Source organism: Manis pentadactyla, chromosome 13 (assembly GCF_030020395.1).
Source record: "Manis pentadactyla isolate mManPen7 chromosome 13, mManPen7.hap1, whole genome shotgun sequence".
In the NCBI taxonomy this organism is placed as follows: Eukaryota; Metazoa; Chordata; class Mammalia; order Pholidota; family Manidae; genus Manis; species Manis pentadactyla.
The window spans coordinates 74,414,303-74,486,391 of NC_080031.1; the positions used below are offsets into that span (position 1 = coordinate 74,414,303).

The 72,089-nt window shown below is 38.3% G+C and overlaps 1 pseudogene; it reads right to left on the reverse strand.

Annotated features, from left to right (window-relative positions):
- Nucleotides 1-15,183: 15,183 nt before the first annotated feature.
- Nucleotides 15,184-39,542, reverse strand: LOC118909014 (olfactory receptor 14A16-like; annotated as a pseudogene).
- Between the last annotated feature and the right edge of the window lie 32,547 nt (nucleotides 39,543-72,089).

The window sequence follows — 72,089 nt, forward strand, 5'->3', positions numbered from 1 at the left end:
CTCAATATTCTTTCATTTTTAGTGATCCTTTTTTCTCTCTGTGCCTCGGCTTCTTTGTATTTCTCTTCTCTAGTTTCTATTTCATTTATTGTCTCCTCCACCGTATCCAACCTGCTTTTAATTCCCTCCATCATGCTCTTTAACAATTGGATCTCTGATCTGAATTCATTCCTGAGTTCTTGGAGGTCTTTCCGTATCTCCATTAGAATGTTGATGATTTTTATTTTGAAATCCCTTTCAGGAAGAGTCACAAGGTCCATATCATTTAAATCTTTCTCAGGAGTTGTATTAATAATTTTACTCTGGACAAGGTTCCTTTGGTGTTTCATGTTTGTATATGGCGTCCTCTAGTGTCCAGAAGCTCTATTCTGGCACTGCTCAACCCCTGAAGCAATGTCAGTGGTTGCAGGTAAGTGCTACTGGTACCTGGAGGGCAGAAAGACCTTTTCCCCGCCTCCCATCTGCTGTGCCTGTCTCCACTGCCTGAGCCAGTGCACTGGTCACACAGGTATGTTTTTGTCCCAGAGCAGCCAAATATGGATCCCTGCTCTCGACAATCAGCCAGAATCCCAGTCTCCCCAGGAACTCTGCCTGTATTAACTTTCCAATAGTCATGCGAGTCTCATGAAAGCACCACGGCACGTAGGTGTGTGCTCCCAGTGCAGATCTCCGGAGCTAGGTATTCAGTAGTCCCAAGCCTTCCACTCCCTCCCTGATCCATTTCTCTTCTTCCTGCTGGTGATCTGGGGTGGGGGAAGGGCTCAGGTCCCATGGAGCCACAGCTCTGGTATGTTTCTCCATTCAGGGAGATCTGCTCATTTCTCCAGGTTTGTGCAGTCTGATGCCGTCCTCTTTCCTGTTGCTCTCTCAGGATTAGTTGTGCCAATTAAATTTTCTAATTGTATCCCATTTTAGTAAGAAGCCTCTGTCTCTCCTCTCACGATGCCATCTTTTCGCAATGCATTCATTTTTATGAGACTTCAACACATCACTCACTCCAAAGGACAGATCAAACAGACAAAATAAGTAAGGTCACGCACTATCCAACACATTTGAACAGATGGACCTAACAGATGTCTATAGAACACTCCACCCAAAATGAGCAGGATACACATTCTTCTTAAGTGCACATGGAACATTTTCCAGAATAGACCACATACAAGGCCACAAAGAGATCCTCAGAAAATTCAAAAAGAGTGAAATTGTACCAAACAACTTCTCAGATCACAAAGGTATGAAACTAGAAATAAACTGTATAAAGAAAACAAAAAGGCTCACAAACACATGGAAGCTTAACAACATGCTCCTAAATAATCATTGGATCAATTACCAAATAAAAACAGTGATCAAGCAATATATGCAGACAATTGAAAGCAGTAGCACAATGCCCAAACTTCTGTGGGATGTGGTGAAGGCAGTTCTAAGAGGAAATTTTTTTGCAATCCAGGATGAACTAAAGAAAGAATAACAATCCCAAATAAACAGTATAAATTCTGTCATTGAAAGTGGAAAAAGAAGAACCAACGAGGCTCAAACTTAGTAGAAGGAGGACCATAATAAAGATCAGAGAAGAAATAAATAAAATAGAGAAGAATAAAACAAAAGAAATAATTTTGAAAACAAGAGCTGGTTATTTGAGAAAATAAACATAGTAGATAAACCCTTAGGCAGACTTATCAGGTAAAAAAAATGCCACCAAAATACAAAGAATTATTAGAGAATACTATGAAAAAGTATAGCTAACAAACTGTATAGCATAGAAGAAATGGAAAACTTTCTAAAAATATACAACCCTCCAACACTGACCCAGGAAAAGAAAAGAAAATCAGAACAGATCAATTACTAGCAATGAAATTGAATTGGAAATCTAAAAACTACCCAAGAACAAAACCCCCATAACAAATAGCTTCACCGCTAAATTTTATCAGACACTTAGAGAAGACATAATACCCATTCTCCTTAATGTTTTCCAAAAAAAGTAGAAGAGGAGGGAATACTTTCAAACTCATTCTCTGAAGGCAGCAACACTCTAATACCAAAACCAGGTAATGACACCAAAAAAAAAAATAAAACTGCAGACCAATATCCATGATGAACATAGATGCAAAAATACTCAACAATATATAAACAAACTGAATGACATGATATTGTACATAAAATAGCCTAAAGAATCCACTCTAAAACTAGTAGAACTAATATCTGAATTAAGCAAAGTTGCAGAAATACAAAATTAATACACAGAAAAGTGTGCATTTCTTTACACTAACAATGAACTAGCACAAAGAGATATCATGGAAACAATTCTACTCACAATTTCATTAAAAAGAATAAAATACCTGGAAATAAGCCTAATGAAGGAAGCGAAAGACCTGTACTCTAAAAACTACAAGACACTCATGAGAGAAATTAAGGAGGACACTAATAAATGGAAATGCATCCCATGCTCTTGGGTAGGAATAAATAATATTTTCAAAATGGAAATGCTGCCTAAAGCAATATACAGATTAAATGCAATCCCTATCAAAATACAGACAGAATTCAACAAACTGGACAAATAGTTCTAAAATTCATATGGAATCACAAAAGACCCCGAATAGCCAAGGCAATCCTGAGAAGGAAGAATAAAGTATGGGGATTACATTTCCCAAATTCAAGCTCTACTACAAAGGCACAATAATCAAGACAATTTAGAATTGGCAAAAGAACAGACCCATAGACCAATTGAACAGACTGGAGTCCAGATAGTAATTGAAGCATATATGGTCAATTAATATACAATAAAAGAGCCATGGACATACAATGGGGATATGACAGCCTCTTCAACAACTGGTGTTTGCAAAACAGGACAGTTACATGTAAGAGAATGAAACTGGATTACTATCTAATTCTGTAAATGAAAGTAAACTCAAAAAGGATCAAAGACCTGAATGAAAGTCCTGAGACCATAAAACTCTTAGAAGAAAACAGACAAAACTCACTTGAATATAAACATAAACAGCTTTTTCATGATTATATCTCTTTGGGCAAAGCAAAAGTTGAAAAAGTGGGACTATATCAAACTGAAAAGCTTCTGTACAGCATAGGACACCATCAGTAGTACAAAAAGGCATCCTACAGTATGGGAGAATATATTCAGAAAGACATATCTGATGAGGGATTGACATCCAAAATATATAAAGTGTTCCTATGCCTCAACAAACAAAAAGCAAATAAACCAATTAAAAAATGGGCAGAGTATCTGAAGAGACACTTCTCTAAAGAAAAAATTCAGATGGCCAACAGACACATGAAAAGATGTTCCACATCACTAATGATCAGAGAAATATCAATTAAATCCACAATGAGATATCACCTCACACCAGTTAGGATGGCAAACAACAACAAATCCTGGTAAGAAATTGGAGAAATGGAAACTCTCCTACACTGCTGGTGGGAAAGTAAATTAGTTCAAGCATTATGGAAAGCAGTATGAAGGTTCCTCAAAAAACTAAAAATAGAAATACCATTTGACCCAGGAATTCCACTTCTAGGAATTTACCCTAATAATGTTTGAATTTGAAATGCCCAGTTTGAAAAAAACACATGCACCCCTATGTTTATTGTAGTACTATTTACAATAGCCAAGAAATGGAAGCAACCTAAGTGTCCATCAGTAGATGAGTGAATAAAGAAGATGTGGGACATACACACAATGGAATATTATTCAGCCATAGGAAGAAAACAAATCCTACCATTTGCAACAACATGGATGGAGCTAGACTGTATTATGCTCGGTGAAATAAGCCAGCACAGACAGACAAGTACTAAGTGATTTCACTCATCTGTGGAGTGTAACTACAAAGCAAATACTGAAGGAACAAAACAGCAGGACAGTGATTTGAGAGGCGGAGCCAACATGGCGGCGTGAGTAGGACAGTGGGAATCTCCTCCCAAAAACATATATACTTTTGAAAATACAACAAACACAACTAGCCCTAAAAGAGAGACCAGAAGACGCAGGACAGTGGCCAGACTGCAGCTACACCAGCGAGAACCCAGCGACTGGTGAAAGGGGTAAGATACAAGCCCCGGCCCTGCGGGACCCGAGCGCCCCTCCCCCCAGCTCCCGGCGGGAGAAGAGCAGGCAGAGCGGGAGGGAGACGGAGCCCAGGACTGCCGAGCACCCAGCCCCAGCCATCCGGGCCAGAGCGCAGACACAGTATACGCCCAGGGGGCCCTGGATACTGGGAGAACAGGGGGTAGACCTCAGAGCGGGTGCTGAAGCTGATGCCCCTGTGACAAAGAAAAGCGGGGGCTTTTTTGAAAGTCTTAAAGGGACAGGGACTTAACAGCTTGACGGAAACAACCCAGGTCACAGTACAGCAGCTGGAAATTACAGGGAAAACCGGGTGCACTAACCCCCTGGGCAACAGCTCCGAGACCCCTCACGGAGGCAAACAATCAAGCAGCCCCCCCATCCATCACCCCACCGGGCGCTGCGAAAGCAGAGAAGCAGCCTGAGACAAATTCCGCCCACAGAAAGGGAAATTTCTCCCTTCCGGCCAGGCAAGACACAAAGACCCACTCTACACGCAATTACCCAACACAAGCCACTAGGGGTCGCAGTTGCCCCAGTAAAGAAAGGGCAGTAGTAAGTGAAAATTTTGGCCCTCCCAGCTGACAGTCAATAGCACCTGTCAACATGAAAAGGCAAAAAAATATGATTCAGACAAGACTAACCCAGACAGCTTCGGCATCTGCTACATCTTCCCCTGAGAAGGAATCTGGGGAGATAGATTTAGCCAGTCTACCTGAAAAAGAATTCAAAACAAAAGTCATAACCATGCTGATGGACTTGCAGAGAAATATGCAAGAACTAAGGAAGGAGAATTCAGAAATAAAACAAGCTCTGGAAGGACTTCAAAACAGAATGGACGAGATGCAAGAGACCATTAATGGACTAGAAAACAGAGAACAGGAACGCAGAGAAGCTGATGCAGAGAGAGATAAAAGGATCTCCAGGAATGAAAGAATTTTAAGAGAGCTGAGTGATCAATATAAAAGAAATAATTTAAGAATCATAGGCATTCCAGAAGAAGTAGAGAGAGAAAAGGGGATAGAAAATGTCTTTGAAGAAATAATTGCTGAAAATTTCCCCAAACTAGGGGAAGAAATGGCCTCTCAGACCACAGAGGTACACAGAACTCCCATGACAAGGGATCCAAGGAGGGCAACACCAAGACACATAATAATTAAAATGGCAAAGATCAAAGACAAGGACAAAGTATTACAAGCAGCCAGAGAGAAAAAAAAGGTTACCTACAAAGGAAAACCCATCAGGCTATCATCAGACTTCTCAACAGAAACCCTACAGGCCAGAAGAGAATGGCATGATATACTTAATGCAATGAAACAGAAGGGCCTCGAACCAAGACTACTGTATCCAGCACGAATATCATTTAAATATGAAGGAGGGATTAAACAATTCCCAGACAAGCAAAAGTTGAGGGAATTTGCCTCCCACAAACCACCTCTACAGGGCATCCTACAGGGACTGCTCTAGATGGGAGCACTCCTAAAAAGAGCACACAACAAAACACCCAACATATGAAGAAGGGAGGAGGAGGAATAAGAAGGGAGAGAAATAAAGAATCATCAGATTGTGTTTATAATAGCTCAACAAGCGAGTTAAGTTAGACAGTAAGACAGTAAAGAAGCTAACCCTAAACCTTTGGTAACCACAAACTTAAAGCCTGCAATGGCAATAAATTCATACCTTTCAATAATCACCCTAAATGTAAATGGACTGAATGCACCAATCAAAAGACACAGAGTAATAGAATGGATAAAAAAGCAAGATCCATCCATATGCTGCTTACAAGAGACTCACCTCAAACCCAAAGACGCGCACAGACTTAAAGTCAAGGGATGGAAAAAGATATTTCAAGCAAACAACAGAGAGAAGAAAGCAGGTGTTGCAATTCTGGTATCAGACAAAACAGACTTCAAAATAAAGAAAGTAAAAAAAGACAAAGAAGGACATTACATAATGATAAAGGGCTCAGTCCATCAAGAGGATATAACCATTATAAATATATATGCACCCAATACAGGAGCACCAACATACCTGAAACAAATATTAACAGAACTAAAGGAGGAAATAGAATGCAATGCATTCATTCTAGGAGACTTCAACACACCACTCACTCCAAAGGACAGATCCACCAGACAGAAAATAAGTAAGGACACAGAGGCACTGAACAACACACTAGAACAGATGGACCTAATAGACATCTACAGAACTCTACATCCAAAAGCAACAGGATACACGTTCTTCTCAAGTGCACATGGAACATTCTCCAGAATAGACCACATACTAGGACACAAAAAGAGCCTCAGTAAATTCCAAAAGATTGAAATCCTACCAACCAACTTTTCAGACCACAAAGGCATTAAACTAGAAATAAACTGTTCAAAGAAAGCAAAAAGGCTCACAAACACATGGAGGCTAAACAACACGCTCCTAAATAATCAATGGATCAATGACCAAATCAAAATGGAGATCCAGCAATATATGGAAACAAATGACAACAACAACACTAAGCCCCAACTTCTGTGGGACGCAGCAAAAGCAGTCTTAAGAGGAAAGTATATAGCACTCCAAGCATATTTAAAAAAGGAAGAGCAATCCCAAATGAACGGTCTAATGTCACAACTATCAAAATTGGAAAAAGAAGAACAAATGAGGCCTAAGGTCAGCAGAAGGAGGGACATAATAAAGATCAGAGAAGAAATAAATAAAATTGAGAAGAATAAAACAATAGCAAAAATCAATGAAACCAAGAGCTGGTTCTTCGAGAAAATAAACAAAATAGATAAGCCTCTAGCCAGACTTATTAAGAGGAAAAGAGAGTCAACACAAATCAACAGTATCAGAAATGAGAAAGAAAAAATCACAACAGATCCCGCAGAAATACAAAGAATTATTAGAGACTACTATGAAAACCTATATGCTAACAAGCTGGGAAACCTAGGAGAAATGGACAACTTCCTAGAAAAATACAACCTTCCAAGACTGACCCAAAAAGAAACAGAAAATCTAAACAGACCAATTACCAGCAACGAAATTGAAGCGGTAATCAAAAAACTACCAAAGAACAAAACCCCCGGGCCAGATGGATTTACCTCGGAATTTTATCAGACATACAGGGAAGACATAATACCCATTCTCCTTAAAGTTTTCCAAGAAATAGAAGAGGAGGGGATACTCCCAAACTCATTCTATGAAGCTAACATCACCCTAATACCAAAACCAGGCAAAGACACCACCAAAAAAGAAAACTATAGACCAATATCCCTGATGAACGTAGACGCAAAAATACTCAACAAAATTTTAGCAAACCGAATTCAAAAATACATCAAAACCATCGTACACCATGACCAAGTGGGATTCATCCCAGGGATGCAAGGATGGCACAACATTCGAAAGTCCAACAATATCATCCACCACATCAACAAAAAGAAAGACAAAAACCACATGATCATCTCCATAGATGCTGAAAAAGCATTTGACAAAGTTCAACATCCATTCATGATAAAAACTCTCAGCAAAATGGGAATAGAGGGCAAGTACCTCAACATAATAAAGGCCATCTATGAAAAACCCACAGCCAACATTATATTGAATAGCGAGAAGCTGAAAGCATTTCCGCTGAGATCGGGAACTAGACAGGGATGCCCACTCTCCCCACTGTTATTTAACATTGTACTAGAGGTCCTAGCCACGGCAATCAGACAAAACAAAAAAATACAAGGAATCCAGATTGGAAAAGAAGAAGTCAAACTGTCACTATTTGCAGATGACATGATACTGTACATAAAAAACCCTAAAGACTCCACCCCAGAACTACTAGAACTGATATCGGAATACAGCAAAGTTGCAGGATACAAAATCAACACACAGAAATCTGTGGCTTTCCTATATACCAACAATGAACCAACAGAAAGAGAAATCAGGAAAACAACTCCATTCACAATTGCATCAAAAAAAATAAAATACCTAGGAATAAACCTAACCAAAGAAGTGAAAGACTTATATTCTGAAAACTACAAGTCACTCTTAAAAGAAATTAAAGGGGACACTAACAGATGGAAACGCATCCCATGCTCATGGCTAGGAAGAATTAATATCGTCAAAATGGCCATCCTGCCCAAAGCAATATACAGATTTGATGCAATCCCTATGAAACTACCAGCAACATTCTTCAATGAACTGGATCAAATAATTCAAAAATTCATATGGAACCACCAAAGACCCCGAATAGCCAAAGCAATCCTGAGAAAGAAGAATAAAGTAGGGGGGATCTCACTCCCCAACTTCAAGCTCTATTATAAAGCCATAGTAATCAAGACAATTTGGTACTGGCACAAGAACAGAGCCACAGACCAATGGAACAGACTAGAGAATCCAGACATTAACTCAGACATATATGGTCAATTAATATTTGATAAAGGAGCCATGGACATACAATGGCGAAATGACAGTCTCTTCAACAGATGGTGCTGGGAAAACTGGACAGCTACATGTAGGAGAATGAAACTGGACCATCGTCTAACCCCATATACAAAAGTAAACTCAAAATGGATCAAAGACCTGAATGTAAGTCATGAAACCATTAAACTCTTGGAAGAAAACATAGGCACAAACCTCTTAGACATAAACATGAGTGACCTCTTCTTGAACATATCTCCCCAGGCAAGGAAAACAACAGCAAAAATGAACAAGTGGGACTATATTAAGCTGAAAAGCTTCTGTACAGCAAAAGACACCATCAATAGAACAAAAAGAAACCCTACAGTATGGGAGAATATCTTTGAAAATGACACATCCGATAAAGGCTTGACGTCCAGAATATATAAAGAGCTCACACGCCTCAACAAACAAAAAACAAATAACCCAATTAAAAAATGGGCAAAGGAACTGAACAGACGGTTCTCCAAAAAAGAAATACAGATGGCCAACAGACACATGAAAAGATGCTCCACATCGCTAATTATCAGAGAAATGCAAATTAAAACTACAATGAGGTATCACCTCACACCAGTAAGGATGGCTGCCATCCAAAAGACAAACAACAACAAATGTTGGCGAGGCTGTGGAGAAAGGGGAACCCTCCTACACTGCTGGTGGGAATGTAAACTTGTTCAACCATTGTGGAAAGCAGTATGGAGGTACATCAAAATGCTCAAAACAGACTTACCATTTGACCCAGGAATTGCACTCCTAGGAATTTACCCTAAGAATGCAGCAATCAAGTATGAGAAAGATCAGTGCACCCCTATGTTTATCGCAGCACTATTTACAATAGCCAAGAATTGGAAGCAACCTAAATGTCCATCGATAGATGAATGGATAAAGAAGATGTGGTACATATACACAATGGAATACTACTCAGCCATAAGAAAAGGGCAAATCCAACCATTTGCAGCAACATGGATGGAGCTGGAGGGTATTTTGCTCAGTGAAACAAGCCAAGCAGAGAAAGAGAAATACCAAATGATTTCACTCATCTGTGGAATATAAGAACAAAGGAAAAACTGAAGGAACAAAACAGCAGCAGAATCACAGAACTCAAGAATGGACTAACAGGTACCAAAGGGAAAGGGACTGGGGAGGATGGGTGGGTAGGGAGGGATAAGGGGGGGAGAAGTAGGGGGGTATTAAGATTAGCATCCATAGCGGGGTGGGAGAAAGGGGAGGGCCGTACAACACAGAGAAGACAAGTAGTGATTCTACAACAGGTTGCTACGCTGATGGACAGTGACTGTAAAGGAGTATATAGGGGGGACCTGGTATAGGGGAGAGCCTAGTAAACAAAGTATTCGTAAGTATTCGTCATGTAAGTGTAGATTAATGATTAAAAAAAAAAATGCAGTTCCTATGTGGTGACCTCTAATGAGTTCTACACAATAATATAAAGGACATATAAAAGTGTAGGCAAAGGGTCTGTTTGTGTTTATACAGAGGATCAAAGCCTAATTTGGCTACCCCGAAAATGAACTAAGAAACGATATGAAAGAGAACTTCCAACATCAGCACTCTCTGGAAGACTCATGCCAGAAGATGATCATCAAAAAACCCCAGCAAAGATCCACGCACTGCTACAGGTGTAGATGCACTCATCCCACCAGCTCCTGGACTTGCCATGGGAATGAAGGAGATATCTAAGCTGGCCTGTGCATACAGTAAAACAACAAATTTGACTGGATCTATACTGTTGGAACTCAACCAAGAATTAGGAGAAGTGCAAATTGTAGCGCTCCAAAATCTTACAACTACAGACTATTTACTGTTAAAAGAACATATGGGATGTGAACAGTGCCCAGGAATGGGTTGTTTTAATTTGTCTGATTTTTCTCAAACTATTCAAATTCAGTTAGATAATAACCATCATATCATTGATAAGTTTTTCACAAATGCCTAGGGTGCCTAACTGGTTTTCTTGGTTTCACTGGAGATGGCTGGTAATTACAGGTATGCTTTGGTTATGTAACTATACTCCTATTATGTTAATGTGTGTGCGCAATTTAAGTAGTAGCTTAAAATATATACATGCTGAAGTTACTCTACAAGAAGATATGTCAAAGAAATAATCAATCTTCCCATGTTTTCTCCCGCCTGCTACTTCTATAGCTTTTCTTCTTCCTTCCTAATTACAACGAATTCTTAAATAGAATTCGTGCCTCATATCAAATTTACCGAGTATCATAACTCCTCCAAGTGGTAAAGATACCTCAAGACAAATGCTGGGCATAGAAGCCACAGGGCATAAATATGCAAAGAAATAAAAAGCTAACCATTTCAAACAATAAGGCTTCTCTCTCACTTACCAACTTCACATTTCCCTGTGTGGCCCCGGAAGATGACTGGTTAGCCAGAGACGGGTAAGATTCCTCAAGGGAGGAACAACCTAAGACAGGCACAGTCGCTGGGGGGTCATCAGGTGAGAAATTGGGGATCAACAGAGGTGAGGCTTAGAACCTCACCCCCCCTGTTCTGAGAGAAATCTTCTGCATATGTGGATGTTTAATTGCCCTTGTCTAGCTTGGATTAACACATAGTCTACAGGCACACACCTGATCATATACATTTGCTCTCTTACAACACTAAACTATGTTTTCTACCTTTATGTTGTATCTACCTACCACTTCAGCATCTTATTAAAAATAATAAAGAGAAAAATGTGGTATCCACATATAAATCAAGTATAAAAATCAAATGTGTATTCATATTTGAACTGACTGTTTATAGTTCATAATGCATGAGCAAAACCAAAAGTTTCTGTGATGACTGCCCTTGTACTGTTCACCATGTAACTTATTCACTATGTAAGAATTTGTTCTCCATGTAAGAACTTGTTCGTTATGCTTCAGAAGATTGGAGACTGACGAAAATTAGGCTTGGGGTGGATTAATGATTGTGCATTGAGCATTGACTCCCCTATACAGAATTTTATTGTTGTTAACAACCATTTGATCAATAAAAATGAGAGATGCCCTAACAACAACAACCAAGAAAAAGTACACACTTCCAATTGTAAAATAAATAAGCAACCGGGATGTAATGTATAGCATAAGGAATATAGTCAAAATATTGTAACAACTTGGTATGGTGATAGCTGGTACTTAGAATTATCATGTATATAAATGTTGAATCACTGTGTTGTACACCTGAAACTAATGTAATGTAATATTGTGTGTCAACTACCCTTCAATAAAAAAAAAAAAAAAAAAAAAAAAAAACAGCAGGACACTCACAGAACTCAAGAATGGACTAACAGTTACCAAAGGGAAAGGGCTTGGGGAAGGTAGGTGGCAATGGGAGAATAAAGGGATTAAGAGGCATTATGACTAGCACACATTAAGTACGTGGGGCATGGGGAAGTAAGTATAGTACAGAGAAGACAAGTACTCTCTAGCATCATACTACGCTGATGGACAGTGACTGCAGTGGGGTATGTGGTGGAGACATGACTATGGGGGAAATGTAGTAACCACAATGTCATTCATGTGATTGCATATCAATTATCACTTTATAAAAAAAGACTATAATATGAAAAACATCCAGGGAACCCAGGCTCTGTCTTTCCTTGAAATTTGGTACATCTACTCTTGCATCCATCAGTCATTGTAGAAAATGTTCAATAACCATGGAAATATTATTGCTCATAATATTCATTCCTGGAGGCAATCCAAGATTCAGGATATAAAGGACAAGAACACATCCTCCTGCTACACAAATATACAACAAATCTACACACAGAGAAAATCATCCATAGGAAGAAATGAGGCCTGAGCAGACTCCTGAGCAGACGGTGTGGGATAAATAAAGAAATCATATAAGGGCTTAATATCCAAAAATGTATTAAAAGAACATACACAACTCAGTATCACAAGAGTAAATAATCTAATTAGAAAATGAAGAAGGACATGAGTATAATTTTTCCAAGGTGGATATGCAAATGGCCTACAGGAATTGAAAAGGTGCCTTAACATCAGTAATGGACAGAAAACTAGAAATCAAAACCATAACCAGATATCACCTCACATATGTCACCATGGCTGTTGTCAGACAGATAACAAATATTAACAAGATAAGGGAGAAAGTATCTCTCAGACACTGTTGATGTAAATGTAAAATGGAGCAGTCTACGGAATACAGTATGGTGGTGGCTCAGAAAATTAAAATATAAACCCCACTTGATCCAGCGATACCACTGCTGGGATGTACCTGAAAGAACGGAAATCAGTATATCAAAGAGGATCTGCACAACCATGCTCAAACTGCATTATTCACAAAAGCTGTGCTATAGAAACAACCTAAAAGGTCTTTGATGGAGAAGTACACAAATAAAATTATATACACACAACATCCATGGTATATAATTGAACAATAAAAAAAGAAGTCTTGCCATTGGTGACCAAATAGGGGAATGCGGAAGGCGTCATGCAAAGTGAGGTCAGCCAGACAGAAAGACAAATACTGTATGGCCTCACTTACATGTGGAATCTAAAAAAAAAGCAAACAAACAACTTCATATTTACAGAGAATACAATGGTAGCTGCCTCGGGCTTCAGTGAGGGAATGAATGTCTAAAGATAAAAATTTTTAATTATAAGAAAAAGTTCAGAGGATCTTATGTAGAGCTTTGTGACTATAGTTAATAATATGGTATTCTATAGTTAACAGTTGCTTAAAATAAATCTTATAAATTATCAGTAACACACAATGAGTTAATTCTGTGAGCTATGTGAGTTGATGATGCATTAACTATGCTCATCTTGGTAATGATTCAACTATATATACTTATATATAAATATATATATATAATTTTCAAATTGTATACTTTATTTTTATTTATTTATATGATATACAGTATCATATTTGTTTCAGAGGTACAATATAATGACTCAATAAATATATATATAAATACAATTGTATTTTTCAATCATCCCACAATAAAAATTGTTTAAAAAGCAAAACCAGTCACATCATAAAATAAAGAACAAAAACAGAATTAGAGGACTGATACTGCCCAACGTCAGGACTTAGTGGGAAGCTACAATAATCAAGATAGTGTGGTAATGACCACCAAACATAAAATAGGTCAATGCAATACAATAGAAAGCTCAGAAATAGACCTCTGTAAATATAATCAACTCATCTTTGACAAAGGAGCAGATTGTTTATTCAACTAATAATGTTGCTGGAAAAACTAGGCATGAAAAATCAGTCAAGTTATATACTGTGCACACTTTACAGAATTTAATTCAAAATGGATCCTAGACCTGAATGCAAAGCATTGTAGTATAAAACCCTGCTAGATAGCCTAAGAGAAATCCTAGATAACCTTAGTTGCATGATCCCTTTTTAGATACAAAATCAAAGGATTCATGAAAGCAAATGTTGGTAACCTGGACTACAGTAAAATTAAAAAATTTAAAACTCCTGAGAAAGAAAATATTAAGAGGAGAAGATAAGCGACAGGCTGGGAGAAATAATTTGTGGAAGGCATATAGGATAAAAGACCCTTATTCAAAATATGCAAAGAACAAATAAAATTCAACAATAAGAAAACAAACACTCCCACTGAAAATTGGGCACTTCACTGACGAAGACAGGTGTGAAATAAACGTTTGAAAAGATGCACCATATCATATGTCATCAAGAAAATAAAAATAAAATCAATGAGATACCACTGCACACAATTTGAATGGTCAGTTCCAGACATTAATAGAAATGCTGCCGAGAAGGTATAGCACCAGGTGTTCGTACATATTAGAAATAGGAATTCAAAATGGTACAGCCATTTGGAAGCCAGTTTTGGTCGTTTTTTTACAAACCATATATACATTTATCATGTGGTCCAGCAAACATGTTCCTTGGTATTTACCCAAAAGAGTTGAAAACTTATGTACACAAATGAAAATGCAAAAGAATATCAATAGCAGCTTTGTTCTTAATTGCTAAACCTTGGAACAAGCCAAGGTGGCATTCAGCAGGTGGAAAGGTTAATGAATGCGGTGCATGCAGACAATGGGATATTATTCATAAATAAAAGGAAATGAGCTGTCTAGCTATAAAAAGACATGGAGAAACTTAAATGCCCATTACTAAGTAAAATAAGCTAATTTCAAAATGTTCTTCATTGCATGATTCCAACTGAATCACATTCTACAAAACTAAAAATTATGGAGAATGGAAGAATTCAGTGGGTGCCAGAAGCTGACAGAAGTAAGGGAGAAAAGTAGGCAAAGCAAGAAGATTCTGGGGGTAGTAAAATGCTCTGTGTGATGTTATACTCATGAGTAAATGTCATTCTACACTTATACAACTCAAAGAATATAAAACACTAAGTTAGAAACCCTAATGTAAACTATGGATGTTGAGTAATTATGAGATGTTAACAGTACATTGTTAGTTTAAATGAAGTGTGACTCTTGTTAGTTATATTGCTCTTGTGGGAGGCTATGCATTTGTGGGTATAAGGGCTTTGTGGAAAATCTCTATACCTCACAATCAATTTTGTTACAAACCTAAAAATCTTCTGAAAAATGTCTTTAAAGGATTTTAAGAAAAATATTACCAAATAATGGACATTTAATTATTGATGATAATTGTTATTGGAATAAAAGATGGAATATCTAATGATTTTGGGTGAATAGTCCCTTCAGCAACATTTCCAGACACTTTTTAAGGCATTATTTTTTAGACTGTATATCATGGGATTAAAGGTTGGGGGAGCCATGGTGTAGAACACAGAAATGACAAGGTCAAAAATGGAAGGGGCCTGTGAAAATGGTCTTAGATAAGCAGAGAAACCAGTGGAGAGAAATAACACAATCACAATCAGATGTGGAAGGCAAGTGGAGAGGGCTTTTGACTGACCTTCTGTTGATGGCATTTTCTTGACAGTGGAGAAGATGTAGACATAGGAAATAATGATGAAAATAAAACAGCAGATATCCAATACCACACTAATGAGGATAGGTACAATCTCTCTTATTAAGTTTTCTGAGCAAGAAATAGCCAATAACTGTGGGATATCACAAAAAAATGGTGGACCACTTTAGAACCACAGCAGGATAAGGAGAAGGTACTGGCTTTGTGCATTATGGCGATCAGACCCCCACCCAGCCAGGACACAGCTGTCAACTGAACACGCATATGCACATTCATGATGACCTCGTAGTGCAGGGGGTGGCATATAGCAGCATGGCGGTCAAAGCACATCACGGTGAGGAGATTCATCTCTGCAGTCGTTAAAAACACAAGCTGAAAGACCTGGGCTACACAGCCAAGAAATAAGATGGAGTTTCTGTGAGTCAAGGAGTTGGCAATGGATTTGGGGATTGTGAATGTAACTAGGCAGAGATCCAAGAAGGACAAATTCTTTAGGAAGAAGTACATGGGGATGCAGAGATGCTTGTCCAAAGTTATGATCATGATAATGAGGACGTTATCAAGATGAAGAGCACTGAGTGCAAAATATACATATTTTCATTGGTAGAAAATTCAGTGACGGTAAATTCTGTCACAGCTGTGAGATTTGTTGTGCTTGGAGACATAAATCTGTATTTAAAAAAAAAGAGAAATGAAACTTCATTTACAAGTCCTTCCATATTCAACTTCTAAGACAGTTCTATATTCATATAGTCATCACACAATCTATTTAATAAAAATGTTACTCCTACCATGTGGATTGATCACCAACAGTACCTGAATAAAATTGCTTTGCTGAACCACTTTATACTCAGTGCACATGCACGTGCCATTTTTATTACCCAAATATGTTCTATGTAAGATGCTGAAGGACTGAAAATTTAAACCGACCTTAACGTAAGTGTCCTAATGAAAAACACCCTCCCCATATCTATAAATGAATCCTGAGAAACAAACTGATAACTGCTAAATTGTGTCCTAATCTTAATGTCCTTACATCCTATCCCATGACTAACAACATTTGTTTCAGCACATCTTCCAATAAATTGAACAGTAAACAATTCTTTAAAAAAATGAATTACAAACTTTCCTCAATCCTATAAACTATTTAACCTACATTCTCTCTACAAAATACTTAATCTGGAGATGTTCTTGCATTTAACATTTTAATATAGAGATAGATCTAACTACGTTTCTCACATTCATAATACTGAAATTATTTATCATAAAAGTAGGTGATTTTATTCATATATGCATTATGGTTCTATATGACACATATCCTGATTACCTTAGGTATCAAATCCTACAGGGTATGACCTAAGATTGTTGGCCTCATATTCATCAATTTATCACTTCCTTTTAATATTTCCCACTTTATCTGACTTTTTCCCCATACCTAATAAGTTAAAAAGTGTTTCTCCATAATCTTTTTTCTTTTCCATGTCTGAACTTCCAGTCCCACAATGCATGAACTTGCAAGCATGATATTTTCCACGTTCACCTATTCCCCATCTATTTTCCTGTCTCCTTCTATCCCTAACATAAGATGAATGCAAATACGTGGTGGGGGAGAAGGGAACATTTATAGCTGGAGCTAAATTCATTCTTGGTCTGCCGAGTGTAATTTTCCTATTTTTTCAGTAACACATTGATACCTTCTGTTTGTACAGATTTTGTTCATCAACCTTCATGCAAATGTGGTAAAATATTAAGCCTTTACTATACAATATTGTATCACACCCAGTCTTCTTATTCTAATTCTCTAAAATATTATGTTCCTCTTTTCTCCATGGTGCTGGACTATGTGAACATCTTCAGTACATATTGGTTGTTAGGTTTGGGAAAGTAATAATATAAAGCAATTTTAATATATTAGTGGAAATAATTTCACATATTTTAATGAAAACAAAATAATGTTTAAAACGTATTCCAGTCAAAGATTTAAAAATTTGGGAGTGACTTAAAACACATGCTCGTAATGATAAAATTAGATTTGATATACATGTGCTGATATCTCTGTTAAACTATTGTGAATTCTTCATTTTACAAGATCAGTAGCAGTCTCTCAGTGACAGACTAAGAAAAACCCAGGTGTTCATCATGATAAATAGATTTCCATATCTGTCCATCAATTGGAATGTGATATATTAAATGATTAAGAAATAATGTTTCATCGCATCCCTGAAGATACAATCTGACTCATATATGTCATTAATATTTTAGGGGTTGAAAAATATAACACGCCTTTTTTGAAGATTCAACATTATTTTAATTTTAGTTTCATCTTGAGGCTCTTCATTATTTACTGTCTACTTCTCATTAATTGTTATTTCATTTAACATTTATACACTTTCACCTTAGTATTCTAAATGCTAATTTCAGCACTAACAGATAGGAATGTAATACTGTAATAAAACCACTAAAAATCATAATCAGTGGAGCACCTTAAATTTAATAAAAATAATGTTTTCTCCCACTGAAACTCACCTCAAAAAAGCTGATATTGTTAACTGAACAATTTGTGTACCACACAATAAATTGATCCCTCTAGATATTTTTTAGTGTTTATTACAGTAAAATTAGTAATTTAACTACTGTTACTTTTTTTCAAATATAAAATGAAATTTTAAATCTAGAATACTTTAATTTAAAACAATTTTTCCCAAAAAATTATTTAGTAGTATACCTCCAAATCCTGCTACATAAAAGTTCCCGTTGTCTACTTAAGCTTTTTTCTAGTGAAATTTACTGCCATCACAAGGACAGAAGGATACACATCTCAACTGAGTAGAGATGACTAGCTTTGTTGATTCCTCTGAAAAGTTGTATGATTCTCAACTCTGGTTTCATCAATTACTCAGTCAAAAGAAACAGGAGACCTGAAGAGCTTGACCATTTTACCTCTCCTGCTGTCTCTTGTGTGTTTAACCATAGTCCAAGAGTTGTAATTTATCAAGCTGTTTTATTCCAAAGGGAATATAGTGTTATTGTTTTCTCCATTAACCTGCTCAGTCAGTATCAGTCTATACTAAATCTCACTCAATTATTAGTGCGATCAGTGTGCCATATTTTAACTTTGTTAGTGGTTTACATATCTGTGACAGGACTCCAGTTAATCTAGCATCCAATGTTTCAGTTATTTATTGAGTGCCTACTATGGGTCAGACTCAGTAAACTGCAATATGTCATTAAAAGCAGTGCAGTGAGTCAAATTCCAAAGGTGAGCGTGTATGCACTGTCTCTTACCTGGAGATGGAGGCCTTGAAGAGAGACTGGAGGAATAGAATACAGTGCAGTCCCAAAGGGAGGGCTACTAACACCAGGTCAGTTAAGAGCACAAGCGGGGGTTTGACATGTGAGTTTGATTATCTCCAGGGGAGCAGGGAAACAAGAGGCTAGAATATGAGTGAACAAAAAGATTTCATGATCAGGAATACTGCACTTCATGTGAAGCTGTTAATTTTTACTGTGAGAGGAAAGACAGGTGGTTTTGAGTAGGAGAGAAGCATGTCATGTTATACTTAACCTTGATCACTGTCTGGTAGTGTAGACTGTAGAGAAAGTAGACTTGTAGGAAGACTGGATGCAAATACATGGAAAGGAGATATGTCCACAGATTATAATAATTACTATTGTTAATACACTATACTACACCAAACCATCTACAGATTCCATTTAATCCTTATCAAAATTATAATGTATTTCTCACAGAAATTGAAAGCTACCATAAATTAGTATGAAATAAAATGTACTCTGACTAGAAAAAGCAGCCTTGAAAAGGACAAAGTTGGAAGCATCTCACTCTCTCATTTGAAGCATTCTTATCACAGTAATCAAAATAGTATAGTACTGGCATAACACTAAATAAATGAATCAGTGGAACATATTGGCTACCCAGAAATCAGTGCACTTATATATATTCTAGTAATATTCATCGAGGGAGCCAAGAAGATGAAATGAGAAATGATATCTTCTTCAATTAACAGTAGTGGGGAAAGTGAATAACTACATGATTAAAATAAAATGGTCCCCTGTTTTACAACACTCACAAAAACTAACTCAAGATGGATTAAAGACTTTCATGTAAGATCTGATACCATAACTCTCCTAGAAACCAGAACCAAGAGCCGCCTTGACATGGTTGTGGCAAAGTTTTTTGGATATGACACCAAAAGCATAAGCATCAAGGGAAAAATAAACAAGTAGAACTACCCTGAACTACAGCGCTTCTGCAGAGCAGAGAAACAGGAAAACAAAAAGCAATGCATGAAAAGTTGAAAAATATTTGCAGACCATCTACCTGACAAGGAATTAATACCCAAAATACATACATGCAAAGTAATAGCAAAAACTAAGCAAAAAAAAAAAACAAAATGTGGTTTAAAAATAGATATCTACAACAAAATGCAAATAAAATGAGGTATCACTTTATGATCTGTTAGAGGGCTATTCCCAATAAAATGAGACACTAAGTGTTGGCAAGGATGTGTGGAGAAAAGGGAGTCCTTGATGGGAATGTAAATTGGCACAGCCAGTGTGTAAGACACTGTGAACATCACTCAAAAAATAAAACTACCATACAAATCACCAATCCCACTTCTGCATACATACCTGAAAGAAATGCAAATATTGTATTCATTTCAGTACTACATCCATAACCAAGAAAGATGTGGAAACATCTAGATGCGGAAATCCTAAGTGTCCTTCAAGGAATGATGGAAAAAGTGTGACTTCATTTACATAATGTATATATATAAATATATATATATGTACTGAAATATTATGCAGTTCTATAAAAGGAAATTTTGCCTTTCTCAATAATTTGGATAGACCTTGGAGGCATTATACTGAGTGAAATAAGTGAGACATACAAAGAATAACACTCTATGTTTTTATTTATATGAGGGGTCTAAAGAAGCTGAACTCATAGAAATAGAGCATCAAATGTTGATTGTTGGGTCTTGGATGGGGGAGAAATTTGGAGTAGTTGGTCAAATGGAACAAATTCCCAGGTGTAAGAAAAATAAAAGCCATTTATCTAATGTACAGCATGATGACTATAATTAACAATACTGTGTATATACTTGGGGGTTATTAAAAAAGTAGGTCATCACTCATCACTACACACACAAATCATAATTATGTGAGGGGTTAAAGGTGTTAACTAACCTTACATTAGAAACAATTTTTCAATACATTTGTGTCTAATTATAACATTGTAACCTTAAATCTACTTCTGTTTTGTTTCAATAATAAATAAATAAATCTAGGGAAAAAAAGCACGAACAAAAGGAGATACACTATGACAATTTCACTGCTTTGATACTAACTTTGATCACTCGCTTGAAATGCTGGCTGCTAACTTCTCTAGGAGTAATGATCAGTACTAGGTGGGCAGATACTTTGATACTAGACCTCTTGTTAGACTGAAAGTTATCATTCCATTTTCTAATCCCTTAAGTTCTTTATATACTATATGCTCTCCTGAAATTCTGTGCAATGTGCTTAGTGGGGTTTTTTTTAGTGTGTAACACATTTTTTTATTAAGTTATCATTGATATACACTCTTATGAAGGTTTCACATGAAAAACATTCTGGTTACTACATTCACCCATATTATCAAGTCCCCCCTTACCCCACTGCAGTCACTGCCCGTCAGTGTAGTAAGATGCCACAGAGTCACTAGTTGTCTTCTCTGTGCTACACTGTCTTCCCTGTGACCTCCCCACACACCATGTGTACTAATCGTAATATCGCTCAATCCCCTTCTCTCTCCATCTCCACCCACCCTCCCTCTCCCCTCCCCTCCCTTTTGGTAACCACTAGTCCCTACTTGGAGTCTGTGAGTCTGCTGCTGTTTTGTTCCTTCCATTTCGCTTTGTTGTTATACTCCAGAAATGAGGGAAATCATTTGGTACTTGTCTTTCTCCACCTGGCTTATTTCACTGAGCATAACACCCTCTAACTCCGTCTATGTTGCTGCAAATGGTAGAATTTATTTTCTTCTCATGGCTGAATAGTATCCCTTTGTGTATATGTTCCACAACTTCCTTATTCATTCATCTACTGATGTACACTTAGGTTGCTTCCATATCTTGGCTATTGTAAATAGTGCTGCGATAAATATAGGGGTACATGTGTCTTTTTGAATCTGAGATCTTGCTTTCTTTGTGTAAATTCCTGAGAAGTGGAGTTACTTGGTCATATGGTATTTCTGTCTTTAGTTTTTCGAAGAAGCTCCATAGTGATTGCACCAATTCATATTCCCACCAACAGTGTAGAAATTTTCCTTTTCTCATATCCTCACCTTCAGTTTTAAATGTTTGTAGCAGTGGAAAGTGTTCATATGATGTCAGATTCTATATACTTTTGAAATTAGAGCCAAGACAATTTGCTAATGTGGAATGTGCAGTTAAGAAGGGATCCAAAAGAAACAACAAGTGTCCTTTGCTCTTCAGGAGGCAGAGATCTAGGGATCCCTGCACTATGGACATATTCACACCTCTGGGGAGTCATACAGGAAGGGGTCCCGTGAGACCTGACTGTCGTTGGAGGAGTACTCTCTCTCTCCTGCCTGTATGCACAGCTTCTCCTGGTTAATCTTCCTTTAGATGTATTTCACAACATGGAGCCTTGTAAATCCCTAAATGTATAAACACATGGCTCTGCAAACTCATTTTTCTACCCCATATCTACTCCTTCAGAAGTGTTAAAAATCTTCCATGCCATCTGGAAATTATTAATCAGCAAAATCCTTTAGATTTTAAAACTTCTTCCTGAATGTCCATTCAAACATCATCTCCTTAAAGCACGGGGCTTCTCTGAGAATACATCCCACCCTGAAGTCCTCTCCAATGGTGTTGATATGTCTCTGGAATAAGGACTTGCTGCCTAACTGAGGTCAGCAGACATGCTCAGGTATCACCATTTCAGGACGTACCTGGGGAAAAGCAGTAAATGCCCTGCCATGACCGCCCACTATGACTGAGCAATGTTGGGATGAAGGGACACCATGTAGAAAGTGCTGGCTCTGAGCCCTAACCTGATGTTGGTTCATGACATTGGGAGTTCTCCAGATGAGACTCAAACTGACCACCACTCACAGGCGGGCAAGGAAAAACTAAAGAAAGAGGCAGGCCATTCCATGTAGGTGGGTGGCAGGTTTGATAAGCAAAGGAATTTACATACATTGTTTTTCTTGGGTGGCTGCAAGGTGAATACATGTCTGGCCTGCCCACCAGTATCTTAAAAGTGTACACAGAGGCCTTAATGGTTTCAGGAATTTATAGGATCCAGATGGTCTCCGTAACACTAATCAGTCATAGCTGTATTCTTGAATCAGCTCCTACAGTGGGAAGGTGGCACAATCTAAGGAGAAGGGAGAGAGAGGAGCCTTCCACTTCCCAGTTCCACCTTGTTCATCAGTAGTGCTTATGCCTCTCCATGACCGCCTCCAACATTAGGCAGGGAAAAGCTTTGCTGACTCACCTCCTGCCCAATCCTGCTTCTTTCTAATTCTTTTCACTGGTAGTGTTGATTTCTGAACCATACCCAACTCAATTTAATATCTGTGTCCAGGCAACCCTACCTGCAACACAGAGGGTGTTGCCTTCTCTTTCACCCCCTTATATCACTCAGTCTAAGGAATAGCATGTCTGCCTTGCTGTCCATCACCAGTTCTAGATTCTTCTCCCTGCTTCTTCCAGGGGTGATGAGTTGCTTGAATTTTATGTCATAAGCCAATACTTCCTTCTCACCACTTTTGTTGAGTCATTTACCCTCCAAGATTCCCCACCTGGTTGGTCATGCCCAGTTTGACTTCTCATTGTCATTATCCTAGACAAAATGAAAGATGAGTAATGTGATATATGATTAATGTAATCATTTTCAGAATGATATTTTTCAATAACTGAATTTTTATAAGACCACTATAACTTAATATACATTTAGAATGAAATTCTTCAGTTCCAAAAAAATTAACTGCAGTGATGGTGTGATTTCATTTAATTTATTAGTGCTTCTAGTAGGAGCTTTCAATTATATGTTTTAGTCTTACGTCTGAGCAAAGAATTTTCTCAGTGTTATGTACATATTTTTCAAAACTTGAAACTTTTTGCAGAATAGATTTTATAATTACCCTTAAATGTTATACAAAATTGATATATCTTGATTTTAACAGTATTGTGATATCTGTAATATTTTTGGTGTGCTTTTTATAAATAATGGATAAATTATATTATATTTTTTTATTTTCTTTTTTTACTGAAACCATTCTAGTTTCATCATATATTAGATCAAAAATATTTTTACATATTTAATTTTTAAACTTCAACTTAAAGTTTATTCTTCTGAAGATATTTATTGTGTTCATGTAAGTTTAATTATTAATGTATTTTAAGATAGATATTCAACTTAAAGAGAAAAGGGAGTTCAAATAAGAATTGAATCATGTATGTAGTCTGAAATATTTTAAAGACATAGTAATTTGGCTAGGATATACACAGTACCTTTGCTATATTATTCTGAGATATGAGAGTTTGTAAGGTTTGAACAAGAAGTGATCTGGATTATTTAAAAAAATTGTTAGTCTTATCAATAAAACCAAAAAAATGTGATTTTCTTTGGCAGGTTCAATGTATTCAGATTTCCCTCTTTTAAAACAAAAATACTTGGAGTATATTGGAGGAGCAAGTAAGTATATTGGAGGGGAAAATGGTGGCAGTGTGAGAAAAAAAGCAGAAACTTCACAAAACCACATACAACACAAAAATAGAGCAAATACAACTAATCCTGAAGAAGCAACCCAAAGATGGCAGAACAGACTTTCTACATCTGTGGAAAATAGAAGACCTCAGAGAAAAGGATAAAGTAGTAAAGCTGCCCTCCGGCAGGACCCAAATAATCTAGAATAAAAACATGAGCCTCTTTTTCCTGCAGACATCTCCTTGGGCAAAAGAAACAAAAGCAAAAATGAACAAGTGGAACGATAACAAACAAATGTTTCTGTGCAGCAAAGTACACCATGAGCAGAAAAAAAAGGCATCCTATAGTATTGGAGAATATATTCATAAATAACTTATCCAATAAGAGTTTAACACCCGAAATATATAATGAGCTCCCTCACACATCTTAACACCCAGAAAACAAATAACCCAAATACAAAGTGGGTGGAGAATCTGAACAGACCCTTCTCCAAAGTAGAAAATCAAATGGTCAAAAGGCACATGAAAAGATGTTCCACATCACTAATTATTAAGGAAATGTAAATTAAAACCAGAATGAGCTTTCACCTCACACCTGTAAGGATGACCAACATCCAAAAGACAAGAAACAACAAATGATGGAGAGGATGCAGAGAAAGGGGAACCCTCCTACGCTGCTGATGGGAATATAAACTAGTTCAACCATTGTGGAAAGCAATATGGAGGTTCCTCAAAAAACTAAAAATAGAAATACCATTTGACCTGGGAATTCCACTCCTAGGAATTTACCCAAAGAAAAGAACTTCTCAGATTCAAAAAGACATATGTACCCCTATGTTTACTGCAGCACTATTTACAATAGCCAAGATATGGAAGTAACCTAAGTGTCCATAAGTAGATGAATGGATAAAGAAGATGTGGCACATATACACAATGGAATACTCTTCAGCCATGAGAAAGAAACAAATCCCACCTTTTGCAAGAACATGAATGGAGCTAGAGGGTATTGTGCTCTCAGTGAAATAAGCCAGAGGGATAAAGACAAGTACAAAATGATTTCCCTCCTTTGTGGAGTATAACAACTAAGCAAACCTAAAGGAACAAAACAGCAGCAGACTCACAGACACCAAGAAATGACTAGCAGTTACCAAAGGGAAAGGGTTGGGGAGGGTGGGTGGGGAAAGATGGAGAAGGGGATTAAGGGGTATTATAGTTAGCACACAATATAGATAAGTCATGGAGAAAGCAGTATAGGACCGAGAAGATAAGTAGTGACTCTACAGCATCTTGCTCTGCTGATGGACATTAATTATAATGGGGTGGGGAGGACTTGATAATATGAGTGATTGTTGAAATCGCAATGTTGCTCATGTGAAACTTTCATCAGACTATATATCAATGATACCTCAATTTAAAAACCAAAAAGAATTCAGGAAAAAAAGTTCATTTCCTTTTAAATTCTTAAACTGATTTAAAATGTAGGATCTATTCTGAACTCTGAATTCTAGTGAATTTGTCTATATGTCTGTCACATATAGTTGACTACTGTACCTTTCCAGGAAGTTTTAAATAAGGAAGTATATTCTCTAATCTTGAATTTTCTCCTAATTTTTCCCTGACTATTCTGGGTCCTTTGAATTTTTACATTAAATTAATTTTTTTAATTAAATTTTAAATTAAATTACATTTTACATTAAAACAAATGGAACCCATGCATATCCACGAATTAATAATATTATTGGTTTATCAATTTTTACAAGAAATCCAAGTGGAATTTAACTGAATATGTAAATCAATTTGGGGAATGTTGCCATCTTAAAAGCATTATAATATCTGAATTCAAGAATTTGTGATTTTTCCCTTTTTCCCATTTTTTAAATTTCTGTCAACAATTTCTTATATTTTTATGAGGATAAGATTTATACTTGTTTGGTTAAATTTTTCAATAAAAAATTTATAATTTTTCTGTTCTAAATTGAATGGTGTTTTTAATTTCATTTTGTAATTTTCATTGGTGGTGAGTATAAATCCCTTTATTTTTTTTTATGTTTATTATGTACTGTGAATCCTTTATGGATCCCATTTCAAAGATCATATAATTTAAAAAAGGGATAATTTTACTATTTATTTTCAAAATAAGCACTACAAAAATTGTATATAATGGCATGTTTTTAGGCAAAAAAAATTGCTGTAACTTTAATATATCGACATGAAATGTATACATAAACATATATGCATATAAGAGCAATTCCTTCTAATATTGAATAATTTTTTTGAATGTGATTAACATTATATTCAGTAAATATTAACCTTCCCTAAAGATAGCTTGTGCCTTTTGTCTTGAGAACCTGGAAGGTAACTGCTAAGACTTTCCAACATCCTGTCCTTAAAAGATATTTTTTACATAGAATCTTTAAGACATGCCTGTTCATCTATTCAAATAATTTGATTTATGGCAGGAACTTTGAACCACACACAATAGCATATCCACATATAAAAGAACTACAAGCTAAGGTAAATCACACAGGAAGTTATTCATACCTATATATCTCACCTGAAAAAAATCTTTGGAAAACAAAACTTTGGTGATCTTCCCTTGTTGAAAATATTTCATGTGCACTACTGTTATTTCATAATATAAAGTTTTCATACTCTATATTTCATATAAAATATTTCATGCAAGATATTGTTGCTGGGATCATAAGTTATGTAAATTTGCACTTGGAACACGCCTGGGCTCTTACCTATGTGTCTCTTCTTTTTAATGTGCTCATTTTAATCTGTATCTTCACATTTTGATAAATTTTAATGAGTATAATGGCTTTTTGGAATTATGTACATCCTTCCATTGACTAGATGAATATGAAGGTGATCTTGGGGAGCTGGTGTCAGACGTAGGATTTCCCAGAACTGCTCTGAATCACTGAAACATGGTCAAAGAATGGTGTAGGCAAAGGAAGGCTGTAAGCACCACTGTTGATGAAATTTAATGCCTTCATGACCAGTGTGTCTCCCATTCCATCTGACATGTGATCATTTATAGATGTAAAAGTTACAAATAAAATTTAGAAGTTCCAGATGCAACTCTGTTATAAAAGGAAATAAATATATCAAGAAGCTGTATATTATACAATGCCATGGTTACTGTTGTCTCTAGTAGCTAAAATGAAAATAAAGAATGTACACATTAGGATGTTTGGGGCCAATCTTGGATGTATCCAGTATGAATTACAGCTTGTAGTCACAAATCACCACCAAAGGGACTCATCCTGGCAGGATATAAATATTTAGTTATTTAGAAATGGAATGAATAAAGTGATAAATGACTGATTCAAAGCAATGGATTTAAATTAAAGCTTAATTGTAATTATTTGGACTCTATTTTGATTTTTATACCCCATTGGACGAAACAGATTGTTTTGAAGGTATATAGACAGTATTTAATATTTTAGCTTTATTGTATTTCTTATACCTTGATTATTTCATTTGATTAATTAATAAGCACTTTTCAAGGTAAAAGCTATGTATAAGAGTTGTGCATATTTAATTCAGTAAACCAATTTATAATACATATTTACAGCATACCAGGACATAATTGTTCTCTAACCAATTTTTTTCTAGCATCATCTTATCCCTTTGCAATTGACTACAGGTTTCTGAAGTATGTTAGCAGATATGGACAACCTCACCATCTTCACAGAATTCTTCCTCATGGACGTCTCAAGCTCCCGGGTGCTCCAAATCTTGCAAGGTTTGATATTCTTAGTGATTTATCTGGGTGCCCTGGCCGTAAATCTAGTGACATTTACATTCATTGTTATAGATCCACATCTTCACTTCCCCATGTACTTTTTTATGGGCAATTTATCCAATATAGATTTTGGATACATCTCAGTTACTGGTCCCAAATCCATCACAAATTCTTTGATGGGTCATAAAGTGATTTCTCTTAGAGCATGTGCTGCCCAGACTTTCCTATTTATTTTCTTTGAATCTGCAGAGTTCTTCTTCCTTGTGATCATGCCCTATGTCCGCTAGGTCACCATCTGCCACCCTCTGCACTATTCGTCCACTGTGAGCCACCGTTTCTGCACACAGGCATCATGTAGCTCCTGGGCCAGTGGGCTGGTCTATTCTGCTGTCCACACAGGGACCATGTTCAGTCAACCCTTCTCTGAGTCCAATGTGATTCACCAGTTTTTCTGTGAGGTACCTCAAATTATGAGCATTTCATCCCAGGCTGTGCAGTTTTCTGAGTTTGTGGCCCTTGCTGTCAGTGCCTGCTTTGTATTACTTGGATTTGTCATCTTATTTGCCTCATATGTTCACATCTTTTCAGCCGTGCTGCACATGCGTTCTGTGGAAGCGCAGAACAAAGCTTTGTCCACCTGCTCCCCCCAGATAGCTACACTCACTCTGTTTATAATCACAGGATTGTTTGCGTGCTTAGGTCCTGTTTCAAACTCACCAAGCATTCAAACCCTCGTCACAGCCATGTTCTACTCCATGGTGTCCCCCTTAGTCAACCCAATCATCTTTAGCCTGAGGAACAGGGAGATTAAGTCTGCTGTGCATAGAATGTTAAAGAAAGCTTTCCAGTCCCATAGAAGCAATTTTATGTCTTAACGAGAAATTAATGTTATTCTAATCAATATAGGAAAGTATGTATAAAAATATTAACTTTAATTTTATACTTACATATTAGTAGTGTGGTCATTTCATAAAAGAGAGATAAGAGAGATTAATGTATTAATAAATTTGAAGTAAATCATTTGAACAAAATACCTGTTTGAATAAAATGAGCTATTAATTCTTGTAGCACTATTTTTAAACACTTATTGTTATGCAGTATGTAGTGGTATTTTATGTAGTTTCATTCCAATGATTTTGCAAGTGAAAAAAGATCTAAAATGATAAATTTACTTCCCCACATGTACACTGATTTTTTGTAAAGCTGAGATGAAAAATCAGTTCTGTTTTTCTGTAAAATAATCCATACCTGTAATTTTTCACCTTATTCGTTTATTTCAGTGTATTTTCACATTCCACAGATGAACATAAAGGATGTAATTTTATTAGATACCTATTGTAAATAATACTTGTATTTGTTAATATGCCCATCATATGCATAAACATGCACCACATAAATCCTTTTTCAGATTGTTCAACTCTCAAAGACTTAGCAAAGTGAAAGTTGATAATTAGTACGCATACTAGGAAACCCTGTATAGCTCCTTATAGACATATAAAACAAAGCATCATAAAATAGTATTTATCATGCAAACATATAATTGTGATAGTGTTTTAATTAATGCTTAAAAGATGTATTAATCATTTATAAGATAAAGAATAAAAACATGGAGATAAGTTAGTTGAAGTCAGTTATTGACCTTCTTGCACATGGAACCTTGTTGCATGTGATGGGGTGAGACACAGGGAGATACAAATTTGGGGCCAGGAGAAGCTAGTCATTATGGTAGGTATGAGAGAAAATAAGCTTAACACACATTGCATGATTCCTATCAGAGAAAAACTATTTTTTGTTCTCTGTAACCATAAGAAGTTTTGGAGAAATTGTATGCATAATTCCTATTTCAGTGTTGAGTTAAATATTTTTATTCCAGCAGAGCACAGGAACTTATATTTATAAAAAGACATACGATTTCCATGGTTTCCAGATATACAGTAACCTTCATCTAGCCTAAAATTAAATCTTTAATTGAACAAGCTATGGCATGTCATGATCTACAGCCCTAACTGAACAAACTCAAAGGGAGAACTCCTTACAGTTTAGTTGTTAGATAAGTCAGAATTCATACTAAATATGGCTATCTGTTTTTGTTGTGTGATCCATTCATTCTAATAAATATTCCTATAAATAAATCTCATGTGTTTTGTTTTAACCCAAAGCGATTGTTGAAGTTGCTGAGTATAACTGTTTAATTTATTCTTCCTACAGCATTGCACCTCATAGGAATCGCCACATTTCATTTATTCATACCCTAACCAGTGAATATCTACATTATTCCAACTCACGTACACTAAAGGATTTTGTTAAAAAAGATCTCCTCCCGTTTCTACTCCATTCGTATTCGACTATATAATGATTACTGCACAGCCTTAGAAAATTGAAAACCCAGTTTTCCAATTGTTGTCACTCAGGTGTTAATAAAGTTTCATCTCAGTTGTATTTCAGAATATTAGATAAATAGAATTTCTTTTGAATGATGTACATATTGTACTTAAAAATATGTAAGGGAGTTATTTTATAAATATGTAAAGCTAGTTTTGTGCCCATTTTCATTGAATTATTGAATTTCTGATCATGTAACTGTGATTTGAAAATGTTAGTATATATTGATTTGTTAATAATATATATATTCATTTCTCACTTTGAAGAAAGAGAAGCATGTCCTATATTTACATTTCTATTTAAGCGGTGGCATCTTCTCTTTAAAGAAAAAAGTTTTATTACCATCAAACTATTTTATCTGAATTTTCAGGGTATCAATATTATTAGAGAAATTGTTTTTAACCCAAGAGCATAAACGTATCTAATTTTTTATTTTCTCTGGGGTTGTACTGTTTACAATTTGATTTTAAATATTCAAACTCCAGCATATTAGAGCAGAAAGAATGCAGTTGATTATATGTGATTTATCTCCTAAGGATGATACAGTTTTATTTTTCACTATCTACAACTCCACTTTTCTTTTGATTTTGGAAAACCCTTAATTAAAATATAAATTCACCTCGAATGCATACACCTATTTATGAACATTTTATGTTCATTTTATATATTTACTTCTCCATCAAAATATTAGTCTGGCTACCTAGAGCTACTGAAGAAACATTAATTTTACTTATGTACTTGTTCTTTTTAAACTTGAGTAATACCAGGAATACTCTGGGAAAACTCGTTTTACAAATACAAGGTAACATAGTCCTTTTTCAGATAATACTTAGGAATGGAATTTATACATATTAATTGTAAAATTGAAGTATAGAAAGAAATGATATATTTTAATGGTTCTCCATAAAGAAGATCCAAATTTCTGGAAAATAATTGCACATTTGTGGTTCTTTCTAATTTTAAAGGTACACTTGAGCACTTTCATTAAATACATTGTGTTTGGTACAGTGCTAATAGAATCCATTTCTGCATAGCAAAAAATGCATTGTTATATCAAACCTTCCCTCTCCTAAGATGTACCTACTATATGCTTAGCAATTTAGAGTTGGAGAAAGGAACATGGGCAGCTTCTCAACTTTTTATTATTCTAAATATTATCTATTTGCTAGCTTTTGTTTAGTCATTAACAGACTTAGAGCAGAAGAATATATCAGGTAAAGAAAGATAAAGAAAAATTCTAGATGGCTATTTTACTGGTAATTGTCATTGATGCTTTATGTGTATTATCAATACACATTTGCAGAACTTTTTCTAATGGTACACTATTTATTCACATACACTAGCAGACACTTTTATCAGGTTTATTGAGTGATAACTGAAAACCGTGATGTGGAATAAACCAAACTGTCCATTGAGAGATGAATAGATAAGAGTGTCATGTGTATAAAATGGAATATTATTCAGCCATAAAAAGAAAGAAATCTTGCCATTTGTGTCATCATGGAACTATCTAGAGGATATTATGTAAGCCAAGCACAGAAAGACAAATACCATATGATTTTATTTACTTGTGGAAATGAAAATAAAAACAACACAAAATGAGCAAAGTAGCGGTACACTCATAAACACTGGGTAGTTACCAGTGGTTACCATGGTGGAGGGGTTGGGATGGGGGTTGGGGAGGTTGAGGGAGATAAAGGGGAACAAAAATTCTTAATCATAATATAATTTGGTGAATCAGACATCTTGTTTATGGTAGTACAGCATGGAGAATACATCTAATGATTCTGTAACACGTTCCTATATAGGAAGATCATAACCGCACTGGTCGGGGTGAGGATTTAATAATATGGGTAACTGTTGAACCACCATGTTGTACACTTGGAACCAATATAAGATTGTATACCGATTACACTTCAGTTAACGAAAAGAAAAGTAACATTCTGTAAGTTTATAGTGCAAACCATGAAAATTTAAAACCGTATATGTGGTGAATGACAACTGCAATATGTTCCTAACACATTACCCTACATAATTACAATTTTTTGTTGTATGACATCTTTTAGAATTTACTCTCAACAACATTCAGTTGCATAATGCAGTATGGTTAATTACATACAACATACTGTACATTATTTTGTAGAAAATTCCTTTCTCCCTTCTCACCGTGGTAACCACTCATGTCTTTCTGACCCTATAGGTTTGCCTTTTCCAGAATACTGTAAATATAATCATGAAGTATGTAATCTTCTCTTTAAATTAAACCTTTTATTTTAAGATAATTGTAAAATTCACATTGTTGTGAAAATTCACCCTAATGGTAATGTCTTATAAAAACTATAGTGAAATATCAGAAGCAGGATTTGCTTTGATACAGTCAAGGTACAGAACATTTCCATTAACTCAAAGAAACCTCCTGTTTTAACAAGCTACTAATTAAATTGCATACACACATTAACAGAATAGGAATACAGATACATAACAAAAGCAGACCTACAATTACCAACCATATCCACCTATACATGCTTATGTTACTCTACAAGAAGTTATGTCAAAGAAATAACCAGTCTTCCCATGTTTTCTTCTGTCTGGTACTTCTATAGCTTTTATTCTTCCTTCCTAATTACAACCCCTAAGTAGAATTCTTGCCACATATCGAAAATTACCCAGTATCATAATTCTTCCAAGTGGTAAAGATACCTCAAGACAAATGCTGGGCATATAAGCCACAGGGCATAAATCTGCAAAGAAGTAAAAAGCTAACCTTTTCAAACAATAAGGCTTCTCTCTCACTTACCAACTTTATATTTCCCTGTATGGCCCTGGTGGATGGCTGGTTAGCCAGAAATGGGTAAGATTCTTGAAGGGAGGACCAACCTAAGACAGGCACAGTCGCAGGGAGGCCATCAGTTGAGAAATTGGGGATCAACAGAGGTGAGGCTTAGAACCTCAACCCCCACCCCTGTTTTGAGAGAAATCCTCTGGATGTTTTTTTGCCCTTGTCTAGCTTGGATTAATACTTAGCCTATAGGCACAGACCTGATCATCTACATTTGCCCTTTTACAGCACTAAATTATGTTTTCTACATTTATCTTGCATCTACTTACCACTTCAGCATTTTATTTAAAAAATATGGGAGAAATGTGGGATTCACATATAAATCAAGTATAAAAATCAAATGGATTATCATATCTGACTTGATTGTTTATAGTTCATGATGCGTGATCAAAACTGAAAGTTTCTGTGATATGACTGCCCTTGCACTGTTCACCATGTAAGAACTTATTCACTATGTAAGAATTTGTTCACCATGTAAGAACTTGTTCATTATGCTTCAGAAGATTGGAGACTGTTGAGAATTAGACTTGGGGTTGATTAATGATTGTGCATTGAGTCCCCTATAAAGAATTTTATTGTTGTTAACAACCATTTGATCAATAAATATGAGATGCCCTCTCAAAAAAAAGAACCCTCCTGTTGCCCTTTTATAGCCATGCCTAACTCCCTCCCTCCCAAGCCCCTGATCCTCACCCCTCGGCAACTACTAATTTGGTCTTTGTTTCTAATTTTGTCATTTCAAGTTTGTTCTATAAATAGAATCATACAGTGTGTGTGTAGTACTTTGGGACTGGCTTTTTCTTTTCTGTTAATTTATGGTATCATTGATATACAATCTTATGAAAGTTTCTCATGATCAACATTGTAGTATTAACATTCATCCATATAATCAAGTTGCCCCACACCCCACTGCAATAACTGTCCATCAGCATAGTAAGATGCTAGAGTCATTACTTGTCTTCTCCCTGCTGTAATGCTTCCCTCTGACCTACTGATATTATGTGTGCAAATTATAATGCTGCTTAATCCCCTTTTCCTTCCCCGCTTGCCAACCCTCCCCAAACCCTTTCCTTTGGTAACTGCTAGTCACTTCTTAGAGTCTGTGAGTCTGCTGCTGTTTTGTTCCTTCAGTTTTGCTTTGATGTTATACTCCACAAATAAGTGAAATTATTTAGTACTTGTCTTTCTCCACCTGTCTTATTTCTCTGAGCAGAATACCCTCTAGCTCCATTGATGTTGTTGCAAATGGTAGGATTTGTTTTTCTCTTACGGCTGAATAGTATTACATTGGGTATATGTACCACATCTAGTTATGGACACTTAGGTTGCTTCCATATCTTGCCTATATAAAAAGTGCTGTGATAAACATAGGGGACCATATATCTGTTTGAATCAGGGATGTTGTTTCCTCTGGGCAAATTCCTAGTAGTGGAAGTCCTGGGTCAAATGGTATTCCTATTTTTAGTTTTTTAAGGAAGTTTCTATTGCTTTCCACAATGATTGAACTAATTTACTTTCTCACCAACAGTGTTAGGAGGGTTCCCCTTTCTCCACGTCCTTGCCAGCATTTGTTGTTTCTTGTCTTTTGGATGATATGGCTACTGTAACTGGTGTGAGGTGATATCTCATTGTGATTTTCATTGGCATTTCTCTGATGATTAGTGATGTGGAGCCTCATTGTGGTTTTAATTGGCATTTCTCTGATGATAAGTGATGTGGAACATCTTTTCATGTGCCTGTTGGCCATCTGAATTTCTTCTTTGGGGAAGTGTCTGTCCAGATCCTTTGCCCATTTTTTGATCAGGTTATTTCTTATCTGGGTGTTGAGGGAAGGGGGATCTTTATATATTTTAGATGCCAACCCCTTATCATATATGTCATTTATGAAAATATTCCCCCATACTCGAGGATGTATTTATGTCCTTCTGATGGTGTCCTTTTCTGTGCAAAAGATTTTTAGTTTGATGAAGTCCCTCTTGTTCATCTTTCTTTTATTTCCTTTGTCCAGGGAGATATGTTCATGAAGAAGTTGCTCATGTTTATATTCAAGAGAGTTTTGCCTATGTTTTCTTCTAAGAGCTTTATGGTTTCATGACTTACATTCAAGTCTTTGATCCATTTCAACTTTATGTGTCAGAATGCTGTCAGTATTTTGGTAGGGGTTGCATTGAATCTGTAGATTGCTTTACATAGGATGGCCGTTTTGACAATATTAATTCTTCCTACCCAAGAGCAATGGATGAATTTCGATTCATTAGTGTCCTCTTTAATTTTCTCAAAAGTGTCTTGTAATTTTCAGGGTCTAGGTCTTTTACATGCTTGATTAGGTTTATTTTTATGTATTTTATTCTTTTTGTTGCAACTGTGAATTGTTTTCCTGATTTCTCTTTCTGCTAGTTCAATCATTAGTGTATAGGAATGCAACAGATTTCTGTGCATTAAATTTGTATCCTGAAAGTTTGCTGAATTCAGATATTGGTTCTGGTAGTTTTGGAGTGGATTCTTTATGGTTTTTATATACAATGTCATGTCATCTGTAAACAGTGACAGTTTAAGTTCTTTCTTACCAATCTGGATGCGTTTTATTTCTTTGTGTTGTCTTATTTCCATGTCTAGGACCTCCAGTACTATGTTGAATAAAAGTGGGGATAGTGGGCATCCCTATCTTGTTCCCAATCTTCAAGGAAAAGCTTTCAGCTTTACATTGTTAAGTATGATGTTGGCTGTGGGTTTGTCATATATGGCCTTTATTATGTTGAGGTTTCTGCCCTTTATACCCATTTTGTTGAGAGTTTTTATCATGAATATGTATTGAATTTTGTTGAAACCTTTTTCATTTTCTATGGAGATGATCATGTGATTTCTGTCCTTTTTATTGATATGGTGGATTTTTAAATGTTGTACCATCCTTGCATCCCTGGAATGAATCCCGTTTGATTATGATGGATGATCCTCTAGATGTATTTTTTAATTCAGTTTACTAATATTTTGTTGAGTATTTGTGCATCTATGTTCATTAGGGATATTGGTCTGTAGTTTTTCTGTGGTGTCTTTGCCTGGTTCTGGTCATAGAGTGACGCTTGCTGTATAGAATGTGTTTGGATGTATTCCCTTCTCTTCTACTTTTTGGAAATCCTTAGGAGAAATAGTATTATGCCTTCTTTAAATGTCTGATGAAATTCAGTGGTGAAGCCATCGGGACCAGGGATTTTAGTCTTTTTTAGGTTTTTGATTAATGATTAAATTTCACTGCTGGTAATTGGTCTTTTCAGATTTTCTGTTTCTTCCTGGGTCAGTCATAGAAGATTGGTAGTAGAAAGTTGTCCATTTCTTCTAGGTTATACAGTTTGTTAGCAAAGAATTTTTTATAGTATTCTCTAATAATTCTTTGTATTTCAGTGGTGTCTGTAGTGATTTTTTCCTTTCTTATTTCTGATACTGTTTCTGTGTGTAGAATCTCTTTTTTTCTTGATAAGTCTGACTAGGGGTTTATCTACTTTGTATTTTCTCAAAGAACAGGCTCTTGGTTTCATTAATTTTTTCTATTGTTTTTTTCATTTCAATATTATTTATTTCCTCTAATCTTTGTTTTGTGCCTCTTTCTACTGTCTTTGGGCCTAATTTGTTCTGTTTTTCCAGTTTCAATAATCATTAATTTAAACTGTTCATTTGGGATGGTTCTTCCTGCTTTAAATAAGCAGGATTGCTATATACTTTCCTCTCAACAAAATGGATATAGAGGGAAAGTACCTCAACATAATAAACGGCATTTCCTCTGCCTTCACGGCAACCCACAGAAGTTGGCGTGCTGCACTATTGTTTTCATTTGTCTCCATATATTGCTTGATTTCTGTTTTAAGTTGGTCATTGACCCATTGATTATTTAGGAGCATGTTGTTAAACCTCCATGTGTTTGTGAGTCTTCTTGTTTTCTTTTTATAATTTATTTCTTGTTTCATACCATTGTGATATGAGAAGTTGGTTGGAAGAATTTCAGTCTTTTTTAATTTCTGAGGCTCTTTTTGTGGCCTAGTATGTGGTCTATTCTGGAAAATGTTCCACATGCACTTGAGAAGAAAGTGGAACCTGCTGCTTTTGGGTGGAGTGTTCTATAGTTGTTTGTTAGGTCCATCTGTTCTAAAGTGCTGTTCAGTGCCTCTGTGTCCTTACTTATTTTCTGTCTGGTTGATCTGTCCTTTGGAGTAAGTGGTATGTTGAATTCTCCTAAAATGAATGCATTGCATTCTATTTCCCCCTTTAAATCTGTTAGTATTTGTTTTTCATATGTAGGTGCTCCTTTACTGGGTGAATAGATATTCGTAATGGTTATGTCCTCTTGTTGGACCAACTCCTTTATCATTATGTAATGTCCTTCTTTGTTTCTTGTTACTTTCTTTGTTTTGAAGTATATTTTGTCTGATACTTGTATTACCTACTTTGTACACCTACTTTTTTCTCCCTATTTTTGCATGAAATATCTTTTCCCATCCCTTCACTTTTAGTCTGTACATGCCTTTGGGTTTCAAGTGAATCTCTTGTAGGCAGAAAATACATGGGTCTTGCTTCTTTATCCATTCTGTAATATGTCTTTTGATTGGTGCATACATTCCATTTACATTTAGGGTGATAATTGATAGATATGTACTTATTGCCACTGCAGTATTTAGATTTATGGTTATCAAATATTCAAGGGCAGCTTCTTTACTATCAGTCTACCTTAAGTCACTTATTACACTATTATAAACATAGTCTGAAGATTCTTTTTCTCTCCCTTCTTTTTCTTTCTCCTCCACTATTTATATGGTAGGTGGCATATTCTGTATTCTTTGTGTATCCTTTGACTGACTTTGTGGGTAACTCATTTAATTTTTTATTTGGTTAGTATTTAAATGGCCTACTTCCTTTGCTGTGGTTTTATTTTCTCTTGTGATAGCTATTTAGCCTTAGGCACACTTCAATCTAGAGCAGCCCCTTTAGAATACACTGTAGAAAAGGTTTGTGGGAGGCAAAATCCTCAACTTTTGCTTATCGGGGAATTGTTTAATCCCTCCATCAAATTTAAATGATATTCCTGCTGGGTAGAGTATTATTGGTTTGATGCCTTCCTCCTTTATTGGATTGAATATATCATGTTACTCCCTTCTGACCTCTAAGGTTTCTGCTGAGAAATCTGATGATAGCCTGATGGATTTTCCTTTGTAGTTGTTCTTTTTTCTATTTCTGGCTGCTTTTACTACTCTGTCTTTGTCCTTGATCTTTGCCATTTTAATTATATATGTCTTGGTGTTGTCCTCCTTGGGTCCCTTGTGTTGGGAGATCTGTGGACTTCCATGGTGGTAGACTTTTCTTGACCAATAACTTCCTACTTGACACAGAGACAGCTGCACAAGTAAATCAGGTCACCTCCCTGGCTCAATTCCAGCAAACGCTCCAGAACCTGGAAGCAGCTCGAGAAGGGAAGGAAGTCCTCATTTTGAGCCAGGAGACCTTGTCTTAGTTAAGATAGTGTCCTCTATTGGTTCTTCTCTCACCGCCATCTGGGAAGTACTGCTTACAGTAATTCTCACACTCACTGCAGCAAAGGTGACAGGGCACAAGTCTCCAGTCCATTACTCCTGACTGAGGGCCTCGGTGTATGACAAACCAAGCCATCTGATCAAGGGAGGACCCCTTGATCCATTATTCTTGTGAGTTTGTAGGAGATGTGAAGATTCTTTTTAAGTGGCAGATGCCTAAGGTAAGCACCTCGTGACTCGAGTCCTGGAAACTTTTCAGCATCACTGTGTGAGTGGAACTTCTTGTTTTACTATTTTTCAATGTTATTGTGACCCCTTCCCAGTGGCCAGCAGTATCTGTGACCCTGCTGGGTTTAAAGTATGAGTAATAGCCTTAAACTCCACTTATTACTATTATTAACACCCTCCTTACTGACTCCTCTCATGGCAGCAGTGTATCCTCTGACTCTAGTAGTTAACGAAATTGATAATCTAAATAATAACTGGATCTGCCCCCACTGCAATCATTTGGTGGATGATACAGATGTCCTTGGTATTCTGATATCACTAGAAACAATTGCTAATACCATAACACAATACTGAGGTTTCTCTTATACAAACTGCACCACCACCAAAAAAAAGGACTAGGTAGAGGCCAGTGGTCCCTTGATCCACAGTGGGTTACTCCATTACTAGCTAAGCAAGAAGGCAAGGTCCAGCACCTTGCTGCCAAATCCAGTCTGTGCTTCTCTGATTCATGGGATGTGGGTCTTCTATTTCTATAACACCACCTTTATGTACAATCATACCTTACCTGAAGGGAAGCCACAATTCCGGGGGGATTCCACTGAAGAGGAAGAGGACTTTGATGTCTATAGCCTTCCAACACCATCACCCGAGATCCATGTTTGCAAGGCAAATCTCTGGCCTCTGGTTATGGTGGAGGAATAATAAATTTAATGCCACCAATCATTATGATAATGAGGTTTGGGCCACAGCCAACAATTCACTGGGGCAAGAGACTCTTGGCACTGGAACTAAAACAAAGACAATCCTCAACATCTCCTCCGAAAACCCCGAGATTTACCCTCCTTTTTCTGTCATTCAGCTAAATTTTGGAAGCCTTCAGGGTCAGTTGCCTCATACACATAATGAATCCCTCACCGATTTTCTCCCTTGTGTGCCCATAATTATTCCACAGGCTTACAACCCTCTAGTTTTGAACACTGAGGGCCATGGGTTTCCACTATTTTGGCCAAATACAGTAGTCTCCCAACCTCACACAAATGCTCTTAGTGACAAGGATGGTCTCCTGGAGTCTCACTGGCTGAGAATGGACTATTTTTCTTTGTGGAACAAATTTGTGCTGGCGAGAATCTTGGGGGGTGGAGCCAACATGGAGACGTGAGTAGGACAGTGGGAATCTCCTCCCAAAAATATATATATTTTTGAAAATAAAACAAATACAACTAATCCTAAAAGAGGGACCAGAAGACACAGGACAAGAGCCAGACTACATCCACACATGCGAGAGCCCAGCGCATGGTGAAAGGGGTAAGATCCAACACCGGGCTAAGCAAGACCCGAGCACAAATCCCACCAGCACCCAGAGGGAGGGCGAGGGAGCACAGGACTGCTAAACACACAGCCGCAACCACCAGCACCAGAGTGCAGACACAGTGCATGCATGGAGGGCTGGAAACTAGGGAAATAGGGCAGCAAGACCTCTGTGCGGGTTCCGAAGCTGTTGCCCCTGTGACAAAGAAAAGACAGTGCTTTTTGAAAGTCGTAAAGGGACAGGGACTTAACAGCTAGATGGAAAAAACACAGGTCACAGCTCAGTGGCTGGAAATTACAGGGAAAACAGGGTGCACTACACCCCTGGGCAACAGCTCTGAGAACTCTCATGGAGGTAAACAGACAAACAGCCCCCCATCTCCTCACATTAATTACCCCCCCAGGCTCTGTGAAAGCAGAGAAACAAACTAAGGAAAACCATGCTCACAGAAAGGGAGATACCTCCACTCCGGCTGGGCAAGACACAAAGACACAGCCTACGAGCAATTACGCAACAAAAGACACTAGGGGTCGCAGTTGTCCCAGTAAAGAAAGGACAGAAGCAAGTAAAAAGTTTGGCCCTCCCAGCTGACACTCAATACCACCTGTCAACAAGAAAAGGCAAAAAAGTATGATCCAGACAAGAATAACCCAGACAACTTCAGCATCTGCTGCAGTTTCTCCTGAAGAGGAACCTGGGGAGACAGATTTCGCCAGTCATCTTGAAAAAAAATTCAAAACAAAAGTCATAACCATGCTGATGGACTTGCAGAGAAATATGCAAGAACTAAGGAAGGAGAATACAGTAATAAAACAAGCTCTGGAAGGACTTCAAAACAGAATGGACGAGATGTAAGAGACCATTATGGACTAGAAACAGAGAACAGGAACACAGAGAAGCTGATGCAGGGAGAGATAAAAGGATATCAAGGAATGAAAGAATTCTAAGAAAGCTGAGTGACCACATAAAATGGAACAATATCCACATTATAGGGGTACCAGAAGAAGAAGAAAGAGAAAAAGGGATAGAAAGTGTCTTTGAAGTAATAATTGCCGAAAAATTCCCCAAACTAGAGGAAGAAATGGCCTCTCAGACACAGAGCTACACAGAACTCAAATGAAAAGAGATTCAAAGAGGGCAACACAAAGACACATAATAATTAAAATGGCAAAGATCAAAGACAAGGACAAAGCATTAAAGGTAGCCAGAGAGCAAAAAAAGGTTACCTACAAAGGAAAACAAATCAGGCTATCATCAGACTTCTTAACAGAAATCCTACAGGCCAGAAGAGAATGGCATGATATACTTAATGCAAAGAAACAGAAGGGCCTAGAACCAAGACTACTGTATCCAGCATGAATATAATTTAAATATGAAGGAGGGCTTAAACAATTATCAGACAAGCAAATGTTGAGCGAATTTGCTTCCCACAAACCAACTCTACAGGACATCCTACAGGGACTGCTCTAGATGGGAGCACTCCTAAAAAGAGAACAGAACAAAACACCCAACATATGAAGAAGGGAGGAGGAGGAATAAGAAGGGAGAGAAATAAAGAATCATCAGTCTGTGTTTATAATAGCTCAACAAGTGAGTTAAGTTAGTAAGATAGTAAAGAAGCTAACACTGAAACTTTGGTAGCCAAAAACTTAAAGCCTGCAATGGCAATAAGTTCATACCTTTCAATAATCACCCTAAATTTAAATGGACTGAATGCACCAATCAAAAGACACAGAGCAATAGAATGGATAAAAAAGCAATATCCATCCATATGCTGCTTAAAAGAGACTCACCTCAAACACAAAGATGTGCACAGACATAATGTCAAAGGATGGAAAAAGATATATCATGCAAACAACAGAGAGAAGAAAGCAGGTCTTTCAAATCTGGTATCAGACCAAACAGATTTCAAAATAAAGAAAGTAACAAAAGACAAAGAAGGACATTACATAATGATAAAAGGCTCAGTCCAACAAGAGGATATAACCATTATAAATATATATGCACCCAATACAGGAGCACCAACATATCTGAAACAAATACTAACAGAACTAAAGGAGGAAATAGAATGAAAAGCATACATTCTGGGAGAATTCAACACACCACCCACACCAAAGGATAGATAAACCAGACAGAAAATAAGTAAGGACACAGAGGCACTGAACAACACACTAGAACAGATGGACCTAATAGACATCTGTAGAACTCAGCACCCAAAAGCAACAGGTTACACATTCTTCTCAAGAGCACACGGAATATTCTCCAGAAAAGACCGCATACTAGGCCACAAAAAGAGCTTCAGTAAATTCTAAAAGTTTGAAATCCTACCAACCAACTTTTCAGAAAACAAAGGCCTAAAACTAGAAATAAACTGTACAAAGAAAGCAAAAAGGCTAACAAACACATGGAGGCTTAATAACACGCTCCTAAATAATCAATGGATCAATGACCAAATCAAAATGGAGATCCAGCAATATATGGAAATAAACGACAACAACAACACTAAGACCCAACATCTGTGGGACACAGCAAAAGCAGTCTTAAGAGGAAAGTATATAGCAATCCAAGCATATTTAAAAAAGGAAGAACAAGCCAAAATGAACGGTCTAATGTCACAAATATCGAAATTGGAAAAAGAAGAACAAATGAGGCCTAAGGTCAGGAGAAGGAGGGATATAATAAAGATCAGAGAAGAAATAAATAAAATTGAAAAGAATAAAACAATAGCAAAAATCAATGAAACCAAGAGCTGGTTCTTCGAGAAAATAAACAAAATAGATAAGCCTCTAGCCAGACTTATTAAGAGGAAAAGAGAGTCAACACAAATCAACGGTATCAGAAACGAGAAAGGAAAATCAGGACGGACCCCGCAGAAATACAAAGAATTATTAGAGAATACTATGAAAACCTACATGCTAACAAGCTGGGATACAGAGGAGAAATGGACAACTTTCTAGAAAAATACAACCTTCCAAGACTAACCCAAAAATAAACAGAAAATCTAAACAAACCAATTACCAGTAACGAAATTGAAGCGGTAATCAAAAAACTACCAAAGAACAAAACCCCCGGGCCAGATGGATTTACCTCGGAATTTTATCAGACATACAGGGAAGACATAGTAACCATTCTCCTTAAAGTTTTCCGAGAAATAGAAGAGGAGGGGATACTCCCAAACTCATTCTATGAAGCTAACATCACCCTAATACCAAAACCAGGCAAAGACACCACCAAAAAAGAAAACTACAGACCAATATCCCTGATGAACGTAGACGCAAAAATACTCAACAAAATTTTAGCAAACCGAATTCATAAATACATCAATAGGATCATACACCATGACCAAGTGGGATTCATCCCAGGGAAGCAAGGATGGCACAACATTCGAAAGGCCATCAACATCATTCACCACATCAACAAAAGAAAGACAAAAATCACATGATCATCTCCATAGATGCTGAAAAAGCATTTGATGAAGGTCAACATTCATTCATGATAATAACTCTCAGCAAAATGGGAATAGAGTGCAAGTACCTCAACATAATAAAGGCCATCTATGAAAAACACACAGCCAACATTACATTGAACAGCGAGAAACTGAAAGCATTTCCGCTGAGATCGAGAACTAGACAGGGATGCCCACTCTTGCCACTGTTATTTAACATAGTACTGGAGGTCCTAGCCATGGCAATCAGAAAAAACAAAAAAATACAAGGAATCCAGATTGGCAAAGAAGAAGTTAAACTGTCACTCTTTGCAGATGACATGATACTGTACATAAAAAACCCTAAAGACTCCACCCCAGAACTACTAGAACTGATATCGGAATACAGCAGAGTGGCATGATACAAAATCAACACACAGAAATCTGTGGCTTTCCTATCCACCAACAATGAACCAACAGAAAGAGAAATCAGGAAAACAACTCCATTCACAATTGCATCAAAAAAAATAAAATACCTAGGAATAAACCTAAAAAAAGAAGTGAAAGACTTATACTCTGAAAACTACAAGTCACTCTTAAAAGAAATTAAAGGTAACACTGACAGATGGAAACACATCCCATGCTCGTGGCTAGGAAGAATTAATATCGTCAAAATAGCCATCCTGCCCAAAGCAATATACAGATCTGATGCAATCCCTATGAAACTACCAGCAACATTCTTCAGTGAACTGGAACAAATAATTCAAAAATTCATATGGAACCACCAAAAACCCCGTATAGCCAAAGCAATCCTGAGAAAGAATAAAGTAGGGGGGATCTCACTCCCCAACTTCAAGCTCTATTATAAAGCCATAGTAATCAAGACAATTTGGTACTGGCACAAGAACAGAGAAACAGACCAATGGAACAGATGAGAAAATCCAGATATTAACCCAGACATATATGGTCAATTAATATTTGATAAAGGAGCCATGGACATACAATGGCGAAATGACAGTCTCTTCAACAGATGGTGCTGGCAAAACTGGACAGCTACATGTAGGAGAATGAAACTGGACCATTGTCTAACCCCATATACAAAAGTAAACTCAAAATGGATCAAAGACCTGAATGTAAGTCACGAAACCATTAAACTCTTGGAAGAAAACATAGGCAAAAACCTCTTAGGCATAAACATGAGTGACCTCTTCTTGAACATATCTCCCCGGGCTAGGAAAACTACAGCAAAAATGAACAAGTGGGACTATATTTAGCTGAAAAGATTCTGTACAGCAAAAGAGACAATCAATAGAACAAAAAGGAACACTACATTGTGGAAGAATATATTTGAAAGTGACAGATCCGATAAAGGCTTGACGTCTGGAATATATAAAGAGCTCACACGCCTGAACAAATAAAAAACAAATAACAAAATTAAAAAATGGGCAGAAGAAATGAACAGACAGTTCTCCAAAAAAGAAATACAGATGGTCAACAGAAACATGAAAAGATGCTCCACATCGCTAATTATCAGAGAAATGCAATTTAAAATTAAAATGAGGTATCACCTCACACCAGTAAGGATGGCTCCCATCCAAAAGACAAATAACAACAAATCTTGGTGAGGCTGTGGAGAAAAGGGAACCCTCCTACACTGCTTTTGGGAATGTAAATTAGTTCAACCATTGTGGAAAGCAGTATGGAGGTACATCAAAATGCTCAAAACAGACTTACCATTTGACCCAGGAATTACACTCCTAGGAACTTACCCTAAGAATGCATCAATCAACTATGAGAAAGACCAATGCACCCCTATGTTTTTTGCAGCACTATTTACTATAGCCAAGCATTGGAAGCAACCTAAATGTCCATCAATAGATGAATGGATAAAGAAGTTGTGGTACATATACAGAATGGAATACTACTCAGCCATAAGAAAAGGGCAAATCCTACTATTTGCTGCAACATGGATGGAGCTGGAGGATATTATGCTAAGTGAAATAAGCCAAGCGGAGAAAGAGAAATATCAAATGATTTCACTTATCTGTGGAATATAAGAACAAAGGAAAAACTGAAGGAACATAACAGCACAGGAATCACAGAACTCAAGAATGGACTAACAGGTACCAAAGGGAAAGGGACTGGGGAGGATGGGTGAGTAAGGAGGGATAACGGGGAGGAAGAGGAATGGGGGTATTAACAGTAGCATGCATGGGGGGTGGGAGAAATGGGAGGACTGTACAACAGAGAGGGGACAAGTAGTGATTCTACAACATTTTGCTATGCTGATGGACAGTGACTGTAAAAGGGTTTATAGGGTGGACCTGTTAGAGGGGAGAGCATAGCAAACATAATATTCTCCATGTAACTGTTGATTAATGATACCAAAAAAAAAAAAAAGGCAGTTCCTGTGTGGTGAACTCCAATGACTTCTTCACAGTGGTATAAAGGGCAGATAAACGTGTAGGCCAAGGGTCTGTTTATGTTTATACAGAGGATCATAGCCAGTTTGGCTACCCCGAAAATGAATTAAGATACGATATGAAAAAGAACTTCCAACATCAGCACTCTCTGGAAGACTCATGCCAGAAGATGATCATCAAAAATCCTCAACAATGATCCACGCACTGCTACAGGTGTAAATGCACTCATCCCACCAGTTCCTGGACTTGCCATGGGAATGAAGAAGGAGATATCTAAGCTGGCCTGTGCATACAGTAAAACAACAAACTTGACTGGATCTATACTGTTGGAACTCAACCAAGAATTAGAAGAAGTTCAAATTGTAGCACTCCAAAATCTTACAACCACAGACTATTTACTGTTAAAAGAACATATGGGATGTGAAGAGTCCCCAGGAATGGGTTGTTTTAATTTATCTGAATTCCCTCAGACTGTTCAAGTTCAGTTGGACAATATCCACCATATCATAGATAAGTTTTCACAAATACCTAAGGTGCCTAACTGGTTTTCTTGGTTTCACTGGAGATGGCTGGTAATTACAGGTATGCTTTCGTTATGTAACTATACTCCTATTATGTTAATGTGTGTACGCAATTTAATTAGTAGCTTAAAACCTATACATGCTGAAGTTACTCTACAAGAAGATATGTCAAAGAAATAATCAAACATCCCATGTACCTCAAGACAAATGCTGGGCATAGAAGCCACAGGGCATAAATATTCAAAGAAGTAAAACACTAACTTTTCCACACAATAAGGCTTCTCACTCACTTACCAAATTTACATTTCCCTGTAAGGCCTGGAAATTGACTGGCTAGCCAGAGACGGGTAAGTTTCCTCAAGGGAGGAAAAATCTAATACAGGCACAGTCGCATGGGGGCCATCAGGTGAGAAAATTGGGATCAACAGAGGAGAGGCTTAGAACCTCACCCCCCTGTTCTGAGAGAAATCTTCTGCATACGTGGATGTTTTATTGCCCGTGTCTAGCTTGGATTAATACATAGTCTACAGGCACACACCTGATCATCTACATTTGCTCTCTTACAACACTAAACTGTTTTCTACCGTTATTTTGTATCTACCTACCACTTCAGTCTTTTATTAAAAATAATAGTTATAAAGAGAGAAATGTGGTATCCACATATAAATCAAGTATAAAAATCAAATGAGTATTCATATTTGAACTGACTGTTTATAGTTCATAATGCATGAGCAAACCTGAAAGTTTCTATGATGCCTGCCCTTGTACTGTTCACCATGTAACTTATTCACTATGTAAGAATTTGTTCTCCATGTAAGAACTTTTTCATTATGCTTCAGAAGATTGGAGACTGATGAAAATTAGGCTTGGGGTGGATTAATGATTGTGCATTGAGCATTGACTCCCCTATACAGAATTTTATTGTTGTTAACAACCATTTGATCAATAAATATGAGAGATGCCCTCACACAAAAAAAAGCACACCCTTCCAATTGTAAAATAAATAAGTAACCAGGATGTAATGTATAGCATAAGGAATATAGTCAAAATATTGTAACAACTTGGTAATATGATAGCTGATACCGAGTATTATCATGTATATAAATGTTGAATCACTGTGTTGTACACCTGGAACTAATGTAATACTGTGTGTCAACTACCCTTCAATAAAAATTAATTATCTAAAAAAAAAATCTGTGCTTGGCCCTGCTGAAGGAATGAAGTTGGTGCGCGACAATTGCAACCATACGTGATGTATTGATTCTTAACATACTTCCTTCCTCACCTCCAGGGAGCTACCTGACCCAGGTCCCTTCCTAGATGTGTCACTATGGCTCCAGCCTAGAAGCCAGGTGCCCCAGACCCCTGATTTCAGTGGGCCATCTGCAGATATTGTAATATTAGTGATGAATGGCCAGGATACTTAATATTCCATGGCCTGTTTTGGTTTATAGGGATTCCTGAGCTTGACAGGATCATTAGAAACATCTCCCTAGTGATGTGAGGCACCTGGAAAGTGAGAGTAGGAGCCATAGAAACCCAGGAAAAAACCTCAGACTCCTCAGCTCAGGAGGTTCTTTAATTAGGAGAGCGTTGTATAAACTCACCGCTGAGGCCAGGGGCACCTGTGCTGTGCCCAGTGAGACCTGCTGTTTTTATGTTATCACCTCAGGACTAGTAGAAGAGAATTTACAGAGGATCAAGCAGCATATCCATCAGTTTAATGAGCTCACAGAAAAAGAAATGCAGGTCTCCTGGCTGGGCCAGATTATCAAATCCATCATGGGTAGGTGCAGGCCTGGTTGGTACCCTTCATTCCCCTACCTAGAGTGATATTATTTGCTCTCATATTTGGACCACGTCTACTTAGTCTTCTAATTAAATCTGTCACCTCTTATTTCGAGTCCATCAAGCTCCAGATGGTGATGCAAATGAAAGCCCCCATGACAGTCATCCCACATTTACCAGGGGTCACGAGATAGGCCACTCAGAGACTGAACCCAGACTGCTGCTCCCCAGGAGTCATTCATTGTCAGAATTAAGCAGCCCAAGTTGTCTTTCCCCTTTGCCTTGTGACAGTGAGGGTTATCTCTTCTGAGGTGGGGTTGAGGCAGGTGGGAGTAAGGCAGAAAAAGGTCAAGGCCCTGGTAAGGTAAAGTCACGGTCAAGGCTTCACAATAAACAAGAAGATTCATCCTGGACATTTGGGAAAAATCAGCCAAAGAAAAAATGTTTTTTTCTCTTCCCTTTCATCCCAGCTTGGCCATAGCAATAGGTCCCAGCAATAACTCCCAGCCACTTGCATGCTTTCTGTGCTGATAAACCCCAGACAATGCAGCTCTAGTGGCATCGCCTCTTGGAGCCCTCCTGGGCAGTGGGAGTTTTACTCTTTCCTTTTCACTTCATTAAAAACTTTGCTGGTTGCTCCATACTCTTGTCTCCTGACTTCATTCTTCATAGCATCCAAGACATGATCCTGGGAAAGCAGCATCTTCACTGGTAACAACTTCACCTAACACATTTCACTTAAAAATCATTTCTATGCAGGAAAAGCTAACGACTAGATCTACCTCTACTACTGTAGTGATGTTTGCATTTGATAGGACAGATTTACACCTGCTTTGTTTTGTTAACTCTAGATTCATGTGTAATAACCATTTCAGATTTCAGATTTCAGTGTGTCTCAGGTAATGGTTTAGTAAAAGTAATACACCTTGGAGTATATTTGGGCTTGAATATATTTTCCTTAAGGAAAGTTCCATTTTTAATATATTAAAGGAGATGTAATTTATTTAGAAATCAAGCATGGTTATCTTATGTTTTCCTGTTGATCAAATAAGATATCGTTTCCTATTAGTTAACCATGTTGGAATCAAAACCTCATGATAACATAATTTTTATTATGATAGACTTTTTAATTTACAAAATAAATACTGAAAAATTATGTTTGCTTATTTTATTCTAAGAATCCAGCACATACCACCTTACTGTGGATTCACAGTAACTCATGGAAGTAGAATCTGTTTTGACCAGATGTTTAAGGTGCATATTAAGAAAATTGCCAAATTGCATAAGTTTGCTGTGGAGACAAATCAAACTCAGGCCAGCACATACCTGGATTCACTTTCTTTATTTCAGTAACGTATTTTTATATCTTTTTTTTTTTTTATTTAAGGGTAGTTGACACACAGTATTACATTAGTTTAGGTGTACAACACAGTGATTCAACATTTATATACATGATAATTCTAGGTACCAGCTATCACCATACCAAGTTGTTACAATATTTTGACTATATTCCTTATGCTATACAATACATCCTGGTTACTTATTTATTTTACAATTGGAAGTGTGTCTATATGTATATATATATATATATATATATATATTGTGAGGGCATCTCTCATATTTATTGATCAAATAGTTGTTAACAACAATAAAATTCTGTATAAGGGGGTCAATACTCAATGCACAATCATTAATCCACCCCAAGCCTAATTTTCGTCAGTCTCCAATCCTCTGATGCATAACGAACAAGTTCTTACATGGAGTACAAATTCTTACACAGTGAATAAGTTACATGGTGAACATTACAGGGGCAGTCATCACAGAAGCTTTCGGTTTTGTTCATGCATTATGAACTATAAAGAGTCAGTTCAAATATGAATGTTCATTTGATTTTTAAACTTGATTTATATGTGGATACCACATTTCTCCATTTATTATTATTATTACTACTACTACTATTATTATTACTATTTTTAATAAAATGCTGAAGTGGTAGGTAGATTCGAGATAAAGGTAGAAAACAGAGTTTAGTGTTGTAAGAGAGCAAATGTAGATGATCAGGTGTGTGCCTGTAGACTATGTGTTAATCCGAGCTAGACAAGGGCAATAAAACATCCACGTATGCAGAAAATTTCTCTCAGAACATAAGGGGGGAGGATCTAAGCCTCACCTCTGCTGTTCCAAATTTTCTCACCTGATGGCCCCCTGCGACTGTGCCTGTCTTAGGTTGTTCCTCCCTTGAGGAATCTTACCCGTCTCTGGCTAACCAGTCATCTTTCGGGGCCATACAGGGAAATGTAAAGTTGGTAAGGGAGAGAGAAGCCTTATTGTTTGAAATGGTTAGCTTTTCATTTCTTTGCATATTTATTCCCTGTATTTTCTATAACCAGCATTTGTCTTGAGGTATCTTTACCACTTGGAGGAATTATGATACTAGGTAAATTTGATATGAGGCACGAATTCTATTTAAGGGTTGTAATTAGGAAGGAAGAAGAAAAGCTATAAAAGTAGCAGGCAGAAGAAAACATGGGAAGATTGATTATTTCTTTGACATATCTTCTTGTAGAGTAACTTCAGCATGTATAGGTTTTAAGCTACTAATTAAATTGCGCACACACATTAACATAATAGGAGTATAGTTACATAACGAAAGCGTACCTGTAATTACCAGCCATCTCCAGTGAAACCAAGAAAACCAGTCAGGCACCTTAGACATTTGTGGAAACTTATCTATGATATGGTGGATATTGTCCAACTGAACTTGAACAGTCTGAGGGAATTCAGATAAATTAAAACAACCCATTCCTGGGGACTGTTCACATCCCATATGCTCTTTTAACAGTAAATAGTCTGTGGTTGTAAGATTTTAGAGTGCTACAATTTGAACTTCTCCTAATTCTTGGTTGAGTTCCAACAGTATAGATCCAGTCAAGTTTGTTGTTTTACTGTATGCACAGGCCAGCTTAGATATCTCCTTCCTCATTCCCATGGCAAGTCCAGGAACTGGTGGGATGAGTGCATCTACACCTGTGGCAGTGCGTGGATCTTTGTTTGGGTTTTTTTTTTTTGCTGATCAGCTTCTGTCATGAGTCTTCCTGAGAGTGCTGATGTTGGAAGTGCTTTTTCATATCGTATCTTAGTTCATTTTCGGGGTAGCCAAATTAGGCTTTGATCCTCTGTATAACCACAAACAGACTCTTTGCCTACACTTTTATATGCCCTTTTCGTCATTGTGTAGAACTCATTGGAGTTCACCACACAGTAACTGCTTTTTTTTTTATCATTAATCTACACTTACATGATGAATACTTTGTTTACTAGACTCTCCCCTATACCAGGTCACCCCTATATACTCTTTTACAGTCACTGTCCATCAGCATAGCAAAATTTTGTAGAATCACTACTTTTCTTCTCGGTGTTGTACAGGCCTCCAATTTCTCCCACCCCCTGTGGATGCTAATCTTAATACCCCTCTTCTTCTACACCCACTTATCCATTCCTACCCACCCATCCTCCCCAGTCCCTTTCCCTTTGGTATCTGTTTATCCATTCTTGAGTTCTGTGATTCTGCTGCTGTTTTCTTCCTTCAGTTTTTCCTTTGTTCTTATACTCCACAGATGAGTGAAATCATTCGGTATTTCTATTTCTCTGCTTGGCTTGTTTCAGTGAGCATAATACCCTCCAGCTCCATCCATGTTGCTGCAAATGGTAGGATTTGCCCTTTTCTTATGGCTGAGTAGTATTCCATTGTGTATATGTACCACTTCTTCTTTATCCATTCATCTACCGATGGACATTTAGGTTGCTTCCAATGCTTGGCTATTGTAAATAGTGCTGTGATAAACATAGGGGTGCATTGGTCTTTCTCACACTTGATTGCTGCATTCTTAGGGTAAATGCCTAGGAGTGCAATTCCTGGGTCAAATGGTATGTCTCTTTTGAGCATTTTGATGTACCTCCATACTGCTTTCCACAATGGTTGAACTAACTTACATTCCCACCAGCAGTGTAGGATTGTTCCCCGTTCTCCAAAACCTCGCCAACATTTGTTGTTTTTTGTCTTTTGGATGGCAGCCATCCTTACTGGTGTGAGGTGATACCTCATTGTAGTTTTAATTTGCATTTCTCTGATAATTAGCGATGTGGAGCATCTTTTCATGTGTCTGTTGGCCATCTGTATTTCTTTTTTGGAGAACCGTCTGCTCAGTTCCTCTGCCCATTTTTTAATTGGGTTATTTGTTTTTTGTTTGTTGAGGTGTGTGAGCTCTTTATATATTCTGGACGTCAAGCCTTTATTGGATGTGTCATTTTCAAAGATATTCTCCCATACTGTAGGGTTCCTTTTTGTTCTATTGATGGTTTCTTTTGCTGTACGGAAACTTTTCAGTTTAATATAGTCCCACTTGTTTATTTTTACTGTTGTTTTCCTTCCCGGGGAGATATGTTCAAGAAGAGGTCACTCATGTTTATGTCTAAGAGGTATTTGCCTATGTTTTCTTCCAAGAGTTTAATGGTTTCGTGACTTACATTCAGGTCTTTGATCCATTTTGAGTTTACTTTTGTATATGGGGTTAGACAATGGTCCAGTATCATTCTCCTACATGTAGCTGTCCAGTTTTGCCAGCACCATCTGTTGAAGAGACTGTCATTTCGCCTTTGTATGCCCATGGCCCCCTTATCAAATATTAATTGACCATATATGTCTGGGTTAATGTCTGGTTTGTCTTGTCTGTTCCACTGGCCTGTGGCTCTGTTCTTGTGCCAGTACCAAATTGTCTTGATTACTATGGATTTATAATTGAGCTTGAAGTTGGGGAGTGAGATCCCCCCTACTTTATTCTTTCTCAGGATTGCTTTGGCTATTCGCGGTCTTTGGTGGTTCCATATGAATTTTTGAATTATTTGTTCCAGTTCATTGAAGAATGTTGCTGGTAGTTTCATAGGGATTGCATCAAATCTGTACATTGCTTTGGGGAGGATGGCCATTTTGACGATATTAATTCTTCCTAGCTACGATCAGGGATGCGTTTTCATCAGTTAGTGGCCCCTTTAATTTCTCTTAAGAATGACTTGTAGTTTTCAGAGTATATGTCTTTCACTTCTTTGTTTAGGTTTATTCCCAGGTATTTTACTCTTTTTGATGCAACTGTGAATGGAATAGTTTTCCTGATTTCTCTTTCTATTGGTTCATTGATAGAGTATAGGAAAGCTACAGATTTCTGTGTGTTAATTTTGTATCCTGCAACTTTGCTGTATTCTGACATGAGTTCCAGCAGTTTTGGGGTGGAGTCTTTAGGGTTTTTTATGTACAATATTTTTTCATCTGCAAAAAGTGACATTTTAACTTCTTCTTTACCAATCTGGATTCCTTGTATTTCTTTGTTTTGTGTGATTGCCATGTCTAGGACCTCCAGTACTATGTTAAATAACAGTGGAGAGAGTGGGCATCCCTGTCTAGTTCCGATCTCAGAGGAAATGCTTTCAGCTTCTTGCTGTTAAATATAATGTTGGCTGTGGGTTTTTCATAGATGGCCTTTATTATGTTGAGGTACTTGCCCTCTATTCCCATTTTGCTGAGAGTTTTTAACATGAATGGATTTTGAACTTTATCAAATGCTTTTTCAGCATCTATGGAGATGATCATGTGATTTTTGTCTTTCTTTTTGTTGATGTGGTGGATGATATTGATGGACTTTCGAATGTTGTGCCATCCTTGCTTCCCTGGGATGAATCCCACTTGGTCATGGTGTACGATCCTATTGATGTATTTATGAATTCGGTTTGCTAAAATTTTGTTGAGTATTTTTGCGTATACGTTCATCAGGGATATTGGTCTGTAGTTTTCTTTTTTGGTGGTGTCTTTGCCTGGTTTTGGTATTAGGGTGATGTTAGCTTCATAGAATGAGTTTGGGAGTATCCCCTCCTCTTCTATTTCTTGGAAAACTTTAAGAAGAATGGTTACTATGTCTTCCCTGTATGTCTGATAAAATTCCGAGGTAAATCTATCTGGCCCGGGGGTTTTGTTCTTTGGTAGTTTTTTGATTACCGCTTCAATTTCGTTACTGGTAATTGGTTTGTTTAGATTTTCTGTTTATTTTTGGATTAGTCTTGGAAGGTTGTATTTTTCTAGGAAGTTGTCCATTTCTCCTCTGTATCCCAGCTTGTTAGCATGTAGGTTTTCATAGTATTCTCTAATAATTCTTTGTATTTCTGCGGGGTCCGTCCTAATTTTTCCTTTCTCGTTTCTGATACCATAGATTTGTGTTGACTCTCTTTTCCTCTTAATAAGTCTGGCTAGAGGCTTATCTATTTTGTTTATTTTCTCGAAGAACCAGCTCTTGGTTTTATTGATTTTTGCTTTTGTTTTATTCTTCTCAATTTTATTTATTTTTTCTCTGATCTTTATTATATCCCTCCTTCTCCTGACCTTAGGCCTCATTTGTTCTTCTTTTTCCAATTTCGATATTTGTGACATTAGACCTTTCATTTTGGCTTGTTCTTCGTTTCTTAAATATGCTTGGATTGCTATATACTTTCCTCTTAAGACTGATTTTGCTGTGTCCCACAGAAGTTGGGGCTTAGTGTTGTTGTTGTCATTTGTTTCCATATATTGCTGTACCTCCATTTTGATTTGGTCATTGATCCATTGATTATTTTGGAGTGTGTTGTTTAGCCTCCATATGTTTGTGAGCCTTTTTGCTTTCTTTGAACTGTTTATTTCCAATTTAATGCCTTTTTGGTCTGAAAAGTTGGTGTTAGGATTTCAAACTTTTGGAATTTACTGAGGCTCTTTTTGTGGCCTAGTATGTGGGCTATTCTGGAGAATGTTCCATGTGCACTTGAGAAGAATGTGTATCCTATTGCTTTTGGATGTAGAGCTCTGTAGATGTCTATTAGGTCCATCTTTTCTTGTGTGTTGTTCAGTGCCTCTGTCTCCTTACTTATTTTCTGTCTGGAGGATCTTTCCTTTGGAGTGAGTGGTGTGTTGAAGTCTCCTAGAATGAATGCATTGCATTCTATTTCCTCCTTTAGTTCTGTTTATATTTGTTTCAGGTATATTTGTGCTCCTGTATTGGGTGCATATATATTTATAATGGTTATATCCTCTTGGTGGACTGAGCCCTTTATCATTATATAGTGTCCTTCTTTGTCTTTTGTTACTTTCTTTATTTTGAAGTCTGTTTTGTCTGATACCAGAATTGCAACACCTGCTTTTTCTCTCTATTGTTTCCTTGAAATATCTTTTTCCATCCCTTGACTTTAAGTCTGTGCATGTCTTTGGGTTTGAGGTGAGTCTCTTGTAAGCAGCATATGGATAGATCTTGCTTTTTTATCCATTCTATTACTCTGTGTCTTTTAATTGGTGCATTCAGTCCATTTAAATTTAGGGTGATTATTGAAAGGTATGAACTTATTGCCATTGCAGGCTCTAAGTTTGTGGTTACCAAAGGTTTAGGTTTAGCTTCTTTACTATCTTACTCTCTAACTTAACTCGCTTGTTGAGCTATTATAAACACAGACTAATGATTCTTTATTTCTCTCCCTTCTTATTCCTCCTCCTCATTTCTTCATATGTTGGTTGTTTTGTTCTGTGCTCTTTTTAGGGTGATCCCATCTAGAGCAGTCCCTGTACGATGCCCTGTAGAGGTGATTTGTTGGAGGCAAATTCCCTCAACTTTTGCTTGTCTGATAATTGTTTAATCCCTCCTTCATATTTAAATGATATTCCTGCTAGATACAGTTGTCTTGGTTTGAGGCCCTTCTGTTTCATTGCATTAAGTATATCATGCCATTCTCTTCTGGCCTGTAGGGTTTCTGTTGAGAAGTCTCATGATAGCCTGATGGGTTTTCCTTTGTAGGTAACCTTTTTTTCTCTCTGACTGCCTTTAATACTTTGTCCTTGCCTTTGATCTTTCCATTTTAATTATTTTGTGTTTTTGTGTTGCCCTCCTTGGATCCCTTGTCATGGGAGTTCTGTGTACCTCTGTGGTCTGAGAGGCCATTTCTTCCCCTAGTTTGGGGAAGTTTTTGGCAATTATTTCTTCAAAGACATTTTCTATCCCCTTTTCTCCCTCTACTTCTTCTTGTATACCTATAATTCGTATATTATTTCTTATCGATTGGTCACTCAGCTCTCTTAAAATTCTTTCATTCCTGAAAATCCTTTTATCTCTCTCTGCATCAGCTTCTCTGCATTCCTGTTCTCTGTTTTTTAGTCCATTAATGGTCTCTTGCATCTCTTCCATTCTGTTTTGAAGTCTTTCCAGAGCTTGTTTTATTTCTGTATTCTCCTTCCTTAGTTCTTGCATATTTCTCTGCAAGTCCATCAGCATGGTTATGACTTTTGTTTTGAATTCTTTTTCAGGAAGACTGGCTAAATTTATCTCCCTAGATTCCTTCTCAGGGGAAGATGTAGCAGATGCCGAAGCTGTCTGGGTTAGTCTTGTCTGGATCATATTTTTTGCCTTTTAATATTGACAGGTGCTATTGACTGTGAGCTGGGAGGGCCAAACTTTTCACTTGCTACTGGCCTTTCTTTACTGGGACAACTGTGACCCCTAGTGGTTTGTGTTGGGTAATTGCGTGTAGAGTGTGTCTTTGTGTCTTGCCTGGCCGGAATGAGGAATTTCCCTTTCTGTGGGAGGAGTTTGTCTCAGGCTGCTTTTCTGCTTTCCCAGCACCCAGAGGGGTAATGGATGCGGGGGCTGTTTGGCTGTTTACCTCCATGAGGGGTCTCAGAGCTATTGCCCAGCGGGTTAGTGCGCTCGGTTTTACCTGTAATTTCCATCTGCTGGACTATGACCTGTGTTGTTTCCGTCTAGCTGTTAAGTCCCTGTCTCTTTAAGACTTTCAAAAAGCCCCCGGTTTTCTTTGTCACAGGGGCATCAGCTTCGGAACCCGCTCAGAGATCTTACTGCCCTGTTCCCCCAGTATCCAGGGCCCTCCGCCCACGCATTGTGTCTGTGCTTTGGTGGGTGTGGCTGTGGCTGGGTGTTCAGCAGTCCTGGGCTCTGTCTCCCTCCCGCTCTGCCTATTCTTCTCCCGCCAGGAGCTGGGGGGTGGGGCGCTCTGGTCCCGCCGGGCCGGGTCTTGTATCTTCCATCTTTCACCAGTCGCTTGGTTCTCACTGTTGTAGCTGCAGTCTGGCCACTGTCCTGCGTCTTCTCATCTCTCTTTTAGGGCTAGTTGTGTTTGTTGTATTTTCAAAAGTATATATGTTTTTGGGAGGATATTCCCACTGTCCTACTCACGCCGCCATGTTGGCTCCGCCCTCCCTTTTTGATCATTTTTATCCAGCCTTGTTCAAATATAATTGACATATGTACCTTTAAGGTATAAAATGGGCTGATTTGATGTGTGTACATGTTAGAAAATGATCGCCACATCCACCACTTCATATAACAACCACATTTTTATTGCAATGAGAAAATTTAAGATCTTCTCTTTAAGCAAGTTTCAAGCATACAATGCATAATTAATTGTATTTACATGCTGTATACTAGCTCTCCAGAATTTATTCAGCTTATAGCTATAAGATGGTACCTTTGACCACCTTCACTTATTTTCCACCCCTATTTCCAACCCTGGGAAATAAGAATGTACTTCCAGTTTCTACAAATCATTTGATTTTTATTTACATTCCACACAAAAGTGAGCTAATATATTATTATTTTTCTGTGTGATTCATTTCACAGAAATATTTATACATGTCACAAATGACAAGAATTTTTTTGGCTATATATATTCTTTTCTTTTTACTTTTAACTTGAATTATTTTTGACATAGAATCTTATATTAGTTTCAAACATACACACAGTTCCACATATAATTATATCCTCTATCGCGATCGCTCCTTGTGGCGGTGACGACAGCGATACGTACACAGACCTAGTTCACTTCAGTTCTTTATTGTTGCTCGGAAGGTCGGGAGAAGCAACAGCCAGAGGGAGTGAGTGAGAGGAAGAATGAGAGGAGAGAGACTCTCCTTCTCTTTCCTGCTTATGCCTTATATAAAGGAAGCTGGCCTATGGTGATCAAGATCATGCATGACCTTTAAGCTGATTGGTAGCATGCCTTCTGCATGAGTTGAGCACAAGCGCAGAAGCATGGGGCAAGCCTATAGGAGCAACTTCCTTATGCTAATGCCACCAAACCAGGAAGGGTGGCACCCAGGAAGCAGGCGCCATCTTAGGGCGTTGGTCAGCTACAGTGGAAGGGCGGTGTTCAGCCATAGTGGGACTCAGCCTCGGCCGTAAGGTGGCCCCTACATCTCCCCCTTTTTTGTTTTTTAACACAATGAGGCTCGGGGACCATGCCTGTCTTAGGTTGTCAGGGAGGTGCAGCATCCTTACCCGTCATAGGGCAACAGACAGCTAAGGTATGCACCCTGTCTTAGGTTGGTATGCGTACCTCCTGATCTTACCCACCTTTGACTACTGGTCCAACATATTGAGCCACACCCTAGGGGAGATGCCTTCCTCTATAGCTGCCATGGCCTGCACCAGAGCCATCCACACTTCCCGATGTTGCCGTTGCATGGAACAGACTTTTCTCCCAAGTAGGAGAAGACCTACAAGGAGTAATATACCCATAACACCCATGCCTGACCAGGCTTTGGTGGCATTTAGCACGGATTCAGCAAACTGAGTTACAGACAGTGCCTCTACCTTTTGGGAACTAACATTCAATATTTCTAGCCGTAGCTGAGTGGTGAGCACGTCAAACTCACTGGACCAATTGGTGGATAAAATCTTGCCTAATTCCCTGGACAGATTGGCAGCTTTAGAGAGTTTATGAAAAGGAATGCTAGTAACACATAGAGCTGTCAAAGGGCAGATATGGGAGATTAAGTGTACTATAGGTAGAGAAAAAGGCAGGAAAGGTATGTGCAGTTTCAGTCACCGGGAGTGGTAGAGGCCAAGCCTTCACCAGACCCCATAGTTCTCTGGGTTCCACTATCACCTGCGGAAGGATCAGTAGCAGGATCAGCATCAGTGGGGTCAGCATCTCGCACTTCCGGTTCTGGTCTTGCCATTCTCCATGTCAGGCGTTCAGGCACCCAGATGGGATTGTTTCGGTCCTGTGGGAAAACACAAACAGAGCCTCGGTTCCAGATTAACACTGGAGCCGGGCCTTTCCATGATCCTTCTAATACATCCTTCCACATAACTGCGGGCATGTCTTTAGGCCTGGAACAGCGATTATGCCGCTGTGCTGCACTGTGGCTATCTTTGTCCAAAGTCAAAAAATTTAAAATGAATAATATAATGTTAAGTTTGTCTCTGGGGGATCTGAAGTCTTCCCCTATTCCCCTTTTTTGTTTATAGAGAGCATTTTTAAGGGTCAGGTTGGTGCACTCTACCACGCCTTGCCCTTGAGGGTTGTAGGAAATACCTGTGGTATGGGTGATATCCATTACCCTTAAAAATCTAAGAAAGGATTGAGATGTATATGCTGGTCCATTATCAGTTTTTACATGCTTGGGCTTTCCCCAGGCCGAAAACGCCAGAAGGCAGTGAGTTATGGCATCTCTTGTTCTTTCCCCTGTATGGCAAGAGGCGAAAATGATGCCTGAGCAGGTGTCAACAGACACATGAATATATTTCATCTTGCCAAACTCTGGAATATGAGTGACATCCATTTGCCAAATGTGATTGGGTAGTAGTCCCTTTGGATTGACTCCCTCTGAAATGGTGGGAAAGAGTGTAACACACCATTTACAACTTACTAATATGGCTCTAGCTTGGTCTCTAGTAATATTATATTTTAAGTGAAGGGTATTTGAATTCACATGAAATTGTTTGTGAAATTGTGTGGCATGTTCTACATGGTCAAATATCACTGAGATGTTAGACTCACGGGTCAGGGCATCGGCACGTCTGTTTCCCTCAGCAATGGGTCCTGAGAGGGAAGTGTGGGCTCTTACATGTCCAATAAATAAAGGTGTTGATCGATCCCAGATCAGTTGTTGTAGCTTTCTAAAAATACTGGCAACGGGGGAAGACTGGCTAATATAACTTACATTCTCTAAGATGGACACAGCATTCACTACATACTGACTATCTGCTAAAAGGTTAAAAGGTTCTGTGAGAAAAGTGTAAAGGCTTGTGCTACAGCCAACATCTCTGTTTGTTGGGCTGAAGTGGTTGGAAAACTGAATGTCCAAGATTGGTCACCAGTGACCACAGTCCCGATGCCATTCTTTGACCCATCAGTGAACACCACCTTAGCCTTGGGTATGGGATTACATCTTGTGTTTTTAGGAAAGATGATGGGATTAGAGAGGCAGAACTGTAGCCAAGGATGTTTTGGGTAGTGGTTGTCAAAGGAAGCATTGGTGATGGTGTAAGCAACAGCCCATGCATCACACCATGCAGTAAGACATTCAATCTGCTCAGCAGTATAAGGTGTTATTAGTATGTTTGGGGGAATCCCAAGTGTTTTTATAGCTGTCTTGATTCCCCTGATGATCAAATCAGCTATACTCTGAGGATACCATCTTAATGTTTTTCCTGGAGAGTGGGCCAGATATACCCAGAGAATTGGCCCTTCCTGCCAAAGTACCCCTGTTGGGCTATTGTTACTGGGTATCACTATAAGGAATAGCAATTTTCCATAGTCTATTCTATCTACCTGGGCAAGCTGCAAGCGGGATTGGACTAGGTTCAAGGCTTCCTTGGATTGCTTACTGAGAGAGCGCGGAGATGATAAATCAGAATCGCTCTTCAGTGTCTCATATAATGGACTGAGCTCTTCATCTATAAGCTTTAGGAATGGCCTTACCCAATTTATATCTCCAAGGAGTTTTTGAAAATCACTGAGGGTGCTTAGATGATCTGTTCTTATGATCACTTTTAATGGTCTAACAATAGTATCTTCCAATTTTATTCCTAAATACTGTTTGGTACAAGTTACCTGTACCTTTTCTGGTGCTAGTTCTAAGCTCCATTGTTTAAAATGTTCTTGCAAGAAGCAGAGGCCTTCTTCTACTACACTGTTCCTTTCATGACATAAGAGAATATCATCCATATAATGATAGATAATCACTTCAGGGAACCTTTTTCTAACTTCTTTAGAAAGTTATTTCTAAAGAAATAAATCAGGGCCTTATTTACAAACAATTGGCACATAGTAGGGCTATTCGCCATGCCTTGTGGCAACACCTTCCATTCATACCGCTCATCTGGGTGACCATGATTGACGGCTGGTACCGTGAAGGCGAAACTTTTACAATCCTCAGGATGAAGAGGGATGGAAAAGAAACAAACTTTGATATCTATTACAATGGTCTTCCAATCTTTTGGCAGGGCCACAGGCAATGGTAAACCTAATTGTACTGATCCCATGAGAATCATCTCTTTATTTACAGCTCTTAGATCATGCAGCAATCTCCATTTTCCTGATTTCTTTCTTATGACAAATATGGGCGCATTCCATGGGGAAGTAGAACTTTGAATATGCCCTGCGGCAATTTGCTCTTGCACTAATGCGTGGGCTGCTTCTTTTTTATCTCTGGTAAGGGGCCACTGAGGAACCCACATGGGCTCCTCTGATAGCCATTGTATTTTTAGTTCTTGTCTGTCCTCAATGGCCCCGAGGAAAAACCCAGTCCTGGGCCTCCAATCCTACTGGGTACCACTCCTGAGAGCGGGATGGGTGTCTCTCTGCCAATCAAGATTTTTCCTATGCCTCCGGTCCCTGTATGGCCCTGCTTCCTCATAATGGACTTTGCCTGATTACTACAGAAGGTTTCTGTTGTTAGTTTAAGATTCATCTGGGTCAGTATGCCTCTTCCCCAGAGAGACACCGGTATGCTCAGCACATAAGGTTGAACTACTCCCTCATGCCCTTCCGGATCTTTCCAGGGGAGTGTGGCAGCACTACATAATGGTTCTTGAGCTATGCCCAGCCCTCTTAGAGTCTGAGCAGCTCGGTTTAGAGGCCAATCTTTAGGCCACTCAGCTTCCCTTATAATGCTGCGATCTGCCCCTGTGTTTAATAGTCCTAAGAAGTTCCTATCTCTAATCTTCAGGACAAGATAGGCCTGTCTCCCAGCTCCATTGTGAAACAGGTCAGATGGGCCCCAGATGATCCAAATCCTGATTGACCTCTTTTCATGTTTTTATGTCCATATTGTCTATGCTTACTAGGAAGCATAAGAATTTGAGCAGAGCGGTCTCCAGAATTGATGGCTGTAAAGCCTCTTGGAGAGGAGACCATAATCTTTACTACTCTCTCATAATCTGGGTCAATAACTCCTGGGTGTACTATCAATCCTGCTTTGGTTGTGGATCTCCGGCCCAATAGGAGTCCCACTGTATCCTTAGGTAATGGACCTTTAAAATCTGACTCTACTAACTGGACCCCCATCTTGGGTGTCAATACGAGTCTGGTGGTGGCAAGGATGTCCATTCCTGCACTCCCTGCGGTGGCTCTCCTTGGTTCTTCAACTCCAAGCTGGATCCTTGATATGTCAGTTGAAAATGTGTCCTGGGAATTTGTTGGATCACCCCATACATTTGAGGGCCCTGAGGTGGGGGGCCCGGCCTCCCATTTTTTGCCTGCTGCGGGGGTAGTGGGCATCCCTCCACATCTACTACTGATCTGCACTCTCTTGCCCAATGGTTTCCTTTTCTACATCTGGGACATAATCTCGGTTGTGGTTAGATGTTGGTCAAACTGGCTCCTCCTCCGCCTAATTTCGGGCAATCTCGCTTTAAATGACCCATCTTCTTGCAATGGAAGCATGCCCCGGGAGGGGTACTCCGGCTACGCACCTGTTGCAGTCCCTGAGTTATGGATGTGGCTATCACTTGTCCTTGCACTAGACTATCATTGATGTCTCGGCAAACTTTGAGGTTCACATTTAAATCTTTATTTTTCCAAGGCCGGATAGCTTCTTTACACCATTTATTTGCTTGCTCATAGGCCAACTGTTTTACTAGGGACATGGCTGTGTCAGCATCTCCAAATATATGGCCTGCAGTTTGCATCAGTCTCACCAAGTAATCTGCTTAAGGCTCATTTGGTCCTTGGAGTACTTTAGATAATTGACCCTGTAAATCACCAGTGCCCTGGAGTGTCTTCCAGGCCTTGACAGCTGCTGTAGCTATTTGCATATACACTGCAGGCGGGTAATTTATCTGATTATGCTGTCCTAAGTAAGGTCCTGTGCCCATTAGCATCTCTAGGTTCCACTGATTGTTCCCTGCGGCAATGTTGCTCCAGGCAGTGTCTTGTGAAAGCTCTGCCCACGCAGTTTTGAATAGCAGGTACTGACCTCCAGTAAGGCATGCTCTGGCTACATTAGCCCAATCATCTGGTGTTAGATTCTGAGTGGCTAATGACTCCACTATGGCCACAGTGAATGCTGCTTGCACTCCATAGGTGGTGGCAGCTTCCTTTAGGCTTTTTACAAGCTTAAAATCTAGGGCTTGATGGTATCTTTGCTGGGTGTTTGGATCTTCTATTACTGGGAAGGCTGCATTCCCCTCCATGGTTAGCCATTCTCTCCATCTATTCTTGCCCAGTTGTTCTTGGCAACCCTGGCCACCACAACATGAGTAACTCTGGTAATGGGGTGGCTCTGCTCTATATGTTGGAGAGCAAAATGGATGATTTGGGGTGGTTGGCACAATCTCTTCTACCTTACTGCTCTTATTGGGGAGAGGGGCCGCACTAGTCTCTCCTTTCTCTCTGCTTATTCTCAGTTGGCTCAGTGAGGGGTACAATGTGGGCCGATGTCCTCTCTGAGCAGCACTAGCCTCTAACTCTTCTCCTGATAATTCTTGGTCCTATTCCTCATCAGAGGAGCCCCTTGTGTAGATCCTCTTTCAGATGCTCTCGCAGAGGCTCTTTCTTCTTTCACTTCCTCAAGAACCTCCTCTCCTTCCCTTATGGCCTCTTTACAACTAGGTTTTTTCTCCTTTAGGCCGTTCCTAACCAGCCCCCATATGGGGAGCGTCCCAGCCGGGAGCAGCTCACTGTGATCTGCGTTGCGCAGATCCTCACCTAACATTTCCCACATGGGGGTAGTGATTCTTCCTTCATCTGGGAACCATGGAACATGCTTCTCTACCGTGAGGAGGAAAGCCCTTGCTGTTTTTGTTTTTAATGATGGCCCGTTGGCCCTCAGGAGTGCTCTCAAAAGCTCTTCTGGAAGGAGGGGCAGAAGATGGCGGCGTGAGTAGAGCAGCGGAAATATCCTCCCAAAACAACATATATCTATGAAAATATAACAAAGACAACCCTTCCTAGAATAAAGACCAGAGGACACAGGACAATATCCAGACCACATCTGCGCCTGAGAGAACCCAGCGCCTCACGAAGGGGGTAAGATACAAGCCCCGGCCAGGCGGGAGCCGAGCGCCCCTCCCCCCAGCTCCCGGAGGGAGAAGACCAGGCAGAGCGGGAGGGAGATGGAGCCCAGGACTGCCGAACACCCAGCACCAGCCATCCAGGCCAGAGTGCAGGGCGCTCGATACTAGGAAAACAGGGTAGCAAGAACAGTGAGCAGGCACTGGAGGCTGGGCGACAGAGGACATAAGAAAAATGTGCGACCATTTTTTTTTTGCTTTTTTGCTCTTTTGTTTTGGCGACCGCTTTTTGGAAGACTTAAAGGGATAGGGACCCCAATACTAGGGAAACAGGGCAGAAAAACCGGTGAGCAGAGGCCTGAGGCTGGCACCAGAGAATAAAGAAAAACGAACGACCACCTTTTTTTTTTTTTTTTAATTAAAAACATTTTTTTTTTTTTTAATTAAAAAATTTTTTTTCTTTTTTTTTTTGGTGGTCGTTGTTTTGTTATGGCAGGTGCTTTTTGGAAGTCTTAAAGGGGCAGGGCGGGTCACTTAATACAGAGGTAGGGAATCCAGGATCTCTGGGCACCCTAAACCCTGGGCTGCAAGGAGCAAGGAGGACCCTTACAGAGATAAATAGCCTCCCAGCAGCTCCTGCTCCAACGCGACTCCACCATTTTGGAGTAGCTGCCCGAGCTAGGCCACGCCGACAGCAACAGCGGAGATTAACTCCATAGCAGCCGGGCAGGAAGCAGAAACCCTGTCTGCGCGCAGCTGCGCAGCACAAGCCACTAGAGGCCGCAGTTCTCCCAGGAGAGGAGGGCCACAAACCAACAAGAAAGGAAGTCCTTCCAGCCATCACTCGTCCCAGTTCTGCAGACTATTCCTATCACCATGAAAAGGCAAAGCTACAGGCAGACAAAGATCACAGAAACAACACCAGAGAAGGAGACAGACCTAACAAGTCTTTCTGAAAAAGAATTCAAAATAAGAATCATAAACATGCTGACAGAGATGCAGAGAAATATGCAAGAGAAATGGGATGAAGTCTAGAAGAAGATCACAGATGCCAGAAAGGAGATCGCAGAAATGAAACAAACTCTGGAAGGGTTTATAAGCAGAATGGATAGAATGCAAGAGGCCATTGATGGAATTGAAATCAGAGAACAGGAACGCATAGAAGCTGACATAGAGAGAGACTAAAGGATCTCCAGGAATGAAACAATGTTAAGAGAACTGTGTGACCAATCCAAAAGGAACAATATCCGTATTATAGGGGTCCCAGAAGAAAAAGAGAGAGGAAAAGAGATGGAAAGTATCTTAGAAGAAATAATTGCAGAAAACTTCCCCACACTGGGGGAGGAAGTAATCGAACAGACCACGGAAATACACAGAACCCCCAACAGAAAGGATCCAAGAAGGAAAACAAGACACATAATAATTAAAATGGCAAAGATCAAGGACAAGGAAAGAGTGTTAAAGGCAGCTAGAGAGAAAAAGGTCACCTATAAAGGGAAAACCATCAGGCTAAAGTCAGATTTCACAACAGAAACTCTACAACCAGAAGAGAATGGCATGATATACTTAATACAATGAAACAGAAGGGCCTTGAAACAAGGATACTGTATCCAGCATGACTATCATACAAATATGACGGTGGCATTAAACAATTCCAGACAAACAAAAGCTGAGGGAATTTGCTTTCCACAAACCACCTCTACAGAACATCATACAGGGACTGCTCTAGATGGGAGCACTCCTAGAAAGAGCACAGCACAAAACACCCAACATATGAAGAATCGAGGAGGAGGAACAAGAAGGGAGAGAAGAAAAGAATCTCCAGACAGTGTATATAACAGCTCAATAAGCGAGCTAAGTTAGGCAGTAAGATACTAAAGAGGCTAACCTTGAACCTTTGGTAAACACGAATTTAAAGCCTGCAATGGCAATAATTACATATCTTTCAATAGTCACCCTAAATGTTAATGGGTGGAATGCACCAATCAAAAGACACAGAGTAACAGAATGGATAAAAAAGCAAGACCCATCTACATGCTGCCTACAAGAAACTCACCTCTAACCCAAAGACATGTACAGACTAAAAGTCAAGGGATGGAAAAACATATTTCAAGAAAACAACAGTGAGAAGAAAGCAGGGGTTGCAGTACTAATATGAGACCAAATAGACTTCAAAACAAAGAAAGTAACAAGAGATAAAGAAGGACACTACATAATGATAAAGGGCTCAGTCAAAAAAGAGGATATAACAATTCTAAATATATATGCACCCAACACAGGAGCACCAGCATATGTGAAACAAATACTAACAGAACTAAAGGGGGATATAGACTGCAATGCATTCATTCTAGGAGACTTCAACACACCACTCACCCCAAAGGATAGATCCACTGGGCAGAAAATATGTAAGGACATGGAAGCACTGAAGAACACAGTAGAGCAGATGGACCTAATAGACATCTATAGAACTCTACATCCAAAAGCAGCGGGATATACATTCTTCTCAAGTGCACATGGAACCTTCTTCAGAATAGACCACATACTAGGCCACAAAAAGAGCCTCAGAAAATTCCAAAAGACTGAAATCCTACCAACCAACTTTTCAGACCACAAAGGCATAAAACTAGAAATAAAATGTACAAAGAAAGAAAAGAAGCTCACAAACACATGGAGGCTTAACAACACGCTCCTAAATAATCAATGGATCAATGACCAAATCAAAATGGAGATCCAGCAATATATGGAAACAAATGACAACAACAACACTAAGCCCCAACTTCTGTGGAACAGAGCAAAAGCAGTCTTAAGAGGAAAGTATATAGCAATCCAAGCATATTTAAAAAAGGAAGAGCAATCCCAAATGAATGTTCTGATGTCACAGTTATCGAAATTGGAAAAAGAAGAAGAGATGAGGCCTAAGGTCAGCAGAAGGAGGGACATAATAAAGATCAGAGAAGAAATAAATAAAATTGAGAAGAATAAAACAATAGCAAAAATCAATGAAACCAAGAGCTGGTTCTTCGAGATAAACAAAATAGATAAGCCTCTAGCCAGACTTATTAAGGAGAAAAGAGAGTCAACACAAATCAACAGTATCAGAAACGAGAAAGGAAAATTCACGATGGACCACACAGAAATACAAAGAATTATTAGAGAATTCTATGAAAACCTATATGCTAACAAGCTGGGAAACATAGGAGAAATGGACAACTTCCTAGAAAAATACAACCTTCCAAGATTGACCCAGAAAGAAACAGACAATCTAAACAAACCAATTACCAGCAACGAAATTGAAGCGGTAATCAAAAAACTACCAAAGAACAAAACCCCCGGGTTAGATGGATTTACCTCGGAATTATATCAGACATAGAGGGAAGACATAATACCCATTCTCCTTAAAATTTTCTAAAAAATAGAGGAGAAGGGCATACTCCCAAACTCATTCTATGAAGCTAACATTACCCTAATACCAAAACCAGGCAAAGACCCAACCAAAAAAGAAAACTACAGACCAATATCCCTGATCATCGTAGACGCAAAAATACTCAACAAAATATTAGCAAAGCGAATTCAAAAATACATCAAAAGGATCATACACCATGACCAAGTGGGAATCATCCCAGGGATGCAAGGATGGTACAACATTCGAAAGTCCATCAACATCATCCACCACATCAACAAAAAGAAAGACTAAAACCACATGATCATCTCCATAGATGCTGAAAAAGCATTTGACAAAGTTCAACATCCATTCATGTTAAAAACTCTCAGCAAAATGCGAATAGAGGGCAAGTAACTCAACATAATAAAGGCCATCTATGATAAACCCACAGTTGACATTATATTGAACAGCGAGAAGCTGAAAGCATTTCCTCTGAGATCGGGAACTAGACAGGGATGCCCACTCTCTCCACTGTTATTTAACATAGTACTGGAGGTCCTAGCCACGGCAATCAGACAAAATAAAGAAATACAAGGAATCCAGATTTGTAAAGAAGAAGTTAAACTGTCACTATATGCAGATGACATGATACTGTACATAAAAAAACCTAAAGACTCCACCCCAGAACTACTAGAACTGATATCAGAATACAGCAAAGCTGCAGGATACAAAATCAACACACAGAAATCTGTGGCTTTCCTATATACTAACAATGAACCAACAGAAAGAGAAATCAGGAAAACAACTCCATTCACAATTGCATCAAAAAAAATAAAATACCTAGGAATAAAGCTAACCAAAGAAGTGAAAGACTTACACTCTGAAAACTACAAGTCACTCTTAAGAGAAATTAAAGAGGACACTAACAGATGGAAACTCATCCCATGCTCGTGGCTAGGAAGAATTAATATCGTCAAAATGGCCATCCTGCCCAAAGCAATATACAGATTTGATGCAATCCCTATGAAACTACCAGCAACATTCTTCAATGAACTGGAACAAATAATTCAAAAATTCATATGGAAACACCAAAGACACCGAATAGCCTAAGCAATCCTGAGAAAGAAGAATAAAGTAGGGGGGATCTCACTCCCCAACTTCAAACTCTACTATAAAGCCATAGTAATCAAGACAATTTGGTACTGGCACAAGAGCAGAGCCACAGACCAATGGAACAGACTAGAGAATCCAGACATTAACCCAGACATATATGGTCAATTAATATTTGATAAAGGAGCCATGGACATACAATGGCGAAATGACAGTCTCTTCAACAGTTGGTGCTGGCAAAACTAGACAGCTACATGTAGGAGAATGAAACTGGACCATTGTCTAACCCCATATACAAAAGTAAACTCAAAATGGATCAAAGACCTGAATGTAAGCCATGAAACCATTAAACTCTTGGAAGAAAACATAGGCAAAAACCTCTTAGACATAAACATGAGTGACCTCTTCTTGAACATATCTCCCCGGGCAAGGAAAACAACAGCAAAAATGAGTAAGTTGGACTATATTAAGCTGAAAAACTTCTGTACAGCAAAAGACACCATCAATAGAACAAGAAGGATCCCTACAGTATGGGAGAATATATTTGAAAATGATACATCTGATAAAGGCTTGACATCCAGAATATATAAGGAGCTCACACGCCTCAACAAACAAAAAACAAATAACCCAATTAAAAATTGGGCAGAGGAACTGAACAGACAGTTCTCCAAAAAAGAAATACAGATGGCCAACAAACATATGAAAAGATGCTCCACATCGCTAATTATCAGAGAAATGCAAATTAAAACTACAATGAGGTATCACCTCACACCAGTAAGGATGGCTGCCATCCAAAAGACAAACAACAACAAATGTTGGCGAGGCTGTGGAGAAAGGGGAACCCTCCTACACTGCTGGTGGGAATGTAAGTTAGTTCAACCACTGTGGAAAGCAGTGTGGAGGTACATCAAAATGCTTAAAACAGACTTACCATTTGACCCAGGAATTCCACTCCTAGGAATTTACCCTAAGAACGCCGCAATCAAGTTTGAGAAAGACAGATGCACCCCTATGTTTATTGCAGCACTATTTACAATAGCCAAGAATTGGAAGCAACCCAAATGTCCATCAATAGATGAATGGATAAAGAAGATGTGGTACATATACACAATGGAATACTACTTAGCCATAAGAAAAGGGCAAATCTTACCATTTGCAGCAACATGGATGGAGCTGGAGGGTATTGTGCTCAGTGAAACAATCCAAGCGGAGAAAGAGAAATACCAAATGATTTCACTTATCTGTGGAATATAAGAGCATAGGAAAAACTGAAGGAACAAAACAGCAGCAGAATCACAGAACTCAAGAATGGACTAACAGGTACCAAAGGGAAAGGGACTGGGGAGGATGAGTGGGTAGGGAGGGATAAGGGGGGGAGAAGTAGGGGGTTATTAAGATTAACATGCATGGGGGGTAGGAGAAAAGTTAGGGCTGTACAACACAGAGAAGTCAAGTAGTGATTCTACAACATTTTGCTATGCTGATGGACAGTGACTGTAAAGGGGTTTATAGGGGTAACCTGGTATAGGGGAGAGCCTAGTAAACATAATATTCGTCATGTAAGTGTAGATTAGTGATACCAAAAACAAAGCAAAAAAAAAAAAAGGGCAGTTCCTGTGTGGTAACCTCCAACGAGTTCTACACAAGGGTATAAAGGGCATATAAAAGTGTAGGCAAAGGGTCTGTTTGTGTTTATACAGAGGATCAAAGCCTAATTGGGCTACCCCGAAAATGAACTAAGATACGATATGAAAAAGAACTTCCAACATCTGCACTCTCTGGAAGACTCATGCCAGAAGATGATCATCAAAAAACCCCAACAAAGGTCCACATAGTGCTACAGCTGTAGATGCACTCATCCCACCAGTTCCTGGACTTGCCATGGGAATGAGGAAGGAGCTATCTAAGCTGGCCTGTGCATACAGTAAAACAACAAATTTGACTGGATCTATACTGTTAGAACTCAACCAAGAATTTGGAGAACTGCAAATTGTAGCACTCCAAAATCTTACAACTACAGACTATTTACTGATAAAAGAACATATGGCATGTGAACAGTCCCCAGGAATGGGTTGTTTTAATTTGTCTGATTTCTCTCAGACTGTTCAAGTTCAGTTGGACAATATCCACCATATCATAGATAAGTTTTCACAAATGCCTAAGGTGCCTAACTGGTTTTCTCCGTTTCACTGGAGATGGCTAATAATTACAGATATGCTTTAGTTATGTAACTATACTCCTATTATGTTAATGTGTGTGCGCAATTTAAGTAGTAGCTTAAAACCTATACAAGCTGATGTAATCTACAAGAAGATATGTCAAAGAAATAATCAATCTTCCCATGTTTTCTTCCGCCTGCTACTTCTATAGCTTTTCTTCTTCCTTCCTAATTACAACCCTTAAATAGAATTCGTGCCTCATATCAAATTTACCGAGTATCATAATTCTTCCAAGTGGTAAAAGTAACTCAAGACAAATGCTGGGCATAGAAGCCACAGGGGATAAATATACAAAGAAGTAAAATGCTTACCTTTTCAAACAGTAAGGCTTCCCTCTCACTTACCAACTTCACATTTCCCTGTATGGCCCTGGAAGATGACTGGTTAGCCAGAGACGGGTAAGATTCCTCAAGGGAGGAACAACCTAAGACAGGCACAGTCGCAGGGGCGCCATCAGGTGAGAAATTGGGGATCAACAGAGGTGAGGCTTAGAACCTCACCCCACTGTTCTGAGAGAAATCTTCTGCATGCGTGGATGTTTTATTGCCCTGTTTTAGCTTGGATTAACACATAGTCTACAGGCACACACCTGATCATCTACATTTGCTCTCTTACAACACTAAACTATGTTTTCTACCTTTATCTTGTATCTACCTACCACTTCAGCATTTTATTAAAAATCATAATAATAAAGAGAG